At 63.8% G+C, this 52,379-nt stretch overlaps 2 protein-coding genes across 2 annotated transcripts; one reads left to right on the top strand and one right to left on the bottom strand.

Annotated features, from left to right (window-relative positions):
* Positions 1-6,744: 6,744 nt before the first annotated feature.
* Positions 6,745-13,758, bottom strand: LFNG (LFNG O-fucosylpeptide 3-beta-N-acetylglucosaminyltransferase; the record flags this gene model as incomplete). The annotated part of the gene is made up of 8 exons (XM_082858153.1): positions 6,745-6,811; positions 6,993-7,078; positions 7,202-7,367; positions 7,778-7,863; positions 7,973-8,126; positions 8,237-8,336; positions 8,836-8,884; positions 13,330-13,758. 8 exons carry the CDS (start codon positions 13,756-13,758, stop codon positions 6,745-6,747), a joined length of 1,137 nt encoding a protein of 378 aa, XP_082714279.1.
* A 33,942-nt stretch (positions 13,759-47,700) lies between these two features.
* GRIFIN (galectin-related inter-fiber protein) lies at positions 47,701-49,153 on the top strand (the record flags this gene model as incomplete). The annotated part of the gene is made up of 4 exons (XM_082856824.1): positions 47,701-47,886; positions 48,129-48,208; positions 48,305-48,464; positions 48,983-49,153. The coding sequence occupies 4 exons, from the start codon at positions 47,701-47,703 to the stop codon at positions 49,151-49,153; spliced, it is 597 nt and encodes a 198-aa protein (XP_082712950.1).
* Positions 49,154-52,379: the final 3,226 nt, after the last annotated feature.

The following is a 52,379-nucleotide window of genomic DNA, read 5'->3' as shown; positions in this document are numbered from 1 at the left end:
TGTTTTTGTTTTTTTAACTGGGTTTGGGGTTTGATTTTTATTTCTCTGGGGGCTTTATTTTTCTTGGCAAATACTAAAAATCTCGTCAATGTAATTTCTGTGGTTTCTATTCAGCTTGGGTTTCACGTTTTAAAATAAACAAATTTTAAAAAACAGGCCTCTTTCCCTGAGTTGTTTTGGCTCCCGCCCAAGTCTGTGGGCAGGGCGGCCACGTGCCGGGAGCCACCAGAGCCTGGGCGACCCTGATGGGCGGGGTCTCGCGGGAGAGGGGGCCTGGTGGGGCGGGGCCTGGTGGGTGGGGCGGGGCGGGGCGTCAGGTGTGCAGAGCGGCTGGCGCTGGGAGCGGTGGTCTCGACGGCTTGAAAGCCTTATTTGCAATCTGGGCTTGCGCTGGAGGGGCCTGAGGAGACGCGGATTGCTGTGAGGAGGGCCCCGTCTCTAGCCAGCAGGAGAGGTGACAGACCTGGCCCTGGGCAGGGCTGTTGGAGCGGGTCAGAGAGGCCAAATGGGAGGATGGTGTGTCTCCAGGAGGAGCATCTCCTGAGTCCCCACTGTAACCCGAGGCGGGGTTCCCAGTGCTTCCCCGGGCGCCTCGCTGCCCACTGGCCTCGCTGGAGTCCTTACCAGTGGTCTGAGCAGCAACTCAACCGCCGCCTGCCGAGGTAGGAAGGATCATTATTGTTCTCATTTGAGAAGTGGGCTGGGGAAGGCGCCGTGTCGTTGGAGGCCACATAACCCAGCACGTCACCCTGGGTGGCAGGAGACATACCGCCCACCTCGCAGGGAGACCCTTAGGACCCGTGAGATGGGGGGAGGCACGTTAGCCCGGGAGAGTGTTGGTCTTGCATGCCAGGTGCACAGGTGGGCGAGGGAGCTGCGAGGCCCGGTGGAAGACACCAGGCTCCCGTGGCATTGCTGGCGCCGAGATTCCTGGCTCTCGGCGCTATGAGTGCCTGGGTTGGCGGGGGCACAGGGCGGAGCTTCTGCCTCCAGCACACACCAGCAGCCTGGTCCAGTGGTTTCCGTTTTGACTTGGCTTCTGGGGGAGGGGGCCCAGGATACATAAGCTCTGATGGGGGGCTGCTAAGCACCCAGGAGTGGAGGCATCTGGGGCTCCGTGCTTCTGCGGTGCCACGTGGGGACAGCGTGAATTGTCTCTCGTCTTAGGTTTAGCTGCCAAGCAGAAGAATCGTGCTAGAGCTGGAGGGGGCGTGGCCCAGAGAAGTGCGCGCGCGCGCGCGCGTGTGTGTTTAAGGTGGGGAAATAACAGCATGCTGTGAAGGCTGATGGTAATGGTCCCGTAAGCAGCGGAAACGGCTGCAGCAGGGAAGACGAAGAGTTCGTTGGGGGAGTGATGGTCCTGAATCACCTGGAGGGGCTGGGACCTAGGTCACAGTGGAGGGGCCGGCCATAAACAGGACTGCGGTCCCTCCTGCTGGCCCGGTGGTGAGAGCATATGTGCGGCTTGGGGCTGGGGTGGCAGAAGGCCTTATGAAGTAGAGAGGAGGCTGGAGAGGAAGCGGGGTGCCATGGGAGAGCCGGGGCAGGGGCAGTGCGCCTCCCCAAGGGCCCCGAGGCGCTTGGTCTGGAACTCAGGTGAGACTCACCAGGTGGGAAGGCAGTCCCTCCAGCCCCCCAGGTGTGGGCAGTGAGCGGGCAGAGGGCCGGATGCAACAGGTCAGAGACTACGGGCTTGGCCAAGAGAAGATGTGGAAGCGAGAGAGGCCAAGGGAGGTGAAGGCGACTTCAAGGGCATGACTGGACCCTGGGATTTCAGCCAGGGGAGGACAAGCCCTTGAGGGGTGAGGGATCTGGGGTCCAGTGGGGGTCAGGAAATAGGAGGGAGTGAGCTGGAAAGATAGGAGGTGGAGACAGAGTGGGATGCCATGGGGTAGGCAAAGTGTGAGGAGTGACTGTGGAGGGGCGACCGAGGCGGGGGCGGGGCAGGTTGTTGGGGGGCAGGTTGAGGGGATGCCAAGGGTGTGGGAAGGGTCACTGACACCAAGTCACCAGGAGCAGTGTGGGAGAAAGTGGCCCCCAGGACGAGGGGGCCTGTGGATACCCACATGGGGGAAGGGGCAGCAGATGTTGTGATCCTGTTGGGGGAGGGGGCAGGGGGCCGGGGGCCGGGGAGAAGGGTCTGCAGGTGGCCGCAGGAGCATCTCCAGGAGTGAGGTGTGAGGAGGGCATATGCCCGGCAGGGGGCGCTGAGTCCGCAGAGGACGAGAGGCTACGGGCAGGGCCAGACGGACCCTGTTGGAAGACCCACCTGGAGTCCTAGATGGGCTGGGGCGGCCCAGGAATCTGCATTCCCAGCAAGTTCCCAGTGACCGCCGGCTGCTGATCTGGGGCTCAGCTGTGACTACCACGTTCAAACAGGAAGTGAGCGATCACTTGGCAAGGATCTGGGGATTTCACTGGGATGAGCCAGGAGGAGATGTGGCCAGCCCTGCATCAGAGCCAGGGGACAGGACAGTGACATGGGTGGCCTGCGGTGGCCCGCAGCATCCGGCTCAAGCCTGCCTCTTGACATCACACATACCACACCAACAAAATATTGGTAATAACCAATAGATTCCAAATATTGGTACTATACCAACTATTGGTAATAGCCAAAGATTCATGGTGTGAACTTTTAAGGGCAAGCAAGGGGCTGCAGAGACGGCCCCCCCCGTCTCGGGGGCTGCACCCCTAGATCCGTGTCGGGGCCCCGGGAAAGGTGGATTCGGGCTGGGAGAGGAACCACCAGCTCTGGCCACCAGGCGGTGCCCAAAGACTATGGTGGGTTATGCATGGGGGGTGGGCCCCTGAGGCCTGGGCAGGGGCAGTAGGGGGCATATGCGGAGGGAAGCAGCCACAGCTCTGAGCCCCCAAATTCAGCAACCTCCAGGGGCCAAGACGAGGAGCCCCCTGGACCCTGGGCCCCTCCTAGCGCTGGACCACTTAAGTGCCTTCTGTGTGCCCAGCCCTAGGCTCAGAAAGGACTTGGGGAAGGGGTCACCTCCAAGAACATTTGGCAAAGTTGGGCCTGAGGTGGCAGCAGGACCGGCCAGTTGGTCTGGCAGACGAAAAGATGAGGCTGGCACTGGTTTCCCCCCGCGCCACTTCCGCTCTGACCCCAGACCCAGAGAGGGCAGGACTGGCTGAAGCCTCCAGCAGGTCAGGCCTCTCGAACCATGGATGGAGCCTATGGAAAGCTCCACAGTGGTTGCAACAGGTGGAGGAGAGTCGTGGAGACCCAAGTCTGTAGGCCGTCCTGTCTCCCAGCCCCTCAGGCGTGCTGACAAGTCCCACCTCTGCACCTCTGCCCAGGTTGTGCCAAGACCTGGAACACCTTCCTCTCCCCACTCTGCTTCCCACTCCAGCTCAGATGTGCCTCTTTGGGGGAAGTTGGCTGTGATGGCCCAGCTGAAGGGAAGTTCGTTTAAACTGAGCAGGGAGGGGCCCCACCCTGGCACCCTTCTCAGCCCCTCCAAGACCTGGCTCAGCCTCTGCTCTGGCCAGCTACCCCGGCACTCACCCGCGGGCAGCAGGGTAGCTGGGGGGCGGGGGGGTGGGAAGCACCCAGCAGCCCCAGTGGTTGCGCTTTTGCTTTTTATTTTTGAAAGCCCACAAGTGATGGGCAGTTTGGGAGGGCCAGCCAGGACCCTCCCCAACCAGCCACTAGTCCAGCGTGTGGTTGAGGGGCGCTGACGCCACCAGAGAATGGGGCATGGCTGCCCCCAGTCGTGCCTGCAGAAGGGAGGTCACCTCTTCTGCTCCGTGACTCATCTTGGGGGTGGGGGGGAGAGCACCCCCTGCACACCCCTGAGGGTGGCGGATGGAAGACATCAGGCTGCCCGGTTCCTATAAGGCCTCCTGGACCTGCTTCCCCTTCTGAGGAGGGAGAACTTCCCTCCTCCCTCAGCTTCTTGTGTAAGAGGAAAGGGCCGAGGTGCCGCTAGTCTGTGGCCCTCTGTGACCCCTGCAGGCCCAGAGCACCGGGGGCTCAGCGCCGCTTACATTTACCCCCCTTTCTCAGGTGGAGGTCGAGGCTCCAGGAGGGGTGGGGCTTGCCCCCCCAACCCTGGGCTCCTCTGCTCTGCTGTCCCCCTGCTCGGTGCCCCCAACCCATGCGGGGACAGCTTGGACCAACTGTGACCTACCGATGGCCCCAACTCTGATGCAGACTCCACCTACCCCGGCCACACCTCTGCCCCGGGGTCCCGCCAGCTCTGTGCAGAGGCGATGCCAGCTGCTGGAGGAGGGGCACTGGGGCCCGGGCTCCACACTCTGCCAGGGCAAAGGCTCCTGTGACTCACACTGGCAGGAAGGAGGCCCATGGCCTCTGCCCACAGGTGGCAGCAGTGCTGCTGTGAGCCCCTCTCCCCTGCCATGCCCCCACCCAGCCTGGCACACAGTCGGTGCTGAGTGGAGTCTGGGGGTGTGATGGTGAGGGGCCCTCTCTCCCTCCTGCTGTCCCAGTCACTGCCACACCCCCAGGGCAGCTGCTCTGGGAACCGTGCTGCTGACTCAGGGCCATGCAAGGTCCCGCTGGGGTCAGGCCCTGGCCAGCTGCTCCCCAGGACGGGCAGGCACCAGCAAGGGCTGTGAGGAAGGGGTCCTCTCCAGCCTGTTGGGGGCGCTGAGTATGTGACTGGACCGGGAGGGGCTGGCATTCTGCCCCCAGCTCAGGGGTGCGAAGTGAGGCGCTCTTCAAACCACTCTGTCTGCTTTCTGATGTGTGGACAGGGCTAAGCATGGAGCAGTGGGGAGCGAGGAGGTCATAGGGAACAAGGAGCCCCAGGTCCTAGCAAGTACCCACGGGGGTGGGGCTGGGGCAGCTGGAGGTGGGGAGGGGCGGAGGGGGAGGGGGAGGGGAGGGCAGGGGAGGGGGAGGTGCAGGGGGAGGGTGTGTGTGTCCAGGCTCAGTTTGAGGAAGAGGAACTGACGGCTGCCCCAGGCTGCCTGGGAGGGTGGGAGGAGGGGATTCCCCAGCTGAGGCCATATCAGCCCCTCCCTGCTCCTGCCATCACAAAGCCTTGATTTGAGGAAGGGCCAGAGGAGCTGCTTTCTGTAGAAAACAGGGCAGAGACCCGTCCAGGGTCAACAGGCTCCTTGGACCCGTCCAGGGTCAACAGCATGGTGGGGGGGCGGTGAGGCCAGGATCCAAGGTCAGCCTGATCTCGGAGTTTGAGCTCTTCACCAGCCCGGCTGCCTGACCTTGGACATCACATCACCTGCTCCGAGCCTCAGTTTCCCCATCTGCAAAATGGGGCAAGAATGTGGCCTCTGTGGGCTTGTGACAGAGATGAAGCTGGGTAAGGAGGTCCCAGGTCAAGCCACAGCCAGCCCCTGTCCTCCTGAAGGGAGGGCTGGACCCTCTGGCAGCTGTCCAGAGGCAGGCCAGCACAGACCAGGGCTACAGAGTCTTAGAGCTGCTTGTCGGAGTGAGACCTGTACATCCAGAGGTCTCCCCTATGTCCGGGGGTGCCCTGGGCTGGTCATGCCGCTCAGGTACCTGGAAGTTGCTATTTAAATCCCAAGTTCCCTTCCCACAATAGCTGGCTTGGAGGTCTCTACACACCTCCCCCACACGAGTGCAAACAAGCCCTCAGCCCCCCCGGTTCAGCTTCCATGAACCTGCAGCTCAGGCCCAACTTCCAGCTGAGACCAGGATGCCCACGTTGCCCCAAAGAGCATCTTTATTCGCAGCAAAGGACGTCACCATAGCAACACACTTCAATTCCCTGAGAACTTTTCCCTTATCATTCACTTTCCTAGCTATGTCTTTGCAGAAGGAAAAACAGAAGACAGAACACACCTCACTGGTCAGGTGCGCCGAGCTGGGCTGGTAGGAGACAGGTTCTATGCAGGAGGTGGGCAGGGAGAGGCCAGATACCACGACATATAAATACATAGAGTGTTAGACATTTCCATCAGCTTTAACAACAAAGATTATCCCAAGTTTGGCTGCTGCTTTTTCTGATCCACAGAAAAGATAAAATAGCGCCCTCCCCAACCCCCCGAAAACACAGACAAAAACACCCTACTTTGCACCCACCCCCTTTCGAAAAAGAAGCACAGTAAAAAATACTGTCACAATATTTACAGACACACCCACTATGGGTGACTTTCTCTCTACTTTGGAGAGGAGATAAGATCCTCAGCTGACTCCCCGTCACAAAGGGAAGATGGCTAAGAGAGCGGGAAGACCCCTGCCCGGGATGGTGCCGCACTCCACCCAGCGGCAAGGCCACTGGGGCTGCTGTTCCCCAGGTACCCAGGCCAAAGCTCAGTGGGAGGAGGGGACTCGGGCCACACCCCCCAAACCCAGCTTTCTCGCAGCACTGAGCAGGGTGAGTTGTCCTGGAGGCTCTAAGGAGCCAGGATCCCAGGGGGCAGGCGCCTGCAGCGCTGGGCCTGCGCTCAGCAGGAGGGAAAGGCACCTGCACATCGCTGCAGAGCAGCCCCTGGTCCCCATGCTGCCCAAAGACCCCAGAATGATAATAAACCTGCCCTCAGAGTGACCTCTGACTCACAAATCCTTCTGGGGTGGAGCATGGAAAGACGGGGTGCCTCGCCTGTTCCTCGGCACAGCAGAGCTGCCCAGCAGTCTGCTACACAGATGGGCACACAGTACACACACACACGCACGCACAGCCCTGGGGGAGCCTCGAATGCCAAGGCCAGGGCGGCACAACAGGGGTCCCCGGGCCCTTTGGATACCAGGGGTGCCCGGGGACAGGGTTTCAGCCGTAGCTGCTAGAAGATGGCAGTGTGGGGACACCAGGGTGTGTCCGGATACAGGTGGCAGTGGATGGAGCGGAACCTGTGGGGACAGAGTGGGGGGTTGGTCCATGTGGGGTGCGGGTACCGGGCTCACAGCACCGGGGGCCCTCTTCCACCCAAGCAGGCTCCTGGTCGTACTCTTTCATCACACTGCTGAGCTGCAGCAGACCCCAAGGGACCCTAGGGGAGCCCCGCCCCCATCTGGGCCTCAGTTTCCTCACCTGGAGGGGTCGGCCTCCACTGAGAAGGGCCCCTTAATGTGGACAGCATTCCGCTTGTTTTCAAACATGCCGTAGCTCAAGGTCACCTGCAGGGGGAGGGACAGAGTGACGCTGGGAGGGGTGCCGATGCCACCCCACCCTGCCCCTTCCCTCCTCTCCCAGCCGCTCTCCTCCGCCCCCATCCCTTCCTGGGCTATTAGGCAGCGCACCTGCTCATGGAGCTCGGAGGCGGGGACCTGCTGCAGGTTCTCCAGGTGGGAGTGGAAGAGCCCGCTGCGGATGAGGGGCACGCCCAGCAGAGCCTCCACGATGTAGCCGATGGTGCAGTCGTCCGGCAGCCGGATCCGCTCGGCCGTGCTCATGAAGTGGCCTCCGCTGTGGGAGGGCCGGAGGGCCGGGGTGAGCCGAGGCGGGAGCTGGGCGGGAGCCCACCAGGCAGTGTCACCCTGGCCGGGCCCAAGAAGGAGGTGCACATGGCCGGCCTGTGTCCCTAACGGGCTCTCACGCTGGCAGCTCCCCACCTCCCTGAGCCCCAGGACAGCCCCCTCCTCCGTACCAGCCAGATGATTCTCTGTGAGTTGGGGGTTACCGGACACAGGAAGGGGTCCTGCCCAACCTGGGTGCTGACCACCCTGGTGGCTGTGGGCAGTGGTGGGACGACTCACCCTGCCAGTACACGTGAGGTTGGGGACACTGGTGCTGGGAAGATGAGTCAAGGCAGGCCCCCAGTGGGGGGACCTTGCGATCTGGGGCAGCCTCGCCTGTGCCCCAAGGCACCCACTCACCTGGCCCAAGGGCTCATCTTCAGGGCCAGCCCCCGGCTGATGCAGAAGCCAGCCCCGCCGGTGGCAAACCAGAAGTGGACGGGCCGCTGCGGGAGGGGGCACGTGGTGAGGCTCCCAGACCCTTCCCCTCCGGGCTGCAGGGACACCTCCAGCCCCTCCCCGCTCGGCGCAGGCCTGTGTGGGCGGAACACTCACCACCTTGCTCTCGCTGACCCTCTCTGTGGCCTGGATGGGCCTGTCCAGGCTGGGCTTGCCGAGGTAGATGTCCTGCGTGTGCGGGTAGCTGGCCAGCAGCTTCAGCAAGGCCCGCACGTTCACGTAGTTATCATCATCCACGTGGCAGAACCACCTGCGGCGAAGCAGGGCCGTCAGGGGGCGCGTGGGGGGCGGGGACTGCCAGGGCGGGAGCCAGCCCGAGGAGGGGACGCTCCCGGGCCCCAGCCGAAGGCCAGCACTCACTTCCTCCCCGATTCGACGAAGCGGTCATACTCCACGGCCATCTTGCAGGACAGCGCCTGGCGGCTGTGGGCAGCCGAGCAGTTAGTATTGACCACGTTGCCTGCGGACGAGGGGAGGGGCTGTGAGTGGGTCCAAGATGGTTCAGCGAGGGCGGCCTGGCCCAGGGTCACACAGCAAGCCCCGTGAGAGCAGAGCAAGAGAGGGTGCGTGGCAGTCTGCCTCGGGGCGCCCTGGGTTCAAGCCGTGCCTACGGTGGCCTCCCCCTCAACCCCTCCCTCGAGCAGGACCCAGGCCCGGCGATCTCACCCCCCAGCCCAACCCCCTCCTAGGGGCCCCGCCCCGCCCCGCCCCTGCCCATTCAGGCGGCTTTTTCCCAGCACCGGCCACCTGTTGCCGCCACACCAGCTCAAAGGGCCCCGGGCGCTGAAAGGGCCTCATTTGCATGAGAATTGGGCGGGGGGGCGAGTGGTGGGGCGGAGCGTTGAGCAAACCCCTTGAGTAAACTGCCCTCCCAGGCCCGTGGCCTCGGTGACCTCTCCAGAGGGGAGGGTTTCCTCTGGGCGGGAGCCCCCCCTAGCCTCCCCACGTCCAGGGCTCACCCGTGCGCCTGGCCAGGGCTTCATCTTCCCCGTCCGTGAAAATGTACGTCTGCAGGGAGAAATACAGCCTTGAACAGGCAGCTCTGTGCCCCGGCCACCGTGGGGTCCAGGGCTGGGCACCCTGCGGCTTCACAGGGATCCTTCAGTCACACCCATGCCCCACCTTTGAGCCTCAATTTCCCCACATGCAGAGTGGGGCTCAAGTGCCTACCCTGAGTGGAAGTGGGCTGGGGGCCCAGGAAGACCCCACCCCCTACCACCCCACCCTCTACCTCGACAGCTGGGCCCAAGGTCAGCCGGCAGCTGCGCCGGCACGAGCCAGGTGCGGTGCCCCGCCCACCCGCCAGGTAACCGGCTCCGGCTGTCCTGCACACCTGGCGGGGCACACACCCTTACTGACACAGTGCCCAGCCTGTGGGAGGGGCAGAGGGTGGGGGGGGCAGGCGGAGGAGGTCCGCTTTGGGAAGCCAAGTCTCAATCAGTCGGGGACAAAGGCCTCTGCTGGGCGGCCGCCAAGCGCTGGCGGACAAAGGGCCCAGAGGGAGGATGAATCACCAGGCGTTGTCCGCCAGCTTTGTCCTGGGCTGCGCTGTGAGGGGAACTCGGCCGCATTAAGCGGGAGTGGCCGCACAGCCCATTACCATACAGCTGGCCTGGTTAACTGGGCCGGGCTGGGCACAAGGTCCAGCGGGCTGGGGTGTGGCCACAGCCCTGCAGTCCTCCGGGCTGGGCCCTCGACACCGGGGCCTCCCTCGCACCCCTGGCTGCGTGACCAGCCAGTGCAGCCGGTCACCTTCTCTGAGCCAAAGCAGCCTCCAGGGTTCTAAGGAGACGCGGTCCGCAGGGTTGAGGCGGGAAACCTCACGTGCCCCAGCGCAGGGATCAGTGCCCCCACCCCCCTGCAGCCTAGCAGCCCCGCCTGCTGCGTGCCCTGCTCAAGGCCACATCAGGGCTCCACCTGTGCCAGCACGGGGCCACCGCTGCCGGGATCGCTCCGCGGAAGAGGGGGGGCCAGGAGCTGCCAGCGCCCGCCTGGGCCCGTCGGCACACGGGGAGGAATGTTCCTTTTCCTCTGCCCGGCCCGCCCAGCGCGTGCCACCCAGCACACCCGGGCGTGGCTGAGTGCAAAGCCCAGGCCCGGTGGAGGGTGCTGGGAGCACGGGCAGCGGGAGACCCCCCACCTCCGTGCCCACCAAGCCTCGGTTTCCTTCTGTGTACAAACGGGTGCAAGGGAGGGGCCGGCGTGTGCAGGCCTGGCATACAGCACGAACCCAGCGACCTGGCGCACTCACCTGCGGTGCCCACCCTCAACTGGCAGCTCCAGCTCCTTGCCCAGCCTGAGCCCAGACCCAGGCACACTCTCAGTGAGGTCACAAGCTGGCTGGGCCTAGAGAGAGCTAAGGGAGGTGGCAGGCTCCTTCTACACCCTCTCCACGCACGCACCCCCTCCTTCCAGAGCAGACACCCCAGGGCAGCCCGCACGCACAGACTCGCATCCAGCGCCCCCGCCCCCCAGCATCTCAGCCCAGGAATGCCGTGGGAGGACGAGGCCGGCCCGTGCAGACGCGCCGTTGCCGCCACTGGATTAAAAGGAAAATGCTTTCTTAATGAGATCAAGGGAGGCCTGTTCTCCTGAGCGCTTGGTGGTGCCCTAAAAACCCAGCCCAAGGCTACGGAGATTAAAGTCACCTTTGTTCAGCGGGGAGTGCTTGGAGGCGTGAGGTGTGGGGTGTGCGGGTGCCGGGCCTCCGGTCTCCCCACATCAGAGCAATCAGGAGGGGAGGGGATGGGCTGCCCGGCCGCGGGCCTCACCCACTGCTCAGAGCCTCATTTTCCGCCCTCTGTGCAATGGGCGGAACCAGAGCTCACGGGTGCCCAGAGCAGAGTGCTCCGACGCGTTCTCTTCTTTCGTCTCCCTAATGGCCCTGGGAGGAGGGCACCATTACGACCCGAGTGTACAAGTGGGGAAACTGAGGCCCAGAGAGGGGCAGCCCCCAGTCTGCGGTCACACCCCGGGGCAGAGGCTGTGCTGGTCCACCCCAGCCACGCCTTCCAGGGACCAAGACACACACCCCTCCCCCTCCCCCCCCAGACCCCTCCCCACTTCCCCAGAAACGACAGGGCTGGAGGAGGAAGAGTTGGGCAGCGAGGGCCGCAGGGCTGGCTGTGGGTGGGCGGGGGGACACCCACAGGAAGCGGCATTGTTCCTGGAGCTGCGATTCAAAGAAACACAGGATGCCAAGCTCTCCCCCCAACAATTGTGGCTGCCGCGGTGGCAGCCGCTGCAGCCTGGCCCACTCCGGGAGGGATGGGGGAGGAAAGTGTGGGCCAAAGGCCCAGCCCCTCATCCTGGACTTCAAGGCCCGTCACAGTGTGGTCTCTATTGACCACCCCCACCCAAGTCACTCCAACTGCTGGAAGTTTCTTGCACACCCCCCATGCTTGTGCTCAAGATGCCCAGTTGCCCTTTCAGGGCATTTTCTCCTCTCAGTCTAGCTCAAATGGCGCCTCCTCCAGGAAGTCCCTGCCTCCCCAACACGGGTCAGATGCCCACTTTCAGCTCACACAGCCTCTCTGGGTTTCCCCCGCTGCAGCCCTGACTTCCTTGAGTCTCCCCCATCAGACTGGGTCTGAATCACCCCTCACAGGGCTGGGAAAGGAGGTCTCTCTGTTGAAACAGTTTCAAGGACCCCTCCCCCACAGGACACCATAAGAGGGGTTCCTGCTTGCTGTGACACATGAACCGATTGTTGGGGACAGATTCGGCCTCTCCTGGGTGGGGGGCCTAGTGTGAGAAGGAAACCCAAGTGGCCCCTCAACGGGGAGCAAAGGGTCCAGGGGAGGGACGGCCTCCACCCCGACTCTGAGTACTCCCTGGGCTCATTCCCTACATCTCTAGGCTTTGCCAGTCCTCTTTTACGACACCCTACTGGAAGGGCAATGCTTTCCCTGTTTCAGAGATGAGGAAACTGAGGGTCAGAGAGCTCCTTGGTCTTGCCCAAGGTCACCTAGCTTGGCTGGGACTGGTACCTGAGACCCCCCTGACCATATTCCCTCCGCTGGAGAAAGCCCCCAAAGTCCAAGACGACGGGTGCTCAGAGCTGGTGGCAGCCCAGAGGGGGCAGAACACTGCCAAAGGTCACACAGCAGGGAGGCAGAGTCCTGGGGGATGGTGCCCCACAGGGCTGTCACTCAGGGATGTGGGGGACCCCACAGGCCCTCATCGCCAGGCAACCTGAGTGGCCAGCACGCCGGCGGCGTTCCCATGGAGCACATAGCTGCACACAGAGGCCGGACGCCTTTCTCCACTGGAGAAAGGGGCTTTGTTACCTTGCCCAAGCGGCCGGCGTGAGAGCCGCCCGGCGCTGGGAATCCTAACGGCCCAGCAGCCGAACAAAACCCGCAGCCCCCGCCGCCCCCCCCCGCCGGGCTGCTGAGCCCCTGCGAAAGGGACGCTGTGTTCCCAGGGCCCCCTCCCCACGCTTGGACCACAGAGGACCCTGCACCCCCAGGCCCCATCGGGACCCCATCACGGCCCTGCCCCAAAACAGGGCTCAGCCAGGCCAGAAGGCCCCCAGACCTCGAGGGCTGACACAGGGAGGAAGCGGTGTGGGCTCTTCTCTGAGCCCCCAGCCCGGTCAAGGTCCTTCACCCTCATCCCAGATACCCAGTTTGTCCCTTGAGTTTCCCAGCTCAGGGATATCCCCCCCACCCCCACCCCCACAGGGCTCACATTCTGCCCTCGTCCTGCCCCAGCCCAGCCGTCGTGCTGCAGCCTGGAGGGAGATTTTCAAAGTGGGGTGTGTCTTTATTATGTGTGTGGAGGAAGTCGATGCTCAGCTAGGATGTACTGAGCACAAGGTTCCAGGCTCCAGAGACTTCTGCACTGTGGAGAGAGGACCGCCGAACAGACTCTGAAACCCAGCGCTCCCTTTCTTTTGAGATGGACTCCCCAGGGCCCACTAACGCCCACCCCCAACTTCAGAATATTTTCTACAGTGACTTGTCCCATCGCAAAGACTGGGATGGGGATGCGCCTGGCCCTGAGCCCAGGGGTCCTAAGCCCCCACTCCGCCTCTAAGGAAAGAGTCTTCTTCCCAGGGAAGGGCATGAGCCCAGGGTGACGCCCATGCAGAATCTGCTTGGGGAGGTTTGGGGACAGTAATGCCCCGTTAATGAGTCCCAGTGTCTGAGGGGCAAGAAGCATCGCAGGGCGCCAACCCCAGGCGCTGGTGGCTGGTGTGGGGTCAGTGCAGGCCACCCAGGGCCCTGGAAGTTGGCCGGGGATGGGTCCCCAGCACGCAGTTCCACAACCGTATGGGGAGAGTGGCCCCACCAGGAACACTGGGCTGGAAGGGGGCAGACCGGCATCACTCCCCCTGATACTCCCAGCGGCTGTACAGAGGTGCAGCCTGGCGCCCATCGGATGCTGCCACCAGCTGGACAAGAGGGCACCTTCTCCCCTGCCCACTTGCCCAAGCTGCGGGGGCTCACCATCTCCTTGTGGCGCGAGATCCACGTCTCCAGCAGCAAGTCGAGGCGCGCGCGGTGAAACTTTTTGGTGGTCTTGACCGCGATGAAGACGTCGTGCGGCGTGAGTGGCTCGGCCGGGGGCCGCGGATGGCCGTCTGCGGGGCGGGGGACGCTGCCGGGCGGTGGGCCCGCGTCTCTACGAGAGCGGGTCAGCAGGCTGAAGTACTCGGACAGACTGTGCACCTCGCGGACTAGCACCCCGGGTGCCGCCGCCGCCTCTAGCCCAGGAGCTGGGGCCGCCCCCGAGGGGCCCGCCAGGCTGCGCAGCGCGCGCCGACCGCGCTCAGCGGGCACCGGGGGCGGCGGAGGGTCGGCCGTGAGCACCAACAGGCAGGCGAGCAGCGCGCCCGCCAGCGCCAGCAGCAGGCGACGGCCGCAGCGCTTGAGCATGGTGGGGTGGCGGCCGCACGGTGCGCCCAGCCCCGCGCGCCCTGCCCGGTGCGCCCTGCCCCTCACTCCGGCGCCGACGATCTGGGGTCCCGCGGCAGGTCCAGCAATGCACCGCCCGCGCCCCGCGCTCTTAAACCGCCCAAGCCTGGCCCCGCCCCCGGGGGCGGGGCCCTCTGTGAGGCCCCGCCTTCAGCACGAGCTCACTGGCTCCCGGGCCCTGGGGCGGGGCCTCTCCAGGTTGCCCCAGATGCTCTGCAGAGCCCACGTGGGGCCGCGGCGGGGGTCTGGGAACTGCCGAGCGGGCGTCTTGGGCTCCCGCCCCCGGTCCGCACGTGCACGCCCCGCCCCGCCCCGCCCGGATCGCCCCGGCGGGCAGCGGGGCGGCGTGGGGATGTAGGTCCGCCCCGCCCCAGTGGCCCTGAAGGGGAAACCCAGGCTGGCCAGCGCCGGCTGGAGATATACCCGGCGTCTGACATGCGGAGGGGCGCGCCCTCGGCGCTGTGACGGGGATTCTGGGACAGGGACTTCGGGCTCAATCGTCCCGCGGGGGACGTCCTTCCTTCCTCGCTCCACACTTCCCCTCCCCGAGCCCGGCTTCCTGCCCTAGAGACGGCGCAGGCCTTGTAACAGGGCTGGTGCCTGGGTGGACCTGCCCGCTCGGTCCAGAGTACCCTTTATTAATATCGAGGAGGTGCTTAGCCACCTGAGCCACAGGTAGGAACACGAGGTTCCAGCGAGAAAGCACCTTACCAAATTCCATCCCTAGCCCGCGAGCTAATTTCCTCGTCTCTGCCCAACGTCGGAGGGCAGAGGATTGGTTCCCCGAAATCCTCGGGCGCCCCGTGGCGCCCCGAGAAGAAACCGAGATCGCCCCTCCCCGCGCGGGATGAAAGGCCGCCTTCTGTCCCATTTGGTCCCTCTGCTCTCGGGCCAGATGTGGCCCAGCTGTGCCCCCGCCCCGCCTCCACGGCACACGGCGGCTTCCACCCCCGGCCCTTCCCACGGGCTGGGCCAGCCCACCGCACGAGCAGGGGCGGCAGGAATGTGCGCCGACAGCCTGGGTTGAGGGTTAGGGACGAGGGGCGAGGAAGTGGCCAAGGGCTCCCCGTGGCGAAATCAAAGTCTGAGTCGCCCGCCCGCAGCATCTTCCGGAAGCGCGGCTAGGGGCGGCTCTCCGCTTGGCTGCCTCCTTCCCCTCCCTCCTCAGTTCCTCCGCATCCCCTCCTAAGGAGGCCCTAGGCGACCACCGCGGCTAAACTGGTCCCCCCCTTAGCGCTCACTCTGCCCGCTGGTACCCCTTCATGGTCCCTTTCCCTCCACTTGAATGTCAACTGCGGAGAACAGGGCCTGGAACGTAGCAGGTGCTCTATAAAGATCTGCTGTGTAAATGTCTGGCCCGGGTTCCAGACTCTCGCCTGGCGCATTTGTTCTCAGGGCCCTGGGGCCCTACCCCTTGCCCCTCTGGGATGGGGTGCGGTGGAGGATGGGAGTTCCCAGGCCTCTTCCTGTACCCACCCCCAAGGTAATTAGCAGGCGCCACCTCAGGCAGGCAGATGCCTGAGCAGATGGTGCTGGCTGTGCCCAAGTGACGAGACTCCCATGGAGTCACCTCCTGCCATAAACCCCTCCCCCATCGGCCAGAGCCCCGCCTGGGAGCCTCTAGTCGGCTGGGGGGAAATGGACCCGATGGCGGGGTGGGCCACCCCCAAACGGTCAGCTGAGCCCCAGCACAGCTCCAGCCTCCTGTCTGAAGGGTCTCTGTGCCCCATTTCCCTCGCCCCACCACCGATGCTTATCTATCCCATTTCTGGGCTATTTTGAGAGGCAGCCTCCTCCACAACCTTCCTCTCCACCCTGGTCTCCCTGCCCCCAGTCTACCTGCTCTATTGATTCTCCACTCAGAAACCACACAGCTTAATCAGACCCCCACGCCCCTGACACACACACACACACACACACTCACACACACACACACACACACTCACAGGTCAAAATCTTTGATGGTTTCCCATGGCCCCTGAGTTCAAGTCCTACCCTCGTGTCCATGTACCTCCCAAATGGGTCCCAGCTCCATTTCTTGCTACTCCCTGCAATGCCTCCCCATTCTCTAACAGCCCCAAACCGTCAAGCCCCCAAATCTTTGCATGAACTGTGCGTGTACCTGGGATTCCGTCAGTGGCGCCCATATTAAGTGGCACCCACTAGGGGCTGGGCATTCTGCAAGAGGTAGGAGGGACAGCAGCGTGAAGCCGTGCCACCCCACACTCCCACCTGAGGAGGTTCTGTGAGCCAACCTCTCCATGGCCCCTCCCCAAGGGGCGGGACCCCCTGCTCCGCACCCCAGAGCGTCCCTGCTTTCTCCCCAGTTCGTGCTACATGGTCCTGGCTGCTGTGCCTTTGACACACCAGACAGCAGACATGATGTGCCCATTGTACAGAAAGCAAGTTGAGGCTACATTGTACTCGGGGAGCAAGGAGGAGGAACAACTGTAGAGAGGGGCAGCGGCCCAGCCTGGCAGGGGCACGCTGTAGAGGCTGGCAGGAGGTTTTCTGCACCTCTCTGCAGCCAGGCTTGGTGGGAGTCCGGGGACCTGGGTGTGAGTTCCTGTCTGGGAACAGCAGGACAAAGCTTTGCAGCATTCTTGTGGGGGCCATGGGCTTTGGCAAGAGTGATTCAATTTCTTTGCTGTCAGGAGAATGGAATTTCGTGGTGACTCCTTGAGGTCTGAAAACTGTAGGGGGGTGGCGGCCTAGCCACCCCCGCCCCCTTCCCTAGGCTCAGCTCCAGCCTGAGGCACTCCCCTCCCCTGCCCTCACCCTAGACCCAAAGGCTCCCTCCAGGGACCCATTGGGCCAAACAGCTCTGAGGAGGGGGGGTGGTGAGAGGAGGAGGTGCTGGGCCCAGGACAGGAAATGGGGACCCAGGGAAGGGATGGGGAGGGCTGAGCAGGTTGGCAGGAAACCCCCTGAGGCCTTAGGGTCCTTGGGAAGGGGGGTGGGGGAGAGGCTGTGTCGGGGTCCTCCCCAGGTGTGGGACACAGCCCCGGGGCTTATCACCTTGGACCTGGAACATTCCTCCTCTGAGCCTCAGTTTCACCACCCATAACACGAGGACGCCATTGTCGTTCATCTTAGAAGGTGCCGACGGTAAGTCAGCCGAGCAGGCGGTCTGGCCCTCTGGCTCGGGGACATGGGTGTGTGCGCCTCTTAGGCGGCCGACCTCCGCTCGGCATGGCACGGCCCCTCCACCAGCCCCCGAGTGGGGCTCCTGGGCAGCCGGGTGGCAGAATGGCTTGAGAACTGCCGAACGAGGCTGGGTGGAGAGGTGGCCGAGGACAGGAGGCCCACATGACCAGCGAGGACCCAGGGGACTCTCCTTGCCTCCCTGTCAGCTCAGAGGAGGTGTTGTGTGCCCGTCCGAGCTCAGGCCCCCTTTCCCGGATGGGGCTCATCCTGGGGCCTCCCGCAAATGGAATCAGCCCCAGCAGGTTCTAGAAGCCCCTTCCCCACCGGCTCCTGGAGCCTTGGGGCTGGCCTCCCCTGAGTGTCTCTTTCCCGGGAAGATCCAGGAGACATAATGGGTGACCCATTAACTCGAAGCGGGTCATCCAAGGCAGTCCTGCTCGGTGTCCCGGGAACAGCCTTTCCCAACCCAGCAGCAGAGCCCAGAGAGGGAAGGAAGGCACAGTCCCCACCCCCACGAGGTGGTGGCCGGCAGGTGGAGCCGGGCAGGGGCCTCATGCTGCCCCACCTGACACAGACATGAGAAGCCTGTCCTCAAGGCTGAAGTCAGGGCGTCCGAGGAAAAGTGACAGCGTGGGAGCCCCAGATGCCAGGGTGCCCGCGGGCTTCCTAAGGGGCAGTGAGTGGCATGCCCGCGGTGGCCCAGAAGCTTCTGGACGCAGAGTCGGTGCTGGCAGAAGGGGAGGCAATGGGGAGGGTTTGGCTTAGAAGCTCAGCGCAGAAGGGAGGGGGCACAGCAGGCGACGGCAGCTGATGGTCTGGGTGGCAGCGCACCCGTGAGAACAGACAGCCTACAGCTGCAAGTGAGCACCCGGCCCAGTTCCCCCTGCCTGCCGGCTCGCTCTGCCTGCAGCCCCTCACCCCCGGCCCACGCTCTGTGTGGTCTTGGGCCAGTTCCCTTCTCTCTGTAGGTCTCAGGATTTTACAATCCTGAGATATCTGTAATAAAGATATAGCTGGTACCTGCCCCGCCCTGCCAACCCTGGGCTGGCTGGGGGCTGGTGCTCTGCAGACGGATAGCACCAATGAGCACTGGTGGCCTCTGGCCCTTTGGCCTGAACCTGGGGGCCTGGTGTGGTCAGAGCAGCCAGGCCGACTTGGCCTGGAGGGCTGAACAAGTCTTCGGGGAGTGTGGACGGACGGATGGATGAGGACATACAGAGACTCAAGAGAGCGCTTCTTCCCCCCCAGCCCCCTCCCGCTCAGGGGAACGTGGGTCTCAGAGTGAAAGGAGGCCTGGCAGGGCTGCCCACTGAACTCTGAGCTGGCAGTGGGGATGGGGCCTCAGGGCAGAGCTGACCCCCATGAAAATGACCGCATGCTACGTGTCTGCCCTGCACTGGGAAATGGGCATTTCCCACTGTGCTACCTCAGGAAGGCCTCAAAAGTTCCCACTCAAACCATTGGTCTCACACGTGGGACACGGGGGTCCAGAGAGGGGGAAAAAGGATGCCCTTGACCCCACGGGAAGGTCAGGGTGTCTCAGCCCCGGGACCAGGGTTTGCGCACACAGTGAGGGCGGCAGGCCTAGAGCTGGCAGCTGTGTTTCTTCCTGGTGGCTACGCTGGGGCCATCTGGGCCGCGGGGCTGGACGGAGCTAATCTGATTTGCAGCCCCCAGTGGCAGAGCCCCACCGCCAGAACCCATTACTGACGTCCTGCGGGGGCCAGACTCCCACCAGGGAGACACCAGAGCCCCTGTGCCCCAGCTGGTCCTCGTCTTCCCAAGAATGGCTAGCTTGTGCTGGGCAGGGCTGAGCCGTGGCTGTGCTGGTGCCTGCCAGGCTCCAGGCTCGATCCCCTGCCCCAGTCATGACCCTGTGCCCAAGTGGTTGGGACCAGACCCCAGGAGCAGTGGGAGGAGGGGCTCCGGGCCGGATGGGGTAGCGGGGGTCAGAGTCTTGGCTCCCAGGGAGCGCCACTTCCTGCGTGAGCCTGAACTTGCCTCTCTCCCTGACCTCAGGTCCCTCCTCCATCTGGAACAGGGATGGCGTTGTCCTCCCTGTTGCTCACCGGCATGGGGGAGGACGTGGCATCCCTTGATATTCTGGGCTGCCCTGGAAGCTTGGGGGGAGGTACACGCCCAGGAGCGGCAGTCACAGCCCCAGAGAGATACGCCACCACCGTGGACCCATCCACCCCTCTATCTGTCTGTCCATCCAGCTGTCCGTTCACCCACCCATCCAGTAGCATCCCTGGGCATTCTCCATTCCCAGCTCTGGCTCCAGGGGAGTGTAGGAGGTGACTCAGACACAGCCCCTGGTTCCAGGGGGCTCACAGCCTCCTGGGGAGGATTCTTCCAGCACCCAGATGTTCCCCAAACAGGCAGAGGGTGGTAGGGGCTGGAAGATGGGTCAAGTCCAAGTGTGCCAGGGGCCTGGGCAAGGGTGAATCCACCTTGTGCCACGGCTGGGGGTACAAGGCTTCAGGAGAGGCTTCCAGGAAAGGATGGTGACTGTCACCCTGTAGCTTGAAGGTTTGGGCAGGCGGAGGTGGATGGGAAGGCAGTCGCGGGTGACTGGAGAGGTTGTGTGTTTCGATGGGGGTGTGGGGAGAGCAGTAGTGGGAGTTGAGGCTGGAGAGAGGTGAACAGGAGCCTCAGGACCCAGGCTCAGGAGGTCAGGCTGGTGAGGGGCTGGGGAGGGGCTGGGGAGGCACTGGGGAGCCTCAGAAGTTTTGTGAGCGAGAGGGGCGTGGTCTAGGTTGCTTTATCAAAGGAGGAGAAGCAACCCGCCGTTCAGCTCAATCACCAGAAGTCAACCCTGAGCCTCCCTATCTGTCTGTCTGTCCCTCTGGGCCTTGTGTCCTTGCGGCCAGAGAGCAAGGAAGCTGGGAGGGATCTGGGGGCAACGTCGGCCTTCGTGCTCCCTCCTCCCTTCCTTGGGAGCCTGTGCCAACAGTAAAGCCGAGTCTGGGGAAGATTTTCGGAAGAGGGCGGGGCCAGGTTGCTTGGAGGTGGGTGGACCCTGGTGGGAAGGGAGGCGGGAGGCCAGGGGGACCAGACAAAGACTGGGCTGAGGCCAGCATCAGAGGGAGGCCCAGGCCTCTGCGGCTCTGCCCTCCCTCTGCAGCCCCAGTTTAGCTGTCTGTACACTGTCTGCAGGGCTTGCCCCTGGGTTCTCAACTAGGGGTGGTTTTGGCCCCCGGGGGCAGTTGGCAATGCCTGGAGACAGTTTTGGTTGTCACACCTCTGGGGTCAGGAGGCACTAGTGGAGCTCGTCAGTAGACGCTAGGGATGATACTAAACGTCCTACTACCTGCCAGACGGGCCCTAAACAAAGAATTTTCCAGCCCACAGTGCCAAGAGGCTGAGGGGGAGCGATCGCCAGTGAAATGACAGGTCTCTCCAGGCTCGGGCCCCCGCGGGGCGCTCGGGCGGGCTCTCCCGCCAGGCCCGGGGTCCGCCCCGGGTGGCACGTGCCCGGCAGTGAGGCTTCAGGGAGCGACTTGCTCCCCCTTTGCCTGCGGGAGGTTATGTGAGGGCAGAGGGCGCGGCAGTCCGGCCGCTGGGACAGTGCGCCCGCCCCGGAGCGGAAGGATTACACAGGGGGCTTCCGGTGGAGGCCTGGGCAGGGGTCAGCGGGGCCGGGGGGGGGTTGGGGGCGGCCTGGGCTGTGGTGCAGGGCCTGGCGCAGGGAAGGGGGCTCCCTCCCAGCCTTGCCACCCCTCACAGCCTCCAGGTGGCTCCAGCCTCCGGACAGGCCGGGGATGGGGAGCTGGCCCGGAGGGGCCTCCTTGCAAGCTGTTTGCTCAGCCGAGGTTTAATCTACAAAACAGGAAGGCTCGTATTGACAGAAGCAGCAGGCGGAACTGCCGATGTGTCTGCCAGGTTAAGCTCCTGGGGCCCCGGCTCCTGCGCCCAGGCCGCGGGGGGCTTCTCACCGACCCTGCCCTCAAGTGCAAATGCTCCCACCCCCGCCCACAGCCCCTCGGCCGTGCCGCCTGCTGCCAACCAGGCCCTGAGGAGAGGGCACCTTGGTCCACCCTGCCAGCTGCGGGGGGGTGGGAGCCGGCGGAGGGGGGCAGGCAGGAAAGTGGAGGGGCTGCGGGGTCACAGGCTGCGTAGGGCGTGTCTCCCAGTCTCATTTTGCAAATGAGGAAGCTGAGGCTCAGAAAGGGAAGTGAGCTGACCTGCGTCACACAGTGCTGGGGTGCGGTGGTCTGCCCGGGGCCCCCACCCCAGTTCTAGAGCACGCTCGGGTGTGGCGCTGTGGACCACCGCCATCCGAGAAGCAGGAAAGGAGGGCCCGATCAGTGCCCGGAGCGCCCTCCTGTCTGACACCCCCACCCTGGTGCACCCGGAGAGGAGGGTCTGGCTCCCGGCTTGGCACAGCTGCAGTGACCATGAATGTTTGCCAAGCAACCGCTGCGGACGTCAGGATTCTCCCCACTGCAGCCGCGGGAAGGAGCGAGCCCGTAGGTGGCCCACGGGCAACCTCTGGGGTCTGCTGGAGGGCCACTCAGCTTGACAGTGATGTCAGCCCTGCAAAGGCCCCGTGGCCCCTTTCTCCTCTCAAGCACCTGACTCGGTTGGACCGAAGTTCGGGGGCAGGGCTGAAGCCAGCCCACCCTGTGGACCACGTGGCAGAGCCCACGCACCGCTCTGGCCCAGTTTCCCTGGCCACCTGGGGTGGGAGGTGGATCTAATTCCAGGCCAGTCCCAAGCCCCAGATGCTCCACTCCGCTGGAGCAGAGTGCGGAGCTGGCAGCGTGGCCTTGGGTGGCCCCCGAACCCTAGAAATGGCGGCTGCGGAGCAGCGCGGAGCTGGCAGCGTGGCCTTGGGTGGCCCCCGAACCCTAGAAATGGCGCTCTGGCCCGACACCCTCCTTGGTTCCCCATTCACTACCCTCTCGGGAGGGCCGGCCTGCCCACATCCCAGCATCTCTGCCTGCCCCCTACACACCCCGGGGCTCAGCCAACCCACGTTCCTCCCGCTTTCCCAGCCGGCACATTTGCCTGTGTCCCACCCCACCTCCAGCTCAGCCTCCCTGCTCAGCTGCCCCCTCCTTGGGGAAGTCTTCCAGGTTTACTCCCTTCTTGTCGATCCTGGGTCCCCTCCAGCCCCAGCACACATCCTGGCACCCAGAGTACGTGACAGTGGCAAGGCGACAGAGCTGGGTTTGCTGGGTGTACCAAGAGCTAGAAGAGCCTGAAAGAGCTAAGTCTCATTTCACAGCTGGGGAGACGGAGGCCCTGAGAGTCACAGAGCAGTCAGCTCGCACCTGCAGCCACCCTTAGGGTGAGCATCTGTGGGCTTCACTTCCTGTGTGTCTCCTGCACCCCAGGAAATCCTGCAGTCCTGGGGGGCTGAGGCTCCAGGGCCCCCTCCCCTGCACGGGTCTACAGGAGGCCCCAGTACTCAGAGCACAGACAGGGTGGCAGTGGTGAACGGAACTTGGTCAGAGACGGTTTGAGACGCTGCTCCCAGAAGGAGCTCCTGGCCAGGTCTGACTCTCCCTGGCTGCCCCTGGGTAGTTCTGTCCCGCCAGGAGACCGAATAGGAGGTGGACATACCCAGGCCCGGGCTGCTGGCTGGCCTGGCCCAGGAGGTGCGGGGGCAGGTGGCCTGAGCTATGCCCAGACCCAGGCCCCAGACCCCCGGCCTGCAGCATAGCCCAGGGGCACCCCTCTAGGTGGGACAAGGGAGGGTCCCCAGCCTTGGCTCTGTCCCCAACCCAGTGTGGGGTCTTAGGCAGGTGGCTTCTCTCTCTTCTCAGCTGGCTGCCGAACTAGAGCCCCTCCTTGGTGATCTGAGGCCAGTCCCCTGCCCCCGCAGGGCTGGGTGCCCTGGGGCAGATCTTCTTCAGGCCTAGAGCATCCTCAGGGACTGGCTGCGCCTGGGGGGGCCCCACCCCCCACCCCCCACCCCCCACCCCTGCCCTGTCCCTGCCTGCCATTGCTGTCACTCTATCCCAGCGACCCAGTTTTTCTCCCCGTCTATGCCGGAGGGGCGGGGGACCCTGGGGGGGCAGTGTCCCCCTTTGAGGCGAGGGCAGCGGTGGATCAGGTGTCCCGGGCGGGGCCGTCTGCTGGCTCAGGGCAGGGGCCACGGCTTTCAGGTCTTCAATAGGCTGAGATTAGGTTCCGTCCCCTGGGGGCGGGGGACCCGGTTGTGTGGCCATTGTGACAGCGTGGGAACCGCAGCATCCTGGACCAGACAGGGATGTGCCGCCCTGCCCACGGGAGCCTGGCCTGGGGGCTGACTGGGCATCCTCCCGGGTAGGAGCACACGCCGGCACATACACACATGTACACACGGCCCTGCATCAACACGGGGGCTCGGGGAAACACGGCCCCGGCCACGCAGGCTAAAGGTGTGTACACACTGGGTCCTTAGAACCTTAGGGCCACTGCACGGGAAAAGGTGCTTCTTCTCTGCAGCTTGGGGAGCAGAGCAATCGTTTATCCTTGCTCAGTGCACGACGCGCACACACGTGCACAGCCGCCGTGGCACTGTCCCCAGGCCCTCCCTACCTCTCCCAAGGCTTTCTTCAGCCTCTTCTCACCCGATGTCCTCCCCCAGCCCCCCGCTCAGATTGCAAGGCTCATCCTTGGCTGACACAGTCACAGGTCAGTCCCTGCTGGTGGTGAGGAGGAAGCAGGAGACCACAGGCTGACAAATTCAGGTCCTAACTGCAAGGTCTCGTGTTTCCTCCTTGAAGAATCAAGTGTGGGAATGAGTAGGGCCGAAATGAGCGGGATGCCTCAGCCGCCGGGCCCAAACACGCCGCGTCTCCGTCACCATCCCCCTTCCCCAGCTGTGGTCCTGAGGACCTGCTTTTCAGGGCCACGGTGCACAGTTTGGCAGAGAGAGGCCCAGCTGTACTCCTCTGAGTGCCCCAGACACACGTGTGCTGATGCGTGCGTGCCTTCACACGTGCGGTGGGCCTGTGTGCGCTGGCTGGGGGTAGGGGCCGTGGAGGCTCCAGGTTTGCACGTGCCAGCTGGCCAGCGTATGGCCGGGCACCGGGGACACGTGTGTCTGCGTGTACACGCGCCCAGAGCTGGCCCCGGCGGCCTGCGTGGCCTCCTTCCTCCGGCGCAGCTGCAGACTCGGGAAGGAGGAGATGGGCTGGGCCGGCCTCAGCCGTGTTCCCCAGAGAGGTGGCCGGGGCAAGGTGGGAGGCCGAGGCCAGGCCAGAGTGCTGGGCAGGGGCCGGGGCTGGGGTGTGGCCTGCGCCACGTGCTTCCTGTCCTGCCGGTGGCGACGGCTTTGGACGGAAGGTTGGCCCCCATCAGGAAGGCGCTGCCTGGAGAAGTGGGGCTTCTGGAGGCTGAGTCAGCTTCCCCCAGAGTTCATCCGAATCCTCTACCATTTCTTCCTCCAGGCTGTCACCCAGCTGCCTTGTCCCAGGGCGAGTGGGGAGACTCCTTCATCTGCCCTGGGGGCCTGAGTGCGGTACCTCAGGGCAGGCGGACACTCGGCCCTCTCGACGTCCCCCCAGCACCTCCTGGGCTGAACCGCTGCTTCCCTGAGAGCCCGGGGACCCCAGGAGACATACTCCCCGAGTTCTTATTGCCCTAAGGAGTGGTCGGGGACCCCGAGACAGGCAGAATTTGCTTATGGGCACGCAGCAGCTCTGGAAGGATGCAGCTGGACCCTGGGGAGCCCACCTCCCAGCTCAGGACCCTTGGGACGGTGGCAGTCACACTTGTACCTGGACGGCTGATCCCAGATCACCCTACAGCCCACCTGAGCTGAAAACCCAAGCCAGGGTTCAGGGGTCTGTGGAGCAGCCCTTCATGTCCATGGAAGGTGTCAGGGAGGGCTTGCCCAAGCGGTCCCCCGGCCGGGCCTTCTCCCAGGCCCTTACCACTGTCCACGCCCACCCAGGTTCTGGGAGATAAGCCTCTTCAGAACCCCCTTTCTCCTGTGTTAGTGTCCTAGGGCTGCTGTAATAAATGACCATGAACTTGGCTTAAAACAACAAGTACTTATTGTCTCCCAGCTCTGGAGGCCAGAAGCCGGAGGTCAAGGTGTGGCAGGGTTGGTTCCCTCTGGAGGCTCCGCGGGGGCTCTGCTCAGGCCTCTCTCCAGCTGCGGGGAATGTTCACGGTCTTGGCGCTTCCGGCTTGCGGCTGCACCGCTCCATGCTTGTCATTGGATTCAGGACCCACTAAATCCAGGATGACCTTGTCCCAGTGTCCTTCACTTCATTACATCTGCAAAGACCCTTTCTCCAAATAAGGTCGCCTTCACAGGTTCCGCGGGTTAGGAGTTGGACCTATGTTTTTGAGGGGCTACCATTCAACCCAGTACACCCTTAAATGTCAAGGATCTGGGAGGCTGCATCTTCCCTCACGGCCACGCCAGCGCCCCTGCACTTCTTCACGGCAGCCTCGGGGCCATGGAGGGCACCCTTGGACATGTGTGCATCAGCAGGGACAGAGAGCCTAGCTGATGGAAGCGGGGATGGTGGCTTGGAGAACGGGCAGTGCCAGGCCTGCCCACCGGGAATGTGGCCTGCGGCCCCCACCTCCACACAGGATGGGTGGACAGACAGGCGCCTCCTTGCCCCTGTGCCCCCGGCTGGTTCTGGGGGCCCCAGGCACCTGCCCCACATAAGGACAGAGGGGCACATGCAGATGGGCCGACAACCCCTTAACGGCCGGCGCTCTGCTGGGCCTCCCCCTAGCAGGACGTTTCTCTTTCAGCCTCAGGTCTGGGCATGAGTGCTGGGTGAGTGGCCACCAGGCCCTGGGCCAGTGAGGCCCAGAGCTTGCCGCCTGCGATTGCCCCACCGGCGGAAGGCGGCTTCCACCTGTAATCACCGTGCCGAGACACAGGCTCAGCTGATCTTCCAATGTGCCTTTTACAACAAGTGAACGCTTGGCTCTGAGCTCGCCCAGCCGGGACTGAAGCTGGGTCTGTGGGCACCCATGCCGAGCGTGGCTTCCTTGGCCCTGGGCGCTGGCCCTGCAGCAGCAGAGCTGGGAACTCCACGGGGCCCCCCTGGAGACACCCTGCTCCGGTCTCAGCCTCCCAAGTGTAACACGGGGTAAGGATCCTGCACATCTGTATTGCTCCCAGGGACCTGGGAGGGGCAGGACAATGTCCCTGGTCACAGATACAGAAACTGAGGCCAGGAGGGGCCTGGCCTGGTCTCCCCTGACCAGTAGAAGTGGGTCGAGGCAGGCCTAGGTCCCAGCTGGCCCACCACCTGCTGACCTGCTTCCTCCCAGGCCCTCTGGGGGCAGGCGGTGGGAACGGGCCACGTCTCAGCCTCCCAGCCCCCCGGCGGCCGCCCCCTGGGAGGCCTGGTCAACGGGCTCAGGTGTCCCGCACAGCCGGTTCCTCTGCCTCATCCCATCCTCGCCTCTGTGGAGCCAGGGGGAGGGTCACTCCCCAGGGGCGCCAGCAAGGACGGCGGGCGGGGGGGCCGTCTGGCTTCGGGGGGGCCAGGCCGGCTCTGATGCCATCTTCCACGTCCCCCCGGAGGCTGGGCCGCCCAGGTGTGTCCACAGGGACCTCCCTCGCCGCCCCTTCCCACGACCTCTGTGCCGTCCCCCAGGGCACGGTCCACGCCCGCTGCTGGCTCTGCAGCCCTAGCCTGCTCTGGCTAGGGGGTTCAGCGGCTCAGGGGAGTGGGGTGGGCTGCCGGCTACAGGTGGCCAGATGGAGAGCCGGAAACCTCCCCTGATGAGGGCCTTGCGCTCCTCAGCCGCCCGGTCCTTCCTGGGGGGTCAGGGTCACGATCTCATCTCACAGGTACTGAAAGGGAGGATCGGGGCAGAGGGGGTCCCACAGCCTGAGAGCCATCCGAGCCTGCGTCCAGGACGCGCTGCCGGCCACTTCCTACTTCTGCCTGGGCCAGACCTGCCCTGGGTGTGATGGGTGGGACCTCACCTCAAGCCAGGGAGTTTGGGGAAACTGAGGCTGCGAGGGGGCCTAAGGGCTTTGCTCCAGGTCACCCAGCTCACCTGTCTCTTGGAGTCACGCTGCTGGGCTCTGAGTCTTCGCTCTGCTAATTACCAGCTGGGAGGCCCCAGGCGAGCCCCTCAACGTCTCCGTGCCCCAGTTTCTTCAGCTTGTAAAGTGGGAGCAACGAGGAAGCCTGCTTCAAAGGGTGTTGTGAGGATACGTGAGCTGACCACAAGGCCTGGCACACGGGGAGGGCAGTAACAGGCCCATGTTGCTATTGCCACCGTCACCATGGTCATTGTCAGGCCGGCCCTGCTGCACTGCGAACTTCAGAGCCTGGTCTTGTCTTGGTCACTGCGGAATCGCTGGGCCCAGGCCAGAGGTTACGCTCAGGGAATGTTTTTAAGTTGTGAGCAGCAGTGTGACCCCCAAATCCGCTTCACCCCAGAGACTGTGGCCTCCCCTGTTCCGCCCGGCTCTCCAAGGAGACCCCCTCTGCCCGAGCCCTCACGGGGTTCCTCTGGGCCCCGCACAGTGGCTGCTTTTACGTACATGCTGCAAGTCAGGAGACTGAGGCCAGAGAAGGCGGACCCTCTCAACCAGGGCACCACAGTTTTGGTTGGTGTCGAGGAGCCGCTGGGTGGCCTGGGCTGGGGGCTTGGCCCGGGGTTGGGGGGATGGAGGAAAGCAGAGCTGGCGGGTGGGGGTCTCGGGCCCCTGCCGGCGCGAAGCTGGGCGGGTTCCCAGGCGGCCGGGCCCACTCTGGCTCGCCGACCAGCACTGCTCCAGGCTGCGGGCGCCCACACGGCAGAAGACCCATGTGCCCCCGTGCCCCCCACCGGGGCCTGGGACATCCTCTGTGAGCGCCAGCGTCCAGGGGGGCTGCGGTGAGGGCCGCTGGCTCTGCCACCTCCACCCCAAGGCTGGACTTGGCAGGGGGTGGGAGAGGCTACTGAAGCTGGAGTTTGCCCCCAGGTGCAGCCCGTGCCCGCGCCCCGCGCCTCCTCCAGGGCTGTCCCTCTGCCCTGCACCCCGCTGGGACCTTCGTTCACTCATGCGTCCCCCGGACGGTCCCGGTTTTCGCCTGCAAGCCTCTGGTCCTCTCCGGGCTGAGACGGCTCCCGGACGGCAAGAGGTGCTGACCCCCACGACCTGTCCGCCGAGGGCCTCCGGGAGGCGTGCGGGGCAGGAAGTGCAGGGTGGGGACGGCCCCGCCCCCGGCCCCGCCCCCGGCAGCACAGCCAATGGCAGCCGAGCTGGAGCTTCCTCAGTCTCCCTGGGGAGTTCCGGAATCCGGCTCCCGCCTACACGCTGCAGACAGAGGCTCCCCAGCCCGTGCTCCCCCCTCCTCCTCTCGGGCCCCGACACCCGCTCCCACCTTTGGGGGACGGGGGGAGGCAGTTTTCCCCTCCGCAGTCCCTGCGACAGGTGAGGAAACTGAGGCGGACGGGGCATCTCCCACGTGGGCCACAGGCTCTCAAGGCCCCCAAGCCGTCCCGCAGCTGGCTTTCCTCACTGAACCCCTAACTACACGCTCCGAGCTTCGGCCTCCATCGCTAGTGCCCGTCTTCCTGGGGGCCCTGCCCAGCTGCCACCCTCACCCCCACCTTTGCACAGCGGTCCGCTCAGCCCCAGCGCCGCCTGGGCCTCCTACAGACGGCTTCCACCTTTGCGGCTGCCCCCAGCCAGGCTGGTGCGGGGCAGGAATCTGGGTAGGCGGCCCCCTAGTCGGCCCTGTGGCCCCTGGGAGCCGAGAGCCCTGCGGGGGTGGGGGTGGGAGTAGGGTCCGGGCCTGGGTCGCACGCGTCTCACACTCAGTAAGTACGTGGGGGCTCGGGAAGCTGCCTCGTCCCGTGAGGTCCCTCAGCGAGAGGCGCTGAGACTGGGCTGTCGCCCCCTTTGGCCACAGGACCTAGGGAGAGGCCCTGGGGTCAGAAGGCAGGCTCTGTCTCCCCACAGGAGGCTCCAGACCTTTCCTCCTAAGACCCAGTTTTCTCAGCTGTCAAATGGAGCGATTTCCAGTCCTTCCTGCCTCACGTGATTGTCGTGAGGTTCAGAGAGCGACAGAGGCCCAGGGCCCGGCTGTGGAAGGAAGGGTGACGAGAGATGGGCCAATTTCAGGGGATGCTCAGGACCTATCAGGCCTGAATCCTTGCTGATAGCCACTCATCCACGGCCCAGCCAGGGAGCGGTCACCCATGTACCACAAGACAGGAGCCCCTGGCAAGGTCCATCCAAGATGAGCTTCCCTGCCATCTGAGCTGGAACCCAGAACTGGGAGCATACCTGTGCAAAGAGGCACCTTCTCCGCAGCTGCACCACCCAGGTGGTGAGCTTCCCATTGCTGGATGCATGCAAGCAGAAGCTAGGCAGGAGAGGGGCCGTGGGGAGACAAGCAAGGGGCTAGCAGCCGGGCTAATTGAATCCTGGAATTGCAGGACTCCAGGATTCTGTCTGCTGCGGAGAGAGGATGCTGCAGGGAGGTCTCTGTGGAGAGATTCTGCTTCCAGGAGGTAGATGGGACAGTGAAGCCCTCCAGCGTGCCGTCGGAACGGCCCAGACTTGGGACCTTGCCCACCTCCTGAGCTGTGCATCCCTGGGGCTCAGACTGCCCCTCTCTGAGCTGAGAGTTCCCCATCCTTTCCTGCAGAGCATCCACTCCCTGCCATGAGCCAGGCCCGTCCATGGTGCTGGGTCGCTGCCCTCACGGGGCTGGCATTCTGGAGCGGGGAGGACCCGATGCTGCTCAAGGCGTGTTGGAAGGGACGAGGCTCCAGGAAAAACAGAGCTGGTGCAGGAATCGGGAGGGGCAGGGCTGTGGCCTCATGGAGAAAGTGAGTGGGCAGAGGGAGCACCGCAGACATCTAGGGAAGGACATTCCAGACAAGAAAACAGACAGCTGGAGCAAAGGGCCTGGGGCAGGAGCGGGCCTGGCACATGCCGGGAACAGCACGGAGGCCAGGCTGAAGGTGGGGGAGCCCAGGGGAAGGGAACACAGAGATGAGGATGCAGCTGAGAGGCTGGACAAGCAGAGGACAGGGCCAAGGATGGGCCTGGGGACCCTCCACTCCCCCGGACAGGAGCTGACCACTTGGCACACGCTCCCTTCCCGCCACTGGAGTTCCCAGAGGGGGAGGGCTGGGGACGTAGAGACAATGCCAGGGACACAGGGACGGGGCCAGGCGGCTGGGGGACAGGGGGCTGGATTTATGGCCTCCTCTGACCCCGGCAGAGAAACCAGCCTTGTTGGGCATGGCCGAGTCACCAGCGACCAGCCTGGGGGTGGGACGGCCAGGATGAAAGGCCCAGGGAAAGGATTAGCCGTGGCCCAAAAGGCCACGCAGGGCACCATGGCAACCACAGGGCCACGGAGCCCCGGAGAATGGAGCTTGTGTTAACACCTCCCCACAGACTCCTCAATGGGGCTGGGGGCTTGTTAACCAGCTTACCAGGCGGCCCATTGACATGGAAATCCAGACCTGCCATCAGTCAGCCCTGAAAAGCCCTGTCGGACCCTTAAAGGAGGCAGCCAGGGAGGAGGGGGGGCCCCTTGAGCTGGTGGGGTGGGTAAGCGGGGGGCAGGTGCTGGGCCAGCGCGAGGATGAGCTCCCACCTTCCTGCCCTGCTTCCTCCACAGCTGAGCCCTGCCGTGTGCACAGTCCTGGCAGGAACGCCCGGGCCTGGGCGGGCTAAGAGTTCCCTGGCCAGACACCCACTGGACAGGGTCTGCTGGGCCTTGGCTGACGGGAGTCAGAGACGTGGTCTGAGGTGCTGGCCTGAGCTGCAGACTTCAGGGCTGGAGGGGACACCGGACGGAGCAGTGGGGACAGGTGTGGGCCGTGGCCGCCTGCCCTCGTCTCAGCTCTGTCTCCAGCTCAGAAGTGACCTGTCCCCTCACTGGGAGGCCGTCTCAGGGCTGGCCTTGGCCACTGGGAGCACTGTGCCCTCCCGTCACCCTGGCCCTTTCCCCTGGGGCACCCCCTGCCCTGGCCCCTCGGCAGGGCTCTGTCCTCTATCTCCCAGCCTCTCCCACACCCTACCCCAGGCTGCCGGCTCTGAACACCGGGGCATCTCCAGCCCTGAGCCAGTCCCGAAAATGCACTCGAGTGACCTGCCACGGCACCCAGCCCGTTCCCAGGACGGCCCTCAGCAGCGCGGAGACCGTCTGTGAGGTCAGACTGGAGGAAATCTGGCGGGAACCGTGTCAGGGGCGGTGGTGGTGGTGGTGGTGGAGAAACCGCCCTCCCCCCACTCACTGAGCGGGGAAAGCCCCTTGCACGTGGAGATGTGCAGAAATGCTGGGGCGGCCCCCGCGGAGCGGGGTGGGGGGCTGGACAGGTGTCTAAGCCCCTGTCGACAGGGGGAGTACAGGCATGTGGCGGCCCCCTCCCTCCAGGCTCTGGGCAGGACCCAGGGCTCTGGGGCAGGGTGGCTCTGGGCAGCGGGCGCCTTGAGGCCTCAGTCTCCCTGTCTGCAAAGTGGGCTGGTGGTGGGCAAGGGCACTGGGGGTGTGGGGAGCCTGAGGGCGGGGCTCAGGAGAAGGCCGGCTCTCTGCATCGGCCCCTGCAGGCAAAGCTCGCTTCCCGGCACTGGGTGTGTCCCAAGCCTGAGCCCCGCATCCCAGCATGGGGAGAGGGTCGAGGGCTTCGCCCTGTCTCCTCAGGAGGTGGTGAGGTGCCCTCGGGGGGAAAGGAGCTGGAGGTACAATCGCGGGGAAACTGAGGCTCAGGGCCTTGCTCCGCTGTACCCAGGCCTCAGCCCTGCCTAGCCCTGGGCTTGGCTCACAGGTCACCCCTTTTGCTGATGACAGACACAGTAGGTCACAGATGGCCCGAGGCCCTGGTGGGGAAGCCCGTGTGCAGCCCTGGGTCCCCCGCCCCCCCACCAGCGTTGGCTTTCTCTGGGCGAGGCCCCAGCTGCACACAGCTGGCAAAGGGTAGGGGGCCGGGAACTTGAGAAGGCTGCGTCCCCCATAGATCCCAAGGAGGGGCCATAGGCGCCCATCAGAGACTCAGGCCGGGCTGGCCGGGCCTCCCCCTCCTTTCTCAGGCCCCCAGCTGCCATCTGCCTCTGTCCCTCCTCGGGGGAACCAGGAGGGGCCAGCCCACATTCCTCCACACGGGCCCCTCCCCACATCTGCCTTCCCAAACCTCCCTTGTTCCCTAGCAGGCCCTGGGGCCCGCACCCCACCGCGGACCTGCGGCAGGGACCCCTCCCCTGGCAGTACTAGGGGTCCCCACGAGGAAGTGCTTAGAGGGGCAGCACTCCCTCCCCCCACGCGGTCCCCCAGCAGCTCCACGTCATGCCTACCCGCTGTGCTCCCGGCTCAGGTGGGCACCTCTCCACCCCCCACGCAGGGCTCAGGGAGGCCCTGGCACTGAGTGGGGAGCAGGAGGGAGGCAGGAGGGAGAAGTCCAGCTGGACAGTGGGGCCAGGGGTGCCAGGATGAAGGGCCACCCCGCCCCCATCGTGCACTCTGGTGACGTTGGAGGCCTGCCATAAAGGGCTACCTGGGTGGGTAAAGGAAGACCGTGGGCCAGAGACAAGGAATAGTGGGTCCCAGGCTGAGGGCTAAGATGCGATGCTCCTTCTTGTTGGTCCTCAGAGCGCTCTGGACATCCTGGAGGAGGGGGTCCTGGAAGCCAGGCCATAGCAGGGTGCATAGGAGTTCGCCAGCAGAGATGGGTGTGTCTGCTGCAGGACTCACTGTTTTCTAAACTCCTGCGTGGGCCTGGTACTTCATTCACTCAGCCGATGTTACTTGAGCACCTGCTGTGTGCTAGGCCCCATGCTGAGCACCAGGACAGAGAAAGATCCAAACAGGTCTGCTCCCCACTCCCTCGCAGAGGGAGACCTTTGGCTGCTTGCTGTGAAGCCAGGGATGATGGGAGAGTGAAAAGGACTGACCCACACTGGGGCAAGCTTCTTGCAGGGGAGGCTTGCCAGGCATGGGAGGATGGTATGTGCAAAGGCCCTGTGGTTAGGAGGCTAGAGCATCCGAGAACAGGACAAGAGGTCAGTGTGGAGATGGAAGTGGGGGCACACCACACACTGTGAGTGGGAGGTGAGCAGGATGCAGTTTGCGGGGGGCGGGGGACCTCTTACCCTTCTGTGTGCGCCGCTCCCCAGGCCTCCTCCCTCAAGAACCCGGAGCCTGGAGTGGACACAGGGCGGGGGTCTGCAGTCATGGCTGAGGTGGGGGGCACACGTCGGGGTGCCGAGGGCTGTGAAGGCTGTGTTTGCGCAGGGAGCAGACGTGGGCACGCTGGGACCCAGGGACCCATGATCACACAGAGAGTCGCATTTAGAGACACACAGAACAGAGGCTCAGCAGAAACACCTAAGCGGGCTGTTTGCCGCCCATGTCCCCCCTCTCCCATGCCCCTGACACACACACCAGCCGCCGGGGATCCGCTTTCTCTCCTGCCCCTTTTCTCTGGTTCTTCAGCAAAGCAGTTGCTCGAAACTAATTGAATTTTCCGCCTGGGAAGGGCCTGGGGAGCTAAGGCGGGTGGGGGCTGGGAAGAAGCTTGTTAACAGGTCTGGCCCTCCTTCCCCCTCCCCCCACCAGCCCGGCTCCTCCTCTCTGCAGTGGGGGTGGGATGGCCAGGCCCTGGTGGCCTAGGAGCATGGACAGACTGACAGGACGCAGCCGCACCCTGTGCAGAGCCTGAGCGGGTGAGAGGAGGCCTGGCCTGCGGCACAACCCCGCCTCCGGCCAGGAGCCCCCAGGGCTGCTGAAGTAGCCCCCGCACCTCCACTTCCCCTCCTCCTGCCACAGGGAGAATGGGACTGGGGTGCGGTGGGCAGGGGCATAAACCAGACGCTCCCAACGGGGGGGGGGGGGGGGGGGACGCAAGGCCCTTCGAAACGCGGGAGCCCAGCCCGCCCCCCAGAGGAGGAGACTGAGGCCCAGGCAGGCCCACGGTACACTGTGGGCCGTGGGCAGGAGAGCTGGGGGCAGAGCGGGGCTGGTGCCTGGGGGAGGAAAGGGGGGCAGAGGGCCCCCCACCAGCCCGGGTTTACCCCCCACCCCCGCCCAGAACCAGTATTTTCAGTGTGCGGTGTGCTGCAGGGCTGTGTGTGGGCAGTGGGCTGTGCAGGGAGCAGCCTGGGGACAGAGAAGGGGCCTGCACCCTCCCTGCCAGACCCCGCCCTGGCCCCCAGCCTGGTTCCTTCTCTGGACCCCAGCCCCGGGGCCCCACCAGCCTCACAGGTGCAGCAGCAGGAGGGGGACCTCGCAGCTCCGCCGGGAGCTGCAGGGATGCTGGGGCCGCGGCCCTGGGGCTGGCCTCAGACTCAGGACAGCCGTGTTGCTCTGTTTCCTCGTTAAACCACTGCTTCTCTGGCCTCGCCAGGGCTGCTAGCCTGGGGGCCCTGCTGAGGGGCCTCAGGGGACCGTGCTTCTCCCGAGGGGTGAGCAGAGGTGACAATGATGGGACTTCAGGTCTTGTACTGTTGGGGGCTGGAACTCTCAGGCCCCATCAGTATGAGCCTGGACCCCTGGGGGGCGGGGGGGGGGAGCAAGAGACCTGCCTGCCTTGAAGGGAGGGCGGCCACAGGCCCCTGCTACAGATTAGGACGCTGAAGCCCTGCTTCGTTGTCTGGCTCAGGGTCACACAGACGGGGGGCTCAGAGTCAGGGCTCAGATCCTGACACTGTGTATCCCCGAGTCCAGCTCCTTCCCCCACTGCGTCTGTGACGCTGCTGGAGGTCCCCCTGGAGAAGGGCAGCTCAGGGATGTGACCGGCGTAGACCTGGCTAGGTCCCGGACAGCAGGGTGGGTGGCCCTGGGGGAGGCCGCTGGGAGGACCGGGGGCCCAGGCACGGCTGGAGGCGGTCTGGGGTGACCGAGAGGTCTCGAGCTGCTGTTGGCCCTGCCCAGCCCTGCCTCCCGGTTGGCCTCTGGGATGCCCGCCGGCACAGCCCGCCTCCCTTCCTGCCCCCCTCCTCGGGGCCCTGGCCCACGAGGCAGGCACACCCGTTCCTGCCTGCTTCTCCGGAGGGCACGTGCCAGGAACCGGCGGCAGCCTCTCTGGCCTGCGCCACTGGAGGTCACGCGGGGAGCTTGGGGCACTGAGCCGGCTGGCGGGAGCAGACTGGCTCTGGGCATAGGTGACCGCCATTGCCGGGCTGCGGGATGAGCTGTCTGTCCATCACCCGTTCTGTCTGAGCCCAGCCAACTACTCATACATCCACCCACCCACCTACTACACACCCGCCCACGTACCCTCCATCCACCCGCCCACCCACTCAGCGCTCCTACCTGAGCGCCTGCTGCAGACCCCGGGAGAGGCTGACCACACGGTGTCCTGTTCCAGGACCCCAGGCTGGCCACACCTCAGCATCCGGGCAGGCAGACCGGGGCGGGGGCGGGGGGATGCAGGTCCTGGGGGAGCATGCGTGGGGGTCACTGCCCAGACCAAGGTCAGCCGTAGAAGCCACTAGGAGGCCATCCTGGGGAGGAGGTCTCCAAGGCCAGGGGTGGGGGAGCCACAAGGGCAGAACCCTGGGCTGTGAGACTCCAGGGCTGTGTTGCAGAGTGAAGCCCCCAGAGGAAGGATGTGGTTGGAGACAGAGGGAGTCAGAGATAAAGATACAGAGACAGAGACAGAGACAGTGAGACACGGAGACAACGAGATTCAGAGAAAGCGGGTGAGGTTGACCAGGGTCCCACCCTCTGGGTCGGAGTCCTGGACAAGGGCCCAGCGAGCCCGGAGCCCCCTCCCTTGTCGCAGCAGGGAGATAAGGAGGACGAGGCTGTGATAAGTACGGTTGTCTTGGCAGTCAAAGCCTGATACTCCTCTTGGGGGCATTTTTTCCCCATCAAGTCATCCTGGGCTTGGTCCAGGGCCCTCTCCCCAAGCCCTGGGGTGACCAACACTCCCCCGCAAGACACCCTGAGGCCAGAGAAGGGTCTGCAAGGGGTCTTTCCCACAGCCTCTCCCGGAACCCAGGGCTCAGCCCGCGCTGAGCTCAGGAGGGGAAACGGGGCCTGGAGGCAGTGAGGACCGGCTCATCCCTGCATCTGGCTGTCCATTCAGGCAGGGGGTCCCCTCTGTGGCCCCCGGGGCTGTGCCTGAAGATGGGAGGGGGTGGCGCCCACCCTGCTGATAACAACGGGTCCAAATCCACTCAGCAAACACCCACCGGCTCCCTGGGGCCTGGGTCAGAGACCGGGAGGGTCAGCTGTGGCCTCGAGAGGCCCCACTCTGGGCACATGGGAGTGGCAGAGGAAGCCATTCATCTGGGGGGCGGTGGTGACAACTGGTGGTTCCAGGAAGGAGCTGAGCTGTGAGGAAGAGGAAAACCGAGCCAGGCAGAGTCTGGGAGGGTTGGGGCCCCACCCTTTGTCCCCACCACATCCTCCGTGATTCTCTGACCCTCCTTTGGCATCCTGCCCCATCTGGACAGACAGATGGACAGATGTGCATGTGAGTGGATGGATGGATGGGTGGACGGACACAGGATGGAAAGGAAAGACCAAAGTTAGCACTGAGGGATGGAGAGATGGATGGTGGACGAATGATCAGATGAATGGATGGGGGCGGCGGATAGACAAAAGGATAGATAGGTGGATAGAAAGAAGGATAGAAGGACAGGTGGATAAATGCCGGGCTGGCTGGCTGGACCAATGGATAGATAGTGCATAGGTGGGTAGATGGCAGGAGGATGAATGGGTGAATGAACAGATGCTCAGATACATGGAAGGATGAGATGGCAGGTAGAATAGCGCCTCCCCCACGAAAGACTCCCACGTCCTAACCCCTGAAACCGGTGAATATGTTGCCTTACGCGGCGAAAGAGACTTTGATGATGTGATAAGTGAAGAATCTTGAGACGGAGAGATTATCCTGGGCCACGCAGATGGACCCAGTGTAGTCACCAGGGTTTTATAAATGAAAAGGGGAGGCGGAGGTGCTGTGAAGATTGAAGTAGAGGCTGAGTGACATCACTGCTGGCTCTGAAGACGGGGGCCACGGCCTCCAGCCAAGGAATGCAGGCCGCCTCTGGAAACTGGAAAAGGCCAGAACACTGATTCTCTCCTAGAGGCCCCAGAAGGGACGCAGCGCTGTCCACATCTTGACTTTAACCCGCAAGACCCATCTCTGCCCCACAGAGCGGGAAGATGATAAGTTGTGTTGTTTTAAGCCACTAAGTTTGCTGTAATTTATTACAACATCAACAGGAAGCTAATACAGATGGTTAGAAGGACATAAGATAAATGGATGGGCAGGTGGGTGTGTGGAAGAATGGCCCCAGGGCTCATTGCTTAGATTTACACTTAAATGAACCCCGGTGCTGAGGGCTGGGTGGTGAGACCCCTGGCCGAATGGCTAAGCAAAGGTTAGGGTTTAGACGCCCCAAACTTCCAAGATAACCAGAGCCCTAGTACCTGTAAGACATAACCCAGAACCTGAGCATCAGAGCTTACGGAGAGGAACGGTAGCAACACCCAGAGGCAGTCCATAGTGGGCCCTGGTCTAGGTCCTAGGGGAACCCAGATGGCCCTTGTTTGGAGGGTGCTCAGGGTTGAAGGTCAGGGGCACGGAAAAGCAGCCCCCATCTCCTTCCTCCTGTGGCCCTAGTCCAGCACCTCTGCACCTGGAAAGGGGGCCTGGGGCCATGAGGAAGTGGGGCCCGCAGAGGCCCAGCTCCAGCTAAGCCAGCACTGCAGACCCGCAGGCTTTCCTCAGCCCACCTCAATGAGGCACGCCCCGGCTCACCTTCCTGTCCACACGCACAGGCACACGGACACGCGTATGCACACGCCTGCCCGCGCTCTCACATGGACGCCACGTGGTGGCAGGGGGAGGGGGCTCTGCCCTGCTCTGCCTTGAACCTGTGACCCTGGCCACGCCCCTGGGCCTCTCTGGGTCTCCGTCTCCCCCTCTGTGCGCTGAGGGGGGAGGGGGGCCAGGGGCCAGCAGGGTAGTGGGGAAGGGGGCCTGAGGCCACGCGTGGGTGGGGCGTCAGAGCCGCCAACCTGGCCCTTACTCGTGTTTCTGACCACCAGGCTTCCTTCCCCGCGCCCCTCTGGGGAGGGGCTGTAATTAACTTCTTCCTGTTCTGATCAGGAGTTCATTTCCAAAAACATATTTCGAAGGATTATTTTGCAAAGGAAATGTTTTTGAAAGAATCTCGTGTCCCGTCCCAGCCTGGGGAAGTGGGAGCAGCAGTCAGAGAGGGGACGGGGTGGAGGGGCCCTGGTGGCCGGCGGCCGGGGTGAGCTGGCATGCTGCACCCAGGCCCCGAGCCTGTGTCTCCGCGGGGAGGGGCGGGAGAGGGGAGAGGCCAAGGAAGTGAAAGGAGGCAAGGGGAGTGCAAGGGTCTCCACTTCCTCCCCGCCCACTCGGCCTTGCCCTCTGCCTCCCCCAGGCCTCCTGTGGCTAAGCTCAAGCTGGGGCCCCTCAGGGGCCTCTCCCACCATTTCAATGGGGAGATCAGCCGACCATGCCCTCCGCTCTGCACCATTCCCCCGCGCCCTCTCCTGTCCCCTGAGGGTGGCCTGGCCTCTGTCCTGGGCCCCAGAGTCCCGCCCACCCTGGCCCTCCACCAGAGCATCCTGCTGTGGCCCGAGGGACAGGTGGGCACCTGCCTTGGGTCGATCTGCCCCTCCCCTGGTCCGCTGCCCCCTCAGGGACCTGCTAGGCACTCCCTTCTTGAACTTGACCCTTGCTGGGCTTCCCCGTCGCACAGAAGGCCCTCCAGCACCACTGGAGTTAGACACACAAGTGGTTATTCTTTTCTTTTCTAGTCCAAGAAACACGTTGCAAAATTCCCACCATCACAAAACAAGCAGGACCTTGATGGCGTGGGGTGGAGGTGGGGTCATTTAATGGACAGTCTTGGTTTTGGGTAGAAAACACCACGACCCCTCTCCAGGATGTGTGGGCTGGGGGTACCCCAGACCCTGCAGAGTCCCGACCCTGACCTTACCTTGCAGACCCCAGAGCAGCCCACAGCTGCCCACCTCCCCGTGCACCCACACGGGCCCCCACCGCGTCCAGGTGGCCTCAGGGTCCACCTGCTCTGGCCTCAGTCTTCCACCGAGACTGTTCCCCTCACCCACTGCGGCCGCCCGGCTCCCCCCCCACAATGAGCATGTACTAAATGTTTGTTGAATGAATGATGGATGGATGGATGGACCGTGCGGACCGGGCTAGGGGTCTTGCAGTAAAGACCCTTTAATGTCAAGAAACCACCCCGCAGTTCCCACTTCCCAGAATTCCAGGCTGCGCCCGGGGGCGGGGAGGGCCGGGCTCCCTGGGCAGCCCCCTCCGCCACAGTCTCTCCCCCACCCCCAGGTGCCGGCCCACCGGGGCCCTCCCCCGCCCTGCTGCTCCTCGGGCTGGGGAATTCCACAAGTTCAGCTAGTTCTGGCCACACTGCTCAGGGGACAGTCCCCAACCCCGAGTGACCCAGGGCAGGGGAAGCTTGCCAGCTGGGGGAGTGGGCAGCAAGTACGTGAAGGACACAGAGGGGAAAGAGTCCTCGCCTGCCTCTCGCGTGCTGTGGTCCTCAGACAAGATACTCGGCCTCTCTGAGCCTCAGTTTCCCCCTGGGAAAATAGAGAGCCTAAGAGAGGATTCCTTCAGAGCCTCTGAGGCCCTGTGGGGCCCAACCTGGTCGGATGGGGCTGCTGGGCTGTGAGGGCCCCGCTCCCGGCACCGCTCATCCACCCAACATCCACCTTCTGCTCAGCTGCCCCCCAGCCAGGCCTCATCTCAGGGGTGCAGCCACCCAGCCAGGCCTCATCTCAGGGGTGCAGCCGCTCCCTCCTCTGGAGGCTCACGTGGCCCGCCCTTCTAAGGGGGCTGGGGGCTGCCCAACCTGAGACGAGTGCTGGCCGGTGCCCCACGCTCCACGCACCGCCTCTGCCCCCTTCCCTGGCCCCGTTCCTCCATGCGCCTCTACTGGTCTCTGTCCATCTCTTCTTCTCTCCCTGTCCCTCTCTCTCCCTCCCTGGCCCCCACCCGTGTCCCCATTCCCAGCCTCCACCCTGCACGGGGCTCTCAGCTTGGGGTTCTGGGACTCCGCCCCCCACAGATGTCCTGGAACTGGTGGGAGGTTATTTTGGGAGCTGGCGGCTCCCCTGGGCCTTTCCCAATGATCTTGGCGAGAGCGTTCGAGGAGGTCAGCCTGAGCGGGTGGGGGGCATGTGGCGGCTGGCCCGGGGGGGCCTGCAGGGAGCATGGTGTGGGGACACAGTGACCACACTGACCTCCTGGTGTCCTGGGCGGGGGCATTGGCTGGGGCTCCCTGGCTGTGCTGGGCCAGAGCTGCCCCAGGAGGATTCTAGGGAGGGGGCAGACCCAGACCAGCTCATTCCCCACGCTGCTGCCCCCAGCATTTAGGGGGACGCCGGTGGTTCCTCACGTAGTCCAGCCCCAGCCTGTCCCTCTCACGGGTGTAGCCTCAGCTCATCTCCACAATGTCACCTCACACCGCCCCAGCCCCCGACACCCCGGCCATGCCAGCCCCCTTGCTGCTCTGACCTCAGGGCCTTTGCACCTACAGTTCCCTCTGCCTGGGTCATTCTTTCCGGGTCTCCCAGGCTAGGTCTTTCTCAGCATGAGGTCTCAAGGCAGTGGTCCCCTCCCCTGAGAGCTTCCTTCCTGCTCCAGCTGAAATAGCACCCCCCCCCCCACCATCTCAGCTTGCGCCGTCCCAGAGAAGCAGATGCAACTTAAAATTTTTCTAGGGCTTCCCTGGTGGCGCAGTGGTTGGGAGTCCGCCTGCCGATGCAGGGGACACGGGTTCGTGCCCCGGTCCGGGAAGATCCCACATGCCGCGGAGTGGCTGGGCCCGTGAGCCGTGGCCGCTGAGCCTGCGCGTCCGGAGCCTGTGCTCCACAGCGGGAGAGGCCACAACAGTGAGAGGCCCTCATACAGCCAAAAAAAAAAAAAAATTTTCTAGTGGCCACGTTAAAAAAGTTTTTAAAACAGGCAGAATTAATTTTAGTAATATCTTGTACATTTAACCCAGTATATCCAAGATAGTATCATTTAACAAGTGATCAGTATGAGATTATTAACGAGATACTTTACATCATTCCTCTGCACTAAGTCTTGTAAGTCTAGTGGGGTTTTTTGTTTTCTGGATGTTTTTGGCCATGCTGCACGGCTTGCCGGATCTCTGTTCCCCAACCAGGGACTGAACCCGGGCCATGGCAGTGAAAGCCCGGAATCCTAACCACTAGGCCACCAGGGAGCTCCCAATCTAGTGTTTTTTTTACACTCACATCTCAAGTGCTCAACATCTAAGTGCAGTCAGGGGCTATTGAACTGGATGGTACAGTTTTTTTTTTAATGCTACTATCCTATTTTACTTTCTTCCTAGCACAAATCACCATCTAGAATATTCCACGTGTAATATTTGTTGAGCTGTTTATCATCTGTCTCTCCCACCGCAACGCATGTTCTGTCGTTCTCCCCACAACTCCACGCAGCAGGCGCTCTGTAAATGTTTGGGAGCAAGTGATGGAGGGCTGCCTGGGTCTGGTTCCCCTCCCCTTACCTCACCCCTCACCGGGGAGGGGTCGTGGCCCCAGGTCACAGAGCAGCACATGGAGGTCCACTCTCTACAGAGTGGGGCCTGAACCCACGCCTGCTGTCCTGTGTCCCCACGTCTGGCCCAGTGCTGGGGGCGGGGCTCTGTGGGTCCTCGAGGCTCTGGCAGCCCCATCTTCAGGCCGGCTCTAGGATCCCCCAGCCACCGTCTCATCTAATAGGATTCCCAGCCCCTCCGCCCTCAGATCCGGGCTGCTGCTGCATGTGTTTATAAACCTGGGGCAGGATGCTTCCCTGGAGGCTGCCGGAGCACAGAGCCCGTCTGGAGGAAGCCTTACAGTCTCCCCTCCAGGCCAGATGTCAGTCGGGCTGCTCCACCCTGCCCTGACCAGCCCGGCTGGCCCCCAGCCCCTCTCATTGGCTGTTGTGCCGGGCCAGTGGCCCCCTTTCTGATAGGCGTGTCTGGGCTAGTTGAGCTTCCTCCACGATGGCTGCCACCATGGGATAACTCATGGCTGGTACTGGCCCAAGGCCCAAGAAGTCCCACAGTCCACCCAGGTCCCAACCCACCAGGGCCATTAGGGAGCCCTCTCCCCCATCCCCCCCAGAGCAGCACCACCAAGGGCTTTTGGAGTCTCTCAAGCACATCCTTTTGAAGGGCTCCGAGTGACCCCTCGAGGGTCGTTCACAGCAACGCCTCACCAGGGAAACTGGTGGTCACGCTGCCCACAGTGGCCTCGGTCTCTCCATCTGTAAAGTGGGAAGGGAAGCCCTCACCCAGCAGGACTATGAGCAGACACGAACTCACTTGGAGGACTGCAAAGGGAGGGGCTCTTGCTAACACATGCTGAGGCAAGGAGCGTAGCTGTGGGAGCTGGGAAATGACAGAGGGAAGCTGGGGGGCCTCTATCCTGCCCCCTAAACCCTGGCCCCACTCCTGCAGGGTTGTGACTAAGAACGGCAGCTCCACCAGCGACTGGCTGCGCGGACCTGGGCCAGCTCGAACTCCCCGTGAGCCTTGGTTGCCGCCCTATAAAATGCCTGGTAAAGTGGAATGGGGGTGGAGCACTCCCCCTGCCCAGCCGGAGCTAAGGCCTGGCCCCGGGGTGGGTTCTGCACTCCCTCGGGGCTCCTGCCTCTGTCTGGAGAAACACCAGCCTTACCCCCACCTGCGTGGCGGCTCCGTGGCCCGGCCCACCCAGAGCCCCATCTCCACGTCCCTCCTTTGGGCCAAGTCCGGCTTTGCTTCTGTCCCCAGCTGAGCTCACAGGCTGTGCTCATTGCCCAACTAGGCGACCTCAGATGGAGAAACTGCAGCCCAGGGAGGGGCAAGGGCGCTCCGCCTGTCAGGGGCAGGTGGGCCTGCTCTGGTTTGCAGGGGCGTGGAGGGAAAGGTGTAGAGCAGGAGGGGCAGCCCCAAGAGGTGGGCCCTGCGGGGTCCGTGCGGGAGGAAGGCCAGGCCGACGCCAAGGGTCCTTCGGGCCGCCACGGCCCCCCCGCCCGGGAGAGGGGCGGCGTCAGATCTTGCAGCACCTGCTTAGCACTGTCTCCAGTGAAACCTTATCAGCCCCCGTGTGTCCCCAAGTGAGCAGATTCTCTGGATGATAAGAGATGTGGGGGCAGAAAGAATGAGACGAGGACAATGGCCAGGGACAATGCCGGGCCAAATTAGGGAGGGGACGGTGGTGCCTGGCAGGGAAGGCCAGGAAGGGCTGGACTTCAGCCAGGCCTCAGAGGTCGGCTGGGGAGTTGTCTTCCCCATCCTGGCCTCTCCCTCCCCAGGGCCTTAGCACATGCTGTTGCCTTTGCCAGCAACACTCTTCCCCCCACCCCTTCTTCTGGCTAGTTCCTTCTCTTCTGGGCTCAGCTCCAATGTCACCTCCTCCAGGAAGTCTCCCCTGACCAGCTCATATCATATACAAGTCCCCCCTGTACACGATCATCACTCCCCATATTTTCCCTTCAGAGCTTTTATCGTAATAATAACTCAATAACGTGATGTTGGATTTGTCATTTAATGTTTGCTCCCTTCCTCAGACACTGGAAGCTCCATGAGGGCAAAGACTGTCTGTCTGTCTGTCTTGTGACCCATAGCACAGGGCCTGGCAGAGAGCAGGATTCAGCTAACATTAGCTCAGTAACTGAACGGGCAGCTGGTTGTGATGTGGAGATGGTAACCCACCCAGCAGACGAATTCACGACAAGCACCTGGCATAGCACTGAGCCCATAGTAGGGGCTCAGCTGATAAGTGATAGCAATCGTGGCCAGGATGAGCTGAGTTCCCTTGGTCTTTCTCATATCTCCCTTCCCTGAGCCTGGGGCCTCTGTCTGCCCCAAGTCGCACGGTCATGGCATTTTCTTGAGCACCTACTGTGTGCCAGGACCTGCGTGGGCACCGGCAGGCAGGGAGGAGGTGGGAGAGGAGGTGCCCACGTGGATCAGGCTCAGACCTGCCTCCTTCCCTATAGATCTCTGAGGGTCCGAGGCAGCTCCTGGCACGCAGTAGGGCCTCAGTGAATGGCTTGGATTGAAAATGACTTCTGTCCTGAGTGAGCGAGTGCAATTCAGAGGAGGGAGAGACCCAGGAAGCTTTTATGAGCGACTCGACTAAGCTTTGAGAGAACGGGACTGGGGACAGGTGGTGGCTGGGAAGCTGTTAGAGGATTCAGAGGGGACAGGGGAGGGAGCAACAGGAGTGCGGGGCCTTGCTGCCCTCTCCCAGAAGCAGCCCTGGCAGCTCCAGCCTTTAACAGGCCTTACAGCCAAGGTCCTACGAGGGGCCTCAAAGGGGCAGCAGAGGCCAGAGCTTAGGGCCCTGCTGCCGCCTAGGCTGCCTCTCAGCGAGCCCTCGCCTCCTGGGCCTCGGTTTCCCCACCTGTGTGGGACGGTGTTTTCAAACTGCCCTCACTCTCCCTGTTGACCCAGAGGGCACACTCACGCCGTGGCCCCAGCAGGGGGGAGAAGAGGGGAGCCACTAAGCACAAAGGCCACCAAGCGCCCATCCAGGGGGAGAGCTGGCCCGAAGCTGTGTGTCCCGGGCCAGGTGTGGCCCCTGCCTGGAAGCCGCTGTGCCTCCCTGCCAAGTGGGGGCTGGGAATCTCCATGCTGACCTGTCAGCAAGCGGTTCCAGATGTGGGCTGGGGACAGGGCGGGGGTCGGTCCTGGGAGGGTCTTGGAATCTGAAGAGGGCTCCTAGGGCAGCCTGGCCAGGCCTGAGGCCCCCCCGACCCGGAATCGGTCATTGGTGGGACAGGCTGGTTGCTCACGACAAGAGAGGATGGGGGCTGGAAAGAGCATGGGGCTGGGAGTCCGGAGGCAGCCCTCGCGTCCTGATGCTGCCACCCTTTGCCATGGGGCTCTGGGGAGGTGTCCCCTGTCTGTTTCCTCATTGCTCAAGTCGGCGCAATGACGCCTGACTCCACGAAGCCCATGAAAGCTGTGCTGGCCTCCCCAAAAGATGAGGCAGTCCTCGTCAAAGTGTCCCGGGGGACTTGTGCCCGAGGTCTGTGGGGCACCGAGGTGTGTCAGACCCTGCCTGGCGTTGACAGGACTCCTACACAGCCCTGCCTCCCGGTGCTCTGCTCTCACTCTTCCCTACCACCTTCTAATTCTTATTCTCTAAGACCCGCTTTAGCTGCCTCCTCCTCCAGGAAGCCGACCCTGATAACCTCCCATCCTGGTCTGGTGAAGGGCTTCACATCCAGGGGCAGACTGCTGGGTTCAAAATCTGGCGTTGTCACTCCCTAGCTGTGTGACCTTGGGCAAGTTGCTTAACTTCTCTGTGCCCTTATATCCGGTGCAGGACATGTGATGCTGCCCGTAAAGAGCTTAGCTGAGTGCCTAGCAGCGTGAGCTCCGGGTAGACGGTGGTTATCACTATGCCATGGGGCAGGATTTCTCTTCTGGGTATCTCTGAGCACCAGCCCCATGCCTGGCGCCACCTGGCGATGGTGGCCCCAGGGCTGAGGGCGGGCCTTGGAGCCCAGGCCGCCATGCTGGTGAAGATCCTCTGTGGAGCTGGGTGGAGACCCTGCTACCTCCTCTGGAGCCTATGGAAACCAACAGTCCAGGGCAAAATCGCACATCCGGGAGGAAGAGGGGCATCGTCTGGCTGGGCAGGTCTGTTTGCTCCCAGGCCCCAAGCCATAGCATAGCATAGCCCTGGCTGGCCAGCAATTCCAGGTTGGGGCACTGCCCACTGCCCCCGCCTCAGGGGACCCTGAGGACTGGCTGGGGCGTGCCTGCAGGGCTGGGCCAGCCACGTGCGGCCTAGGTGTCCCTCTCTCCATCCCCCCAGCCCCGCTGGGGGCTTCTGGGCCCTTGGCCGTCCCCACTGCTGAGAGCTTCGGGGGCTCCTGGCTCCCACCCCACGTAGGAGAGGTTCCAAAGCCACAGACAGGGGGTGGTGAGACCACAGCCCTGGCCAGGCGTGGGCTCATGCCAGGCACAGGTGTCACGGGGTGGGCGGAGGCCCAGAGCTGCATCATCCCAGTTGGGCTTTCTGAGGTCTCCAGGCTGGAGCGAACAGGCAGGCTCGGCCCAGGGGCTACCTCAACACAGCCCCCATTGTCCCCCGTTGATTGGGAGGCTGAGGCTTAGAGCGGGACAGGCCTGCCCGAATCAGGGGTCCTCAGGCTCCTCCCCCCAGGCCAGGGCCCGCCCCCGATGCCCAGCTAGGGCTGCAGGCCACTGACTCCCAAGGAGTCTCCGCCAGAACCCCTGCTGACCTCAAAGCCAGGAGACCACAGCCCAGGTTGCTGCATCCAGCCAGGGCCGTGGCCACCCCAGGCCACCCTCCCCTGCCCAGGAGACAGGCACGGGGAACAGAGCTGTCGCGTGCAGCTGGGACGACTGCGGCCCAGAGGCTACTAGCTCCAGGTCGCCCAGCCAGCTGGCAGCCCGTTCTGCTCCCCTGACCGTGTGCTCTGCCCCTCACTGGGCCCTGGGCACCGGCCAGTGCTGTACCCAGAGTCCAGGATCCACGTCTCCACCTGGCAGCTGGACAGGAGACGGTACAGGGATGTACAGAGGCAGCAAGGGGCCTCACCCTCCTGCTGGGCCACTGTGGCAGGGGCTCCCCTCTCTGTGATCATTGGGGGGAGGCACGGGGGAGGGGTCTGCAGACTTCAGTCCCCAGGACGGCCACGCTGGGTTGGGACAGGGATGTGCATACAGGCAGGCTGGTGTCGGAGGCAGGAAGCCATAGCAGGCAGCCTCGCCTCCGCTGCCCAGGGCTGCCCCCTGCAGGCCCGGCCAGTCCTGTCCCGTGCCTGCCGGGGAGGCCGAAACTGCCCTTCCCGGCCTTGGCCTTCGCATCACCCCCCTCATCAAAAATGACAGGCGCACGCCTGTCACCAGCACAGGTGGAGAGGCCAGGCGGGACGCACCAGGGGCTGGAGGGAAGAATGGCCCGAGGGGAGTGGTGGGGTTACGCAGGGCTGGCAATCCTGGCCGAGCACCCCTCAGGCCCCGGGGGACCAGATGCATGCCCACCCCGCCGAGGCTCGCTGGGCAGGGAAAGAGCAGTGGCACCTGCAGCGCACGCGCTTACCTCGGACGTGACACCTCCCACCGCCGTGGGCGCACTGTCGCACACACTGCGTTTCCCCAGCCGCCCGGTCCCACGCTCACCACCCCCGCGCCCCCCCCACCCCGTTACCTGCACCCTTACACACTCACCCACCTGCTCACCGTACACGCTCGCCGCGCACAGCAGCCCCGGTGCTCCCTGAGCCTGCCCTGGCTCCTCTCTGGGTCGGCCCCCCGGACTGTCCAGCCAAGAGGCCCCCATGGCTGTCCCCAAAGCCTGGGGAGACTCTGCCTGTCTCGGCTACACGCTCCCCGAGGGCCCCAGCCTGGCCCCCTCCCCCGCGCCGGGGCCCAGGAGCCAGGCCAGGAGAGGAGAGGGGCTGTGGGAAAGGCCCTCCCCCATCTTGTCCACCCGCCAGCGTCCTGGAATGTGCTGACCGCAGCGGCCCAGCCTAATCCCAGCTCTGCCCCGTGGGGCCAGCTGAGCCTCTGGAGCAGGGCAGCAGGGGAGGCGGGGCTGCGCTGGGCCGGGGGCACAGGCCGGAGGCACCAGGTGGTCTGACGGCGTCCCCCCGGCCCCTCCTCGCTTGACCACATGGGAGGGTGTGGGTCCCTGAGACCCTGGAGGCGGGGTGGGGGGCTGCCTCAACCACGCCCTTCCCGCAAAAATGGGGGAGAAGCTGCTTTCCCAGGTGCCTGAAGGATCCTAAGAAGCGAGGTGAACTTCGAGAGGCAGACAGGCCCCGAGGCAATAGGGGTGCGGAGGGGCCGCCCGCCCTGTCCCTGGAGCTTGAATGGAGGACCTGCTGGTGGGGGAGGGCGAGAGGCTGAGGACGGAGGGAGAGGTGGGGGCAGGGAAAGGCACAGTGACCTCATCAGCCGCCCCTGGGGTGCGGCTCCCGAGCCCCCGCCCAGCCTGGCCCGCCTATATCCCCAGGCTCGTGCTGCTCCCAGCAGAAGCTGGAGAGATGACACTGCAGGTGGGTGAGACCTGGACCTGGGGAGAAGGGAGCAGGGCCAGCGGGGAGGGTCCCCCAGTCAGCTGTGCTCCTCCCCCACAGAGCTGCCCTTCCACGAGACCCCCAGGCTGAGAGGGAATGCTGCTCAGAGGGCCAGGGTCCGGGCAAAGTGCGTGCACTTTGGGGGATGCCTGGACAAGTGGAGTACCGGAGGGGGAGGATGCCACAGACACAGGGCCCTCTGTCCCCTCTTCTGCCTGCAGTTTGAAGCCTTCTATGCAGGGGGCCTGGCCCCGGGCTGGAACCTGCTAGTCCAGGGACACTCTGACTCTGGAGAGGACAAGTAAGGGACATCGCCCTCCCCAGGGTCCCCTCTTTGGCCTTGGGTGGGTGACTACCCAGCCGTTCGCTGCTCTCACGAACCTCATGATGCCCCCAGGTTTGAGATCAACTTCCTGTCTGAGACAGGGGACATCGTCTTCCACATCAAGCCCCGGTTCTCCAGTGCCACCATTGTGGCCAACACCTTCCAGGGCGGCCACTGGGGCCAGGAGGAGGTGTCCAATGTCTTCCCGCTGGTGCTCGGGGAGCCCTTTGAGGTGACGGGAGTGGGGCGAGGCCCTTGGGAGGCAGGGGAACCCATGGGGTGGGGTGGGCGAGGCCCTAGGGGGAGGGGCAGGGAGGCGGGGGTTGGGGTGCCTGTGGACACATCAGGGCCACCTGCTGCTTTGTGGGAAGGATGCTGTGTAGCATCTAGGGCTCCCTGTATCCCTGGCTTCCAGCAGCACTGCTGTCCCCACTGGGAGCCCCTGGGGGAGGGGGCTTATTAGAGATGCTTACGGGTAAAAGGGCCAGTGCGGGAGTCTCACTGCTGGGTCTGGGGGTGCAACAGGGTGCCCACCCCCTGGCCGCCAGCTACCCCTCTGAGGAGAGAGGAAGGGACTCCTAGCTGGGGGTTCAGAACTCCCATGGGGCGGGCCTGCATGACGGCGGTTCCACGTGCTCAGGGAACCCTGGGCCCCCCGGCTATGCCTCCTGGACTCAGAGCTCTTGGAGCTCAGTGCAGGAGCAGGTCGCAGGCCCAGTGGGCCGTGGGTCACTGGCCTCCCGCCCACAGATGGAGGTCAGCTCGGATGCGGAACACTTCCATGTCCACGCCCAGGAGCACAAGGTGCTGCAGTTCTCCCACCGCCACAGGCCACTGGCCGCCATCACCCGGGTGCAGGTGCTGAGTGACCACCGCCTGGCCCAGGTGGAGCTGGCCAGGAGAGGCCTGAGCTGGGGGTAATGTTCCCGCCCCGCCCCAGAGCACCTTTATCCCGGGGCCCCACTTGCCTGGGGGGGGCTGTGGGCTTGCCCTGTCCCCATCTGGTGGGGCTGGAGCTGAGGCGGGTGTCCTGGATGCTTGCAGGGACGTGGGCTACTGAGCTGTGTCTGAAGTCCCAGGATCGAGCCTTGGCCATCGGCCGTCCCTCGCCCAGTGAAACCCACGCTGGGGAAGCTGTGGGGAGGGCCCTGTGGTTCTGGCCCCCCACTCCAGCTCCACCTTCAATAAAATTTAAGCAGGCTGCAGGAGCTTGGCTACTTGGAGAGGGTGATGGGCTGGGGTGGGGTGGGGCCATTCGAAGCAGCCCTGGACATCCTCCCCAGGGCTAGGGGTCAGGGGTCCCTGAGACCTACGTCCTGGTGGTGGTCCAGCCCCTTACCTCACCCCCAGGACACTGAGGGTCTGGGGGATGCTGGGACAGGCTTGTGGGGAGGCCCCTATCTGGAGGTGGGGAGTGGTGATGAGATCCAAGGAGGGGAGGGCTCCTGGCCATAGGCCAGAAGGTCCCAGCCGGTGTTCACCCAGGACACTCACACCCTCCAGCTCCGCCCTCAGCCCCCAGCCCAGGGCAGTCTACTGAGAGGTCCCAAAGATTCCTCTTTGCCCTACTTCCCCTAGGGTACACGGAAGGGTCCCTCCTGCAATTCCTGTCCCTGCCCACTTCTGTACGTGTGGTGGGGGAGGAGGGAGCCCTGGCCAGTGAGCACAGCTGCGAGTCCCCCGGCCCCTGGCTTCCGAGCCCAGCTCACCCAACCATCTCTCTGTCCATCCCAATTAAAATGGTGATGTCACAGTTTAGGATGAGGCTTAGCCGGTGTTCACCGTTTACAAGTGAATTATTTAAAGAAAAGTCGCAGGTCAGTGGTATCACAGACAGAAGGGTGGGGTGTAGAACCGGCTGCCTCGGTCTGAGTTGCAGCTCTGCTGCCCCGATGTGCGACCTTGGCCAAGTTCCTGAACTTCTGGGCACGAAGACAGCCCTCAAGTCATCGGGAACGGTGAGGCTCCAGGAGCTGATTCAGGAGAAGCACTAGAGAAGTGGCTGGCACTCGTCATGACATCACCTGCCGTGGGATTCCTGGCAGGACACACATCTGCCCCAAGCATCTTGCCCTCTAAGCTTTACAGCTGGGGAAACTGAGGCTGGGTCGGGGAAGAAGTCAGCAGCAGGGTGGGGCCCACGGAGGGGAGGGTCCAGCGACCCAGTGCCCTCTGGAGCTGAGGAACCATCCAGGGTGGGCGGCAGCTGAGCAGGGCAGAGGGGAGACGGTGGTGCCCCCGCCCCCAGGTGAGACAATGGCGGCCCCAGACTCCAGCAGTGCAGCTTCCTTCCTGTCTCCGCTCACTTCCCCGTCTGTGTCCGTGGCCCAGCTGGCCCAGGAGCCCCTTCCCGCCCCCTCCTGCAGGAGGCCTGGCCTTTTGTGTCAACCGGGAGGGGCTGGGGGCCGGTGGGCTGGTGGATGGGTAGCCAACCAGGCCCTGGGAAGGACTGGGTTGGCAGGGAAGGGGCGAGGCTTCTCCTGCCCCTGGGGACGCCGAGCCCACCGATGGGGCTTCGCCGCTCGTGGTGCAGGCCCCCTGCTTTGCGACCTGAGCTGGCTACTCACCCTCTCTGGGCCCGGTCTCCCTGCAGACAAAAGGCTCCCCTCCTGGTGAAACTCTGCCTCCCCAATAGCAATGCAAGGTGGGAGGGGGGGGAAGGACAGAACACGCCAGGTTTTATCTTCTTCAGTTTGGGGCGGCTGCTGCTGAGCCTGCGGACAGCCTGGGCTCAGAGGCAGACACGCTGACTCCGAATTTTGCTGGGCTCCACCCGAGGGCCAGGTCAGCACCATCTCCCAAGCACTTGGCCGGGTATGGAGAGCCACGCTCCTTTTACAGATGTGAAGCAGGCTTAGAGAGGGTAAGTGACTTGCCTAGGGTCGCTCAGCAGATGAGGGATGGAGCTCAAATATCTGACAGGCTTCAAGCGCGCGCACACACACACACACACACCCCGTCCCTCGATGTTGGCCCTGAGCTGAGTCAGCTTCGCATCAGCCCTCCTGTGGGGCAAATCAGCCCTCAGGGGCCGCAGGCCCACTGCGTCCTTGAGCCTCAGTCTCCCCAGCTACGAAATGGGGTGCAGGCAGCTACGGTCTCAGAAGGTCCTGCTGCAGGGGCTACGCGCCATGTGGTAACCCTTCCGTGACCTCACTGCTCTCAGCACACAGTGGAGGTGCCCATCTGTAACTGTGCCCCATCTCAGCACCACAGCCCCTTGGACAGAACCATCGGCTCCTCCCTCGGCTCAGAGGACACCTCCTCTGGGAAGCCCTCCTTGACCTCTGCTTCCCTCTACCTCCTGCCCTCATCACACTGCCTCTTCTGGAAGTCGGGGACCAGGTCTCACTCCAGACCCCCAGCCCCAGCTGCTCCAGAGCACATCTAGCTCTGGAAATGTCTGCTGAACAAGTAAGTGAATAAATGAATGATTGACGTGGACAAAACCACTTAGAGCCTTGAACAAGTTAGCGATGGCCCTCCCAACAGGGGCTGTGGAGACCGACAAGGCCTCTACTGCAGGCTCCCGCCTTGTTTAAGGTGGTCCCCACACTTGGGAGATGAGAACAAACCCACCCCTCCCCTCCACGCCCGAAGGCCTCGCACCTCCGGCTCCAGCTCTCCCCGTTTGTCCGCCTCCTTCCAATCCTGGAACACACTGAGCCGTCTCTGCCCCAGGGCCTTTGCACTGGCACCTCCCCCGGATGCTCTTCCCCAGCGCTCAGCCTGGCCGGCTCCTTCTCATTACACAGGCCTCTCTTCTAGATGCTGCCTCCGCAGAGGGACCTCTAGCATCTGGCTGAATTTATTCTCCATCGCTGTTGCATTTGTTCCCAAGCAGCAAATTATGGTTCACAGATCTACCTGCTCACAGGTTTGCCAGCCGGACAGTCAGCTCCTGGACATGGGCTGGCCGGCCTATGTGCTCACCATTGGATCTCTCATGCCTGGAACAGAGCCTGGCACACTGGAGGCACCAATAAATATCTATTAAATTAATGGAACCACACCCTGCTCGAACCCTTCTAGGGACAGGCAGCTCACTACCTACCATAGTAGCCCATTTCCCTGCTGACTGGAAGCAAATTCTCCTCCTCCCCCCATGCATTCCCGTCCCTCCCCTGTGCCATGGCAGAAGCCCCTC

Source organism: Leucopleurus acutus, assembly GCF_964270905.1.
Source record: "Leucopleurus acutus genome assembly, chromosome: 16".
Classification (NCBI taxonomy): Eukaryota; Metazoa; Chordata; class Mammalia; order Artiodactyla; family Delphinidae; genus Leucopleurus; species Leucopleurus acutus.
The sequence above is the reverse complement of the archived record's forward strand: the minus strand, read 5'-3'. Positions and strand labels throughout refer to the sequence as shown.